At 33.2% G+C, this 62,858-nt stretch overlaps 2 protein-coding genes and 1 pseudogene across 8 annotated transcripts; 2 read left to right on the forward strand and 1 right to left on the reverse strand.

Annotated features, from left to right (window-relative positions):
- Positions 1–30,455: 30,455 nt before the first annotated feature.
- On the forward strand, positions 30,456–45,571 carry LOC131652460 (probable copper-transporting ATPase HMA5; annotated as a pseudogene).
- On the forward strand, positions 36,274–42,177 carry LOC131652459 (probable LRR receptor-like serine/threonine-protein kinase At1g06840). Of its 7 annotated transcripts, none has more exons than XR_009298720.1 (10): positions 36,274–37,017; positions 37,192–37,294; positions 37,549–37,705; positions 37,868–37,988; positions 38,153–38,301; positions 39,111–39,212; positions 39,401–39,537; positions 39,639–39,756; positions 39,850–40,246; positions 40,349–40,537. XR_009298720.1 is itself a non-coding variant. In XM_058922312.1 (7 exons), exons 1-6 carry the CDS (start codon positions 36,946–36,948, stop codon positions 39,202–39,204), a joined length of 696 nt encoding a protein of 231 aa, XP_058778295.1. In that variant the 5' UTR covers positions 36,274–36,945; the 3' UTR covers positions 39,205–39,212; positions 40,724–40,809. The 7 variants fall into 7 exon arrangements, 4 of the variants coding, with proteins under 4 accessions (XP_058778295.1, XP_058778294.1, XP_058778296.1 ...); XR_009298722.1 differs by having other exon boundaries at positions 39,647–39,756; XR_009298721.1 differs by lacking the exons at positions 39,850–40,246; positions 40,349–40,537 and adding an exon at positions 40,724–40,743.
- A 3,180-nt stretch (positions 45,572–48,751) lies between the features above and the next one.
- LOC131652461 (probable copper-transporting ATPase HMA5) lies at positions 48,752–54,422 on the reverse strand. The gene is made up of 6 exons (XM_058922315.1): positions 54,015–54,422; positions 51,648–53,045; positions 50,921–51,175; positions 50,435–50,557; positions 49,741–50,217; positions 48,752–49,566 (listed from the first exon to the last, which is right to left on the reverse strand). Exons 1-6 carry the CDS (start codon positions 54,315–54,317, stop codon positions 49,117–49,119), a joined length of 3,006 nt encoding a protein of 1,001 aa, XP_058778298.1. The 5' UTR covers positions 54,318–54,422; the 3' UTR covers positions 48,752–49,116.
- Between the last annotated feature and the right edge of the window lie 8,436 nt (positions 54,423–62,858).

The raw sequence follows: 62,858 nt of genomic DNA on the forward strand, positions 1-62,858 counted from the left end.
CAAGTCACAAATACCCCTAGGAAAAACATCAGGAAACTTACACACAATAGGCATATCAATAACCACAACATCACTCTCCATTATTAGAGATGCAAACAACACAAGTATTGATCATCCCCTCACAAGAAAACTTTGACCTGATTCACAAACATGATTTTTGAATTCGTACTCTCTTCGGGTTCGGGAAACAAAACCACTTCAACTACACCGCACTATTGCAATCACGAGCACACTGAACCAACTTTGTATAACTGAAATATCTTAGAGAAGCAGAAGCTTCTTTCATGCTTGTTGCAATCCCGCTCCTACAAGTGGTTAGAAAAATAACGAGTACCGATAATATTCTACGCACATGTAGCATACCAAGGAATTAATAACATTAGACAACCTGGCCGAACGAACCGACCTGCTCTAATACCACTAATGTAACACCCTAAAAACCCCACGCTTATTATCATAAAATAAAGCATATGGAAAACACATAATTGCCCTTAGGATGTTACTCGAAATCAAACACATATGCTCTGTAACACATAACTATATAACAAGACATTCAACACGTGTCATCGCATGCTTACATTCACTTAGAGTATCATTGAAGCGGAATTATAAAGGTAAACATGCTTAACAAATCATATAGGTCTCATGAATTCACTTTCTTAAATTTAAATAAAATATGGTAAGAGTATCCTCCAACAACATAATCATCATAATAACGAGAGTATAACATCCAACTCTCTAAAATAACATAAATAGATTAAAAAGAAATAATCATTTGCTCTTCCCAATGTTACAGATCAGAGCACATAATGTAAAGACGTAAAACAAAAAGATAATAGAGTAACAACCTCGCGCCATCCTCCACTATAAACAGCTACTTAGTTACAACATCATACAATCACACTCAACATGTTTAATATATCATATCATACTCACAACTCATGATCATACTCGTCAAGCATCATAACCAACACAATTCAATAAATACACACAATTCTCATCGATTACTCATACTATCACAACACATTCAACTCCTGATAACAAGTCCATTTGATGTTAAACCGTGTTATCTTTCCAACGCTTCGAACCACGTCTCATTTGTACACACGGATTAAAGATTATGATCAAAATAACCGATAAACCAATATATTGTTGCCATAGAGCAATCTATTGGTTTGGACTGCTGTTACGAAATTTAAAAAAAAATAAAGAGAATCAATCGATTGGTTCTATGGCTCAATCGATTATTTTAAGTTTTTGTTTTGTATCTTTCACAATTTTGAAAGAAGCCAATAGATTGTTTATTGCAGCTAATAGATTGATCCAATACAGATTTTAGTTTCTCAATGCGAACCAATATAATGGTTACTGTACCCATAGATTGGTTCAATACAATTTTTTGTTTTTCATTGTGAATTGTCGCCAATAGGTTAGTAAGCGAAGTTTTTCCAAAAATCTCTCTTTTCTCTATTACGATCATCCCCTCCATGTCCAACATCTACACTCTAAACCAGCCCCAATTATAACATTCTAAATTACATTCCAATAACACCAATATGTCATACCCCAAAATTTGCCTTCCATGTTCCATTCACAATGATTCAAGGTTCAAGATTCAATACCAAAGCTTTGCTCAAACAATCCCCAAGATCCACAGTCAACTGATTCAAACCTGAAGGTCAACTGCAATCAAAGCATGATTCAAACTATGATCATTGGTCAAACATCAAGTATAGAGGTGCATAACCCTCATTTGATCAAAGATTGATCATGATTCCATTAATAGAAACTCAGAGATGAACAAATGCAAAAAGGTTCAAATTAGGGTTTCTTAGGAGAAAGTCAACCCAACTTCGACTGGGCATAACTTTCACATGGAACATCAAAAATTTCCCACTCAAAGCCTATTTTGAAGGAAATTGGATTCTCTACAACTTTGTGTCTCACAAGCCAGGGCTAGAAATGCTTCATTTAAGAGATACAAAGCAAAAGATTACAGGTCATTTCCAGGCATCCTTCAGAAACAGTTTTTTCCCAAAGGGGATGATCAAGATAAAAGCTTCAAATGAGAAATATGTTCCAAAGTGGCTTGTAGAGGACCTCTTGAGGTTTCTAAAAAGTATTGGAACTCCCTCATAGCTTAAAAATTGGGTGAGATATGCTTGATCAAAGTTAGGTGATTTTTGAGGGACCAAATGTGAAAAAGGAGGGTTCAAATTAAGGAATTTTGCAAATGGGCCTATGTTTTTATGGTACAAACTTGATCCACAAGCCATTAGCTTGTCCAAAACAAAAGGGCACGAAATTTATCATATTAATTGATTTAATATTTTTTTTATTTCATGATTTAATTAAGTATAAAATCAAATATTATGATAAAATATTCATAAAGGCCAATTTCAATCACAATTAATGTCCAAAATATATTTAATTTCGTGCATACATGGATTGGGAAGATTGACACAATATTTGGACCAAAATAGTAGCTTAAGATTCAAGAAACCAAATCAAATATTCAAATATGGCAAGATTTGATTCAAAGACCTTGGGCATTATTTGTTAACCTAATTTTGTTCCCCTATAAGTACTGAACCTAAAGCATGGGATTAGGGGACGCAGAATTCAGAGAGAGGCACACGTACAAGAACTCAAAAGTCACCAAGAAACTGAAATTCGGTTTCAAAGAATTGGAGGTTTTCAGGGAGACTTAAAGGTTCCAAAAGCTTCCTTGGTTGATTCTGAACGTGTTTGGATAGGTGCACTACTTCAACACCCCCAGAAATACCTCGTATTTGCCCAGGTAAGTCGTTCTGAAAATCCTTTCGATTTGAACAATATATGCATCCTCATTGAAATCTATTTGCATATTCTTGTTTGTCTCAATGTATTGGTCGTTTCTGGATTGTTTTGTTGAATTTGCGTGCCTTAATCGTGTTCTACCATTAATGTCCGTTTGAAGGTTTTTAGGGTTTCAATTGGGGGTTCACGTTAGAGATAAAATTAGGATCAATTGGGGGTACAGTCAGGTTCGTATGGACCAAACGAAAGTAAGGAGAGGGTCGCGAAACATTTATGCTCGTACAGGTGCTATTCGCTATTTTCTTGGTAAGTTTGCTACGAATGGAATCGTAGCAAATTCGTAGCTAATTTTGCAGGGATTTTCAGGTGGGGTTGAGGACGATGATGAGGTGTCTGAGTATCACTGGGCATTTTGAATTCACGCGCGTGTTTTACCTATATTCGTTATATTTTGCATATAGTGTAACGGAGGCGTTTTTATAACGCAAAGCATGTTTAGCTGGGTTGGTTGCCAAGCGCGTATGGGAGGGGGAGGTCATGGGTTCGAGCCCCCCCTTCGCCTATTTATTTTTCTAAATATTACTCTATGATCCTGTGCGCTCCACACCCTGGCTATTACCATACACCTTCTCAGATCTGACCATTGATTCCCACTAGCCTTAGATCTGACGCCCCAGGATTCAGTCCCACACTATACACCCAATTAACAACCACATAAAATCAAAACCTTAATAAAACTAAAATAATTTTAATTAAATATTTGTTTTAATTAATTCTTTTAATATATTATTTATATATTAATAATTATTTTTATAAATAAAAATTAATATGTGATATTTATATTAAAATGCCAATTTGTTGTTCGTGCTGATTAAATCGATTAATCGCTATGGTCAACAATAATTTTAATTTTTTTTTTTTTTTTTGTAATCAAGAAAAAATATTAAACGGAGAACTAAGGGTTCTCCAACCCGATTACAAAGGAGGAGCGGAAAGGCTCGACAAAAAGAAAAAATTACACACCAAATACCCTTACGATAGAAATAAGAGCGGATCCTTACTAAAATCGTAAAAAGAGTAGTTGGGATGAGTAATCTCTCCACAAAAAGACCATTTCCATACCAAGAACTTAATGTTCCAAACGGTGTTGTTAATGCTCCAAGCTTCCTTCCTAAAGCGCACTCCATTCCTAATTAACCAAAAGGACCAAACGATGGCTAACCACACCACATCCAATTTACTATCTCTAATCCTATGAGATCGAAAAAACAAGTGCCACTCCATAAAATGTGGTAAACACTCCTTTTCCCTAATTTCCCCTTTACCAATCCAATAAGCTATGTCATTCCATATCTTTGTACCCACCAAACAACCAAAAAAGAAATGATCCCTATCCTCCGGGACATTACCACACAAAACACATTTAGATTCTTCAAAAGGAAAAGTCATGCCTCTATACAACAAACCGTCAATCGTTGGAAGCCTATCAAGAAAAAGTCTCCAACCAAATGCCTTGATTTTAAACGGGACCTCCGACTTCCACAAAATACCAAAAGCACCATCATGAACATTAGGTGGTCCGAACGGAATATGAGACTTCAAATAAAAATTATAACAAGAAGCCACCGAAAAATCCGTCAACGGTCCTTCGTTCCAACAAACCGAATCACAACCTTGTCTCCACCCGGTGAAAACTTCCACACGACCCTTCAACTTTAACAACTCCGCTTCTAAAAAAATGCCTTCCGCCCTTATGCCAAAATCACCCCAACACCACTTATCTTCAATCCATCCCCCCATTCCCGCCACCGAAACACCCTTCAAAATAAAATTTAAAAATAATTCCGGAAATTCTTCTTTCAAAGGAATTCCTTCCAACCAAGAAGATTCCCAAAACGGTGTGTGGAACCCATTATGAACATTAAATTTAACCTTGTCAACCATCGGATCCGCATGCATCAAAGAATTAATCTTAACCAAATCCCTCCACCAAAAAGAAGAAGAAGATGAAGAGACTTTATGGTAAAAAGAGGTAGAATTACTAACCTTGCAATTAATCAATATGGAAGACGATAAATCACCGTACCGACCTTTCAAGACATCAAGCCAAATAGAATTTCCACCTTGAAGAATTCGCCATCTCCACTTGTTAAGAAGAGAAGTGTTGAACACCGCAATGTCCTTCACGCCTAAACCGCCTTTGTCCATGGGAAGACAAGCATCTTTCCATCTAACCCAATGAATCTTTTTTTTCTCCTCTAATCCTCCCCAAAGGAATTTACTTTGTAAACTAGTAAATTTCTTCACCACCTTCGACGGCATTTTATAAAAAGACATAGTGAAAATGGATAGGGAACTAAGCACCGATTTCAAAAGCGTGATCCTACCTCCTAAATTCAAGTAGCGATTAGTCCAACCATCCAATCTAGCTTTTGTCTTCACCAATAGCGGCTCCCAAGTAGCTTCCAACCTTGGATTATAGCCAATCGGAATTCCAAGGAAAATGAACTTGCTTTCTTCCACCTTACAAGATAAAAAGTAGGATGCGGCTTCCAAAAAATGAGGATTAAGATTAATACCAATCAACTTACTCTTGTGATAATTAATCCCAAGACCCGATACAAGTTCAAAAGCTCTTAGGACCGCCTTAATTGCCCGAATGTGCTTCCAACTACCATCTCCCACTAATAAAGTGTCATCCGCAAATTGTAGGATGTCCACTCTACTAATTCCATTAATGGTAAAGCTTTGAAATTCCTCTAACTCAATAGATTTACTCACTAAGGCCGTGAGAGCTTCCGCTACCAAAACAAAGAGAAAAGGAGAAAGAGGATCTCCTTGTCTCAACCCTCTAGAGACAACAAATTCTCTCGAAGGACTCCCATTCACCAACACCGACATGTCACTCTTAAACACCAATAGTTCCATCCATTTCATCCATCTATTACCGAAACCCAAAGCTTTGAACATGAATCGGAGAAAAGACCAACTCACCTTATCGTAAGCCTTTTCGAAATCAACTTTGAAAAGAGCACATTTACTTCCCGTCCTCTTCGCATAATCAACCACCTCATTCGCTACAAGCACTCCATCTAGCAAAAATCTTCCGGGAACAAACGCGGTTTGTCTAGAAGAAATAATAGAATTTAACACCTTTTTAAGTCTCCCCGCCAAAAGCTTAGCCGCCACCTTATGAATACATCCCACCAAACATATGGGCCTATAGTCATCCAAACTCAAAGGGTTTTGCTTCTTTGGAATTAGCGTTAAAAAAGATGAAGTGATAGCCTTAGACAAATTGTTCCCACCAAAAAAATAGTTAAAAAAATTAAAGAAGTCTTCTTTTAAAAAGAACCAACACTTTTTAAAGAAGAGAAAAGAGTACCCGTCCGGACCCGGGCTTTTATCTCCTCCGCACTCCCACACCGCCTCTTTAATCTCTTCTTGAAGGAAAGGTTTCTCCAAAAAATCCGCTTCTTCTTCACTAAGAGACTTGAAAGGGATACCCTCTAAAATGGGCCTATCATTCTCCGCTTCGGCAAATTTCTTCGCAAAATGTTTGAACACCGCCTCCCTAACGTCATCAACCGACTCCGCCATACCGTCCGAAGAAATAATCGGACCGATATGGTTTATTCTTCTTCTTTGTTTCAACACCTTGTGGAAAAATTTACTATTGGAGTCTCCTTCTCTAATCCAACTCAATCTTGACTTTTGAAGCAACATATTCTCTTTTATTCTCAACTTCTTCCAAAAATTACTACATGCTTCCTTCCTATTCTCCATAACACTATCAAAGTCGAAAACATCATCGGAAGCCAACACCACATCGGCGACATTCATCTTATTCACACCCTCCTCCATCTCCAAATCAATTCTACCGAACACCTCCTTATTCCAAGTTCTCAATTTACCTTTCAAGATCTTGAGCTTTTCCTTTAACACGAAATCACCTCGCCCCTCCACCTTGAGACTTTTCCACTCCTTCTCCACAAAAGGGATAAAAGAATCAAAACTAAACCATTCATTATTAAACTTAAAAGGTTTAGGACCCCAATTTCTTTGATCCTTTACGATCCAAATTGGACAATGATCCGAAATATCCCTATCACCGATGAGTTGACCCATGACCTCCCATCTAGACACCACTTCGTTGGAAACAATGAAACGATCAATTCTACTCATCGACTTCCCATCGCCGCTAAACCAAGAAAACTTCTTTCCTTTGCAAGGAATATCCACCAACTCGCTTTTATTAATGAACTCCGAAAAGAGCTCCATCTCCCTATTATTCACATATAAACCGCGACCCTTCCTTTCTCTAGAATTTTTTATCGCATTAAAATCCCCTCCCACAATCCAATCCCCATCCTTAAAAGCCTCCTTTAACTCAAGCAACTTCTTCCATAACTCCACCTTTTTAATCATAATGCACGGAGAATACACATTAATCAAGTAATAAAACTTATTCTCCCAACAAACTTTTATCCCCAAATAACCTTCTCCTCTAAAACTATTAATAACCTCCACTTTGTTATTCCATAAAATGAGCAATCCTCCCGACCTACCAATTGAGTTTGAGAAAGAAAAGTCTACCTCCGAAGAATGCCAAAAAGACTTGGCCAAGTCACCCTCCATGTTAACAATCTTTGTTTCTTGAATTAGAAAAACATCCGCATTACCTTTTTTAATCAACGCACCAATCCTCCTTCTTTTGAGCGCATTCGCTCCCCCCCTAATATTCAATGAACCTATAATCATTGTTCACCTTCTTTATTCTCCTTCCTTACCTCCCCCAACTCCAAAGATTCAATCTTAGACAAAAGGTTATTCCTCCCCTTCGCATCGACCACACCGAGCGCCACAATGGCCGAACAAAATTTGCCCCCAATATCCACATCCATCAACCTCCATTGCCTCTTATTATTTCTCCCAATGTCCGATTCTTCATTTTGTTCCCCATAAAAGATTGAGTTATCGCCTACTGTTTCAACCCCATTGACCTCCAAATAATTAATAGGATTTAAAACCGGTTCGTTTACGCAAGGTTCAAGGACCACCGGCTCCCTCCTGTCCTTAACACCTTTCAAGCCTTTATTCCTTGCCCTCTCATTAATCATTTTCGTCCTTAACTTCTTCTTAAACTCCAATTTAACACTTGCTGCATTCTCCTCTAGCGAACAAGGGACAGTGCTGGGAGAGAGGGACCTTTTCGGTCCACACAACTTGCTGGAAAACGGTGCTGTACCAGCACTAGAACAATTCTGTTCAGAATCGAGGGTCTGCACATAAGAATTCGTAAGATCTTTGTTATTGGCAGCAGTACCACTATTATGAGTAACGCAACCGTTACGGACTTTCCGGACTGCATTATCAAACTCCCCTATACCGATGTTCTTCTCCGCATCATTCGAACTCCCACCTACACTCATAGCACCTTCAGGCTGTTTCAAAATCGCAACCACCGCGGCATCCCCTAAGCTACCAGAATTCCTCCCAGTTTTCTCCCGTGAATACCTGTCCGAGAATTGCGTAATACTATCCTCCGAATTACCCGCAGACAGAGCATCAATACTAAGGTTATCGTCCTCAAACAGCCGGTCATCCGAATCTGAAGAAGAAATGGACACAGATGGAGAATTAACGATACCTGCTGAAGCGGTAGGAGTACCCCAACGGTCCTCCCTAATCGTTAAGCAATACCGCTTGCCGTCAATGATTGCCGTGGTCGAGTTTGGAGCCAGAAAAGACAATTGAACCTTGACTAAAATCCTGGCAACATCAAAAGTGAGACCTTTAGAAGTCCTTTCGTCGATACAAACGAAATTTCCCAACGAATCAGCCAAAGCCACAAAGAACTCCGCAGTCCAAGCATGAACAGGTATACCGTAGACTCTCAACCAAACTTCCCTGTGTTCCTCAATCAGACCCTCCTCCCACTTCCTGACATCACTAAACCAATTCTTCCACCAATCCTGCCCCTCACCAATCAAGTCCTGAATAAAACCTTCCTCCGATTCTTCGAGAAGGCAAACGTTTAATTAAAATGTTTATTTAATTAAAATACAAATGATTTCTATTTAAGTTAAATGGTTGCAACTATTTTATTAGTTGTGATGATTAACTTTCCTGTTTTCTAAATTCCAATTTGTTATTATTTGTAATCGTGTTAATCGGTTATAAGGGGTAACAATACAAAATAAAATTCACAAGAATAATAAAATACAATAATCCGTTATTAGTGATAATCGAATCAATCGATTTGAATTGGTAATGGTGCAAACCTCCTAATCTTTTAACTATGGTGATCAAACCTATTGATCATTGCGGTTAATAGTGCCATACTAAATCAGGGTTGTACGCCCATATTTCAAAACACTTTTCAAACATCTTTCAAACTTCAAGTTCAAAATACAGATTTTTATCTACGACAGGCTATTCAAAGCCTTCAAACCTTCAAATCAAATTTCAAACCTTAAGGGCGTACAACCCGTCCCCCGAACTACGTTGACTCTGATTCTCCATAAGGAGATACGTAGGCACTTGGCAACAAGGCGAGTCCCCTTCCTTCTAAATCTCATTTTTCCCGATTTATTTCCCTTAATTATTTGACCCTCGAAAGCATAAACCTTACCTTAATACTCTTAGCCATAAAATTGTCGACCTTAGATTCAAAGCCATAGGAAAGGGTTGAGGGTGCCTAACACCTTCCCTCGACCTGAATATAGTATCTTACCCTGATCTCTTAACTGCGTAGGGTTTCCTATTCGCCCTTCAGAATAGGTGGCGACTCTCTAGAATCTTTATTTTTAGGGCAGGTTGCTACACAATACAATAATCTTTTTCTAATGTACATAAACATATCAATCTCCCATGAATTAAGCACTTAAATCCATACACTGACACACCCAATTTCACATCAAAATTTAAGAACACAACCACATAACAATAACACATCATTACAATTTAGATTAACACATATACCAATAGATCCATTATCATATGTCAGCAAAGTTGATAGATCCTTGAACTTCTATCCCTTAAGCCTTCTTTTATTCTTCCTCTTGCGCTAGCCTTCTTTTTCTCTTTTCTCTCAAGAATTCTACATACTGACAAAAAAATTATTTCCTCCTAACTTGCTTCTTTTTAAATAAAAGCCTAATTCCATCACTAGCATATTCCTACCACTACTACAAAAAGCATATACAACAATGCCCACATTATCACGGTATTTTGAAGAACCGTGGTAATATCTATAAATTCAGGTGCCAATTTTTTTTTAATTAAAAATTGTTAACATATTACCACGTTTGTAACTTCCATCTGTGGTGAAAAGTAGTGTCTAGACATGAGTTTGAATTCTAACACCTATAATTTTGTTTTTTGTTTATTTTAAGACACTTTTCACAACGGTTGAAACTTCCAACCGTGGTGAAAAGTCACCCAGGGTCATGGGTTCAAATCCTAGCACCTACAATTTTGTTTTATTTATTTATAAGTCACTTTTCACAATGGTTGAAATTTCAACCGTGGTAAAAAGTCACTCAATTTCATCTTTCCAAGATAAATAACATTCTTTATTCATTCTTTTGCCCTAAACAAAGTTAGACGAATTTCATCTTCCACTTACGAGACTTTATTTCTCCACTAAACCAAACTCGAAAACATCATTTATTCCATAAACAAAACTTTTCTTCTTCTTCTTCTTCTTCTTCTTTTTCTTCTTCACTTATTCTTCACGGATCTGACATGTCAAACATCACTACTCATGATACATTAATGTTATTGTTGTTGTTTTTGTTCTTGTTGTTGTTGTTGTTGTTGTTTTTGTTGTTCTTGTTGTTGTTCTTGATCATGTTGTTGTTGTTGTTGTTGTTAATGTTGTTGTTGTTGTTAATGGTGTTTTTGTTGTTAATGTTGTTGTTCTTGTTGTTGTTTTTTTGTTGTTGTTATTGTTCATATTGATGTTGTTCTTGTTCTTGTTCTTGATGTTTTTGTTGTCGTTATTCTATTGCTGGATTTTTAATTTTTTTTAAAATACATATAACAACGGTTGTGTAATACAACGACCGTGGTGGAAAGCATCATACATACAGTCACATCTTACCTCACAACGGTTTGTCAGACGTGGTGGTATTCCTCTTCCAACTGTTGTTAAATGAGTTTTCCGTTGTAGTGTACCTTACCCTCACCTTTTTTCATAACTCCCACCTCGCCCTCAAAATCTCTACTAAGTACAAACTCCTATTTCCTTTTATTTTATTATTTTATTTAAATAAAAAACTAAAACAATATTTTAATTAATAAAATAATCTTTTTCTTGATCATTGGGACTGTCCACATCAGCTGCTGTCTCCACAATATTCCAATATTCCACATCAGCAACCTCAACCTTCTATTCTTCTATCCATAACTTCCAACCCTTGTTCTTTCCAAGCCCTCCTCCTTCCACATTCCAAAACGATTTTATCATTCCTATATATAACCGATCATACTTTCACATTCTCTACCATTCCCACGACTATTCATGGACAGACCAGTATTTAACATTTTTTTTTCTTGATAGAAAATATCTTTCATGTTATTTGCATGTTGAATTTGTAGTGTATCATTCTGAAGTACCAATTGGCGTTTCATGTTATTAGCAGGTTGAATTTGTAGTGTATCATTCTGAAGTACCAATTGGCGTCACTCCATAGTATATGGTTTGTTTTTTACATGGGTTATTTCCAATCCCTATTTTCTATTCTTTTAGTAACAATTTAAATATTATCCTAATCCATGTGTTTTGGATTTTTTTCTGGTGCATACAGTAGCATACATCGTCTATACGATTCGTTTGAAATAAATATTCTTCTTTGACTGCCTTGAAAGTTTGAGTAGTAGAAGTAGAAATAAAGTTGGCTGGTGTCAATATACAACGAAGAAACTGCTTGAAATTACTGGGTTATGCTTGTGCAAGTTTTGTCGAAATTGTAGATATTATAATATGTAAATAACATGATATTTTATATTAATTCATAGAATGAACTTTAATTTTTTATATTTTAAGTGCAAATGTTAATAAATAAATCTTATAGATTGATTGATTTTATGTTTGAGTGATATTTATATTAAATCTTAGTAATTATCGAAATTGTAGATGTTATAATATGTAAATAAGATAATATTTTATATTAATTCACAGAACTAAAGAATATTTTAGTTAGGTCAAATTAAGAAATTAAGTTTATCAATATATATATAAAGTTAGTTTTATAAAATATTATTGATATTTATTTATTGTAAGGTCGAACAAAACAAAAAATAAAGATATAATATAATAAAATATTATAAATTAAAAATGTATACATAATTTTGAAATTTATAAGAAAATAGAATCAAAGAATAAAGAATAAATAATCATATTTAATTGATTCCAACTTTAATTTATGATTTAGTCTGATTGCAACTTTTGATTTATTATTATGATTTTTTATTTAATGTGATTTCAATTTTTAACTTCTTATCCATAATAGTCCATGGTCGATTTGAACGTGATTTTAAAGAATGGTTTGTTGAAATAATGAAGCAGCACACATATTTTTTTGATATGGAAATAATTGGTATATTATTGAAAATTTTAATAAATAAATTTCATTGATTAATTGATTTTATGTTTCATTGATATTTATATTCAATCTTAGTAATTATAAAAATTATAGATATTATAATATATAAATAACATAATATTGTATATTAATTCATACTAAAGAATATTTTAGTTAGGTCTAATTTAAAAATCAAGTTTATCAATATATATATATATATATATATATATATATATATATATATATAATTTATAAAGTTAGTTTTATAAAATATTATTGATATTTATTTACTGTAAGGTCGAACTAAAAAAATAATAATAAAAATAGAATATAATAAAATATTACAAATTAAAAATATATATGTAATATCCCGACTCTCTAAACCCGATAATCATCATTTAATTGGTTAAAAGGTAATTAGAGGGCACATTGGTATTATTCTAAGTAAGAAAGTAGCATGTGTATCTATGGAATAAGTTGGGATAAAGAGTTTAGTAGAGAAATGCAAAGGAGTTAGTTGAAATAAAACTAAATGGCATTGTTGTAAATAAGGTTAAGTTGGAGGGCATAATGGACTTATCAAATGCTTGCATGTGGACATAAAGGACATTAGATTAATTGCATGAACTTAGGGGGTTGTTTGGCTTGCAAATCAGAATTTGAAAACAAGAAAGGAAAGAAAAACTCATGAAGCAAGTTCCATTTTCGCAACTATTGATACAGCTCCACTAAATCAGGTATATCTCACTGCTCGTAACTCCGATCATAACGGTTCTGGTCTCGTTGGAAAGCTAACGAAATTCTCTTCGATTTGCATATATGGTTCGCGTTTATAGCTTCTGTTTTGAAGGAGAAAACTGAGCTTGAAGTTGTGTCAATCATGTTGAAAGTGTGAAGAGAGTAGTTACGGGTTTGATCATGTTAGAGGTGAAGAGTTGATCAAGGAGGAAGTCCAATGGCAGCATGAGCATCCTATTAATCTCTCTAAATCCAAGGTAAGTCCTTAGATAGCAACTTGGGTAGAAGATTGGGAAATTGCATGTTATGGGGTTATGGTGAGATACACTTGATGCATGATATGTGTTCTTTGATGATAAAACTATATTGCATGTTGATAGTATGCTTGTGTTCCATGTTAATTCTACTAATAATTGATAATGCACTCTTTTGGAATGATATTGAGATGTTGGAAGTGTTTGGATTGGAGTTGAAATTGGTTTGGAACCATCAAAATGCAGAAAATTCGTTTCTGATACAGTGTAATCGGTTACGGGGTTTTGTGTAACCGGTTACACTATTGAAAATGCAATTTTGGGCTATTTTTCGTGCCCGTAACCGGTTACGGATTTGGCGTAACCCGTTACACTAGGTTAAAAGGGAAAAATCAGCAAATTTTAGAAATTCATAACTTTCGGCTCGGGTATCGGAATTGCGCAAACTTTATATCGTTGGAAAGCTAGCGACGTGTACTTTCTAATAAAATGGGTTCCCAAACCAGAATGTTTGATTTAACAATAGTGGAACCCCACTTAGTGGATCAATGAATTAGTATGAGAACTTATGTCTCTATCATTCGATTAATAATTCTCATGTTATGCGTGACATATATTTTCTATTGCTTACTATGAATGTGACATCCATATTTGAGAATGTTATGCCATTATGTTTTATACATGAAAATCTATGGACACCGTCGTTTTGGTTAAACGATTGGATTGATTGTATTGTATGTGATTTTGACATTATGTCATATTTATGTATGCTTGAATCGAAGTGGCCGGAGGACTAGATTGGGATGCTACTCCGATTATGTGGTCATTGAGTCTTCCCGGACCGTGCGGTCCAATGGAATAGCCCGTTCATGTGTATTGTTCGATAAGGTGTGCATCTGAGCTACCATTGCAGTGTGCTCGTGAGTGCCGTACGGGGTTTTTACTTACTTGGCGTTAACACACTTGCGTGCTCGGTATGGTGGGGTTATGTGGCCATGTAGGCTGATACATAATGATGTAACTCACCTCTAGTGAAGTCACGTAGACTAATACTAGGCTTTCGCCTGATGGGCTCATGCGTCAAGGTGGCGGTTTGTACTCGGCGTAACTCACTTGCGTGAAGAAGGTTAATGGAACAATGACGCCAATTAGGCTAAGGTCATCTCGCGGCCATGTAGGCTTGTGCGAACCCGTTTAACCGTCTTGCAGCGTGCTTGTACAAGTCCCTTGACAATAGGCAGGAGGTTACTCATCGAGGATGCATTTATTCCATAATCTAGTCGAGGTTTTATTACACTTCTGGATTCCCCGTATATGGATGCGGGTTTGCATACTTGTTTGCTATACAATGTGTATTTGTTTAAAGGCAAGTCCAATGGTGGACGAGTCACTATTTTCTCCGTACTTGTACCGGATGTGAGAATAAACCCCGGATCAATGGTGGATTCGGTTTTGATGCATGTACCCTGTAGATCCGAGTGGACCCATAGGATAGGACGACTCACTGAGATTTAGTAATCTCACCCCAATCAACTTATCTTTTTCAGGTGCAGTTTAGTAGCTTTTGATAGATACCAGGTTCAGATTGATGGCTTGAAGTGGTGTTGGCTCGAAGACCTCGTTGGTTTTGATATTCCGCTGTGCAAGATCCATTGAAGACTCATGTATTATGCTTCTTAGTAGATTTCCATGTTGTATTCAATGTAGATCTTCTTATATATTTGGCTTTTGTATGTACTCAATACCAGTTTTAACGTTTCATGCATAATATACTAGTCAGTTATGTGTGGGGTGTTACAGTATACATAATTTTGAAATGTATAAGAAAATAGAATCAAAGAATAAAGAAAAAAACAATACATTTTTTTTAGGTAAATAAAGAGTTTAGAATGAAAAGACATAAATCATTTACCTATAAAAAAGTTAAATATCATAATTATCTTTAGTAATCATTGATTGATTGATTGCAACTTTTAATTTACGATTTAATGCATGTAATTGCAACTTTTGATTTCTTATTCTTATAGTACTTACAATATGTATTTTTAAATTATTAGATTTGAGAAAATATTGTACTTTTATATCTTACAAAATTATACTGTTTTTACAATATTGTATGATTTACCTAAAAAAATATAATTTTGAAAAAATATTGTACTTTTGTATGATTTACCTAAAATTATCTAATTTTATAAGATATAAAACCCTTTTTAACGACCCATAAGTTAAAATCATTACGTTTGGAATAATTTAATTGATATAGAATCAATACATTAAAATCATATCAATTACTTACCAATATCTTAATTGGTATAAAATAAATAAGTTACAAATATATTTAGTACTCCAATTATATTGATGTTGTATCACCAAAAATTGAGTGAATCAAATTATCATTAAAAATTAATAAAAATAATTTATCTCACTTGATTTCCTTCAAAATTATTTAATAGAAACTTTCCAAAATAATGAATTTATCAATATAATTTTGAAACTAAATTTCATATGGGTATAAGATTTCTAACCTCTCATTTAACAAAAGGATAAATATTATTAGATACATATTTTAATAAAGTGTTTTAGGCATATCATTGCTTTTATATATTGTATCAATATTTTTGATAAAAAAATGCATAATTATTATTATAAAAATAAAGTATATTTTCAAAATATTTAAAATACAACATGTGCCATCGTCATTCTCTATATAGAAAAACTAACTACTATTTTCTATTTTCACTTTAATAAGATTTCTTACTAATACTACTAAATTATTTAAAATATATAATAAGATTCCAGGAGTAAGTTATTATAACTTACTTCACATCTTGACCATTAATTCTTTTCAATCTAATGGTTAAAAATAATAAATAATAGTTTTCTCTCTCCACATTTAATTACTTATTATTTTTAACCATTAGATTGAAAAGAATAAATGGTCAAGATGTGGAGTAAGTTATGGAGTAAATATATCCCTCATATATATATATATATATATATATATATATATATATATATATATATATATATATATATATAAAGCATATCATATGAGAATGCATTTTTTATATGAGAATGTGAGAATGAATCTGAACCATTAGATTGAAAAATAAATGATGGAGATTATGTGTGAATCTTTTTTCTCTCTCCTCCATCATTAAAATAAAAGATTGAAGAGAGATAAAAAAAAGATTGACACATAATCTCCACCATTTATTTTAAAATCCAATGGTTCAGATTTATTATCACATTCTCGTATAAAGAAGGCATTCTCATATGATATGCCCTCTCTCTCTCTCTCTCTCTCTATATATATATATATATATATATATATATATATATATATATATATATATATATATATATATATATATATATATATATATATATATATATATATATATATATATATATATATATATATATATATATATATATATATATATATATATAATTTTTTAGAGATTATTAAATAAAATAAATATATTAAATCTATTGACTATTTTTTTAAAAACATATTTAAAAATAACTATGGGTGTTAATAATCATAAGTATTGTATGAATAAATAGTAATAGAATGAAACATAAGTAATGTATGAATAAATAGTAATAGAATGAAACATAAGTAATATATGAATAAATAATATCAAAATTTTATGATATTTTTTATTAATTATACAATTTGTTTGTCATTTATAAACTTTAAAATTTAACTGGACAAGTTCATCAATAATCAATATATATTTATCTATATATAATATAATATAATTGAAATATTACCATTAAAACTTTAATGGGTCAATTCTATCCAAATACAAATTAATATATTAGGGATACACACAGGTAATTATATGGTACGCGCATATGGTACTGATATTAACACATTTAATTAAATGTTCAATAATAACGAGAATCAGTTTACAATTGATTTAAATAGTTTTATAAATAAATCCAAATCAAAAATATTTATATATAGAAATAATTAACTAATGATTCAAATATTTTTATATATGGAATAATATATTTGATTTGTAAATTGAGTTTAATCAATTATATTAAATATTTATTATTAATTGTATTATATAATTTGATAGAATATTTCTTCATTATAATTTGTCAATTTAAGATTTTTGTTATTATAAAATATTTTAATTATCATCAAATATTTTTAAACAATGTTAAAATTAATTTATTTTTGTTTTAAAAATATCATCAAAATATTGAATATTAATAGAAACATGAAGTAAATGAAAAAAAAATTGAATATTAACGGGAACATTTAGTTATTAATCAAAATATTGAATATTAATAGATTTTTTTTTTAATATTAATGGGTACTTGAAGTTACTAATCAAAATATTGAATATTAAAGGCAATATTAAATTACTGACTAAAATATTAAATGTATTTAATATTAACGGAAACATGAAGTTACTGATAAAAAATGGCATGTTAACGAGAGCATAAAGTTACTGATCAAAATATTAAATATTAACGAGAGCACGAAGTTATTGATCAAACTATTGAATATTAACGGGAAAACAAAGTTATTGATCAAACTATATTGAATATTAACGGGAACATGAAGTTATTAATCAAAATATTGAATATTAACGAGAACATGAAGTTAGTAATTGTAATACGGTGAACTGACTTTTTATATTGAAAATGTCGCGGTTAAGCAAGAGTCGCCACCGACTTTTATTTTATCCAAATATCGGAAAGGCTAAAAGAACAGGAAAATACCTTTAAAAAGATTTTGAGTTCGGGGGGTAGGTTATACAAAGGGAAGGTGTAAGGCACCCTTTGCATCCATGGTTATCCATGGGCTCTTAATTGCTTAGCTCACTTGTTTGTTTGTTTGAAAAGTTTGAAGTGTCGTGTGTGAATAGTAAAGATTTCGTTTAAGGACTTTAGCTTGTAAATAAGCGTAGCCTTGTTTTGATTAGTTTTGAAAGGAGGTGTGAAAAGTATTTGATGTTTGAATTGATTGTGAGCAAGCAATTAAGAACTACCTACCCTAAATTTGTCTTTCGTGTTCTTTAAGTCTTTCGGGCGAAAGAGTCTATCCATACCATGAGAGGGCAGGAAGTCTTTCAATTGGATGTGCGGGTCATCGAAGGGTCATTGAGAATAATCGTTCACCACAAAACTGTCCCTTGCCATAAAGAGGGCAGGTAGTCTAAGGGAAGGATATAATAGTCATTTAGGCAACAGTAAGGATACCTTAGCAATCGAAGGGACTATCACCATTTAATCAAGGGACGAGATCATATTTATCGTAGGCAACTCGAAGGGACTATGATCTCTTATCGAAGGGACGTGGTGATTTTGAATCGAAGGCAACAAGCTAAGGTATCTTTACACTCGAAGGAACTTGACTATTTGATCGAAATCGAAGGCAACAGGCAACAAGAGGCGTTACCCTAGAGGTGCGTGTGTGCAACAATCACGTGGTTGTATTCGATTATATTTATCTTGAATTAGTGAGCTACGTTCGATTAATCATTTTGCACTCCCTATTTTACTAACCACGCAGATAATAGCAATTATATAGTGCGGAAATTGAAATGCAGAAAAGTAAATCCTAAGCTATTACAAGGCTTCGGGGAGAGGGATTACAAAACCAAAACTGGGGGATGCGAAAAGTAAATGCAAGGAAATAAAATCCTAATTAACTATTACATCAAAAATTGCAACCTATACATCTTCTAGAATTTAAATAACGGAAATTAAATAATTAAATAAATGGCGAAATTAAATGACATAGATTAAAATAACAATTAAAATACAGATGCGACAATCATAGAGTGGAGATGAGAAGAAGAATCGCGGGAATGGAGTTGAGAAATCAAGTGAGGATAATCTTAAGTTTACTAAATTAATTACTAAATAAAAATTGAATTAATTAACACCTAATCACTAAATTAAAATTAACTACTTAATCAATTAAAGAACAAAAATGCTAATCCTAATTAAAATTAACTAATAAGAACAAAATTTATTAACAAAAGTTTTGTTATTATTTTTTTTAAAAGAAAGAGAAAAAGAATTAATTTTTTTGGTGGTATTTTAGTTAAAGAATATGAAAACAAATAAGTTAATAAACTAAAAATAAATGAAAACAACAAACTAAAACAAACACAAAAAAAGAAAAAGAAAATAATAAGAAAAAAATAAGAAAGAAAACCTGGCTGGGGCGTTTGGATCCAGTGTGGCGCTCCCTTGAGAGTGTATGGTAAGACTGCAAGATCGTGTGCGTCTGTTTTACTGATCACTGGATCCAGTGGACGAGACGTGAGGGTGCATCGTACGCACGCGTGGGGGTGCTATGCTGGAATTGTGTTCAAACTCTTCTGAAAAAATTAATTCTCACCTGTGGATCGAACCCAGTTCATCGTGTGCACGCCTCCGATTGCCTTGCCAATTGTGCTGTGGATTAACGCTGATATAAAACCAAATGGAATTAAACAAATATTAAAATATGGGCATAGTTTAAAAAGTCAAAGAAACGTTTGGCCTGGGTCCCACTGCTTCTGCGCAAACCAATGAGAAGAGGAGAGAAGTTGCGTTGGACCGCTGACTGGCCAGTCATGGCTTCACACGCGAGGAGAGAGGGAGAAAGAAGCTTGAACGCGCTGACTGGCCACTGAATATGTGCCACGCATGGTCAACGTTTCAACACATCCCACGTCATCGTCTTCAACCCCTTTACCTGCGGAATCAGCTGCGGGTTTTGCTTCGCTTTTACCTGCGGAATAACCTTCGTTTTTTCTGCAATTCCAAACTTCAAAAATACGCGTTAGCACAAAAGCAAATAAGGCCCAGATCCACTAAAGGTATCCTTGCGAACACGATGGAACCCATAGCCTTGTCTGAAACGCCCTGAAATCGTTGATTCGAAAGCTTTATCTCTTTGAGCCCTAGCCATGGTCAATGATGTTTCCGGTCCAGATGATGACATGTAATACGTCCAAACAATCTTAGTGACGTCCCTGAAGACAACTATGCACAATATATAGGTTAGCAACACCAGGATTATCGTATTCCAAGTTTGAGTATACTTACCTTTGGCAAAGATAAAAGAGACGGTTCTGGATACTCTTGAGCTCAAGCAATGGTCGGAGTTGGCTTATGGGACCTCCAGGGAGATGTCTGAATCCTTATCTCTGTCTGAAACTCGCTGAAACAATTTTTGTGTTTTGCCCTAGTTTGGAGAAACTTTTCTTTTTTGTGAAACCCTATGTTCCTTCTCTCCCTTTTCTATCTTTTTTTCCGTTCCTCTTCTCATTAGGATTAGTGTGCATATATATTAGAAGCATTAGGTCAAGTTTGTGGGCTTGGACTTTAGGTTATGAAGTCATTTAGAAACTTGACATGATTTTGTCCAAAATTGGCTATTCTTTATCCTCAAGCATCTTTCACGAATATCTTTTTCACGAATATCTTTGAATCTTGGATGATGTGGAATATTAGATTTGGTTCAAAATATCTTGCCATGTGTTTTTTTAGATTTCATATATTTTTTACTATTTATTTGAGAATTAAATGAATAAAACCCAAATAAATAGAACAAAAATACTATGAAGCCGTGGAATGATCCCTGAGGTCTTAAATATCCTATTTGATGGATTATATTGTGATTCATGCACTCAACAAGATTTATTTGTGATTTATTCAATTCATTTTGATTTAATTTTGATTTTATGTGAATAAATTCAAAACTAAATAAAATAAAATCACAAAATAGATGGGGATTGGTCTATGAGTCGTGGATAGTCTATTGATCATGTTTGGATCAAAAGAAATTGGGCCCATTTGGAACAAAATTGATTTTGACAAATATTTTCCTTCATGCACTTCTTCAAATTTGACCGACTTTTGAACCTCATATCTCCTTCAATATTGATCATATGAAAGTGTTCTTGGACTTTTTAGAAAGCTCAAAGAGTCCTCTAAAGGCTCCTTTTGGTTTCATCTCAATTGAGTCTACCATGTCCAAGTTATGAGCTTTGAGAAAAAATGACTTTTTGCGATCTTTTAAAAGGACCTGTAATGTATTGGCTCATATCTCTCAAATGAAGAACTTTTGGACCTGGCATGTGAGAGACAAAGTTGTAGAGAATTCAATTTCCTTCAAAATGAGCTTTGGTTGAGGAATTTATGAGAAAGTATGAGAGAGTTATGGCTGGTCAAAGTTGGGTTGACTTTCTATTCAAAACCCTAATTTAGAAACTCAGGTTTTTGATGATTCTGGAGCTTTCCTTGATGAATCATGATCAATCCTTGATCAAATGATGAATGATACTCCATAATGAAGATTTTGACCAAAAACCAGAAGTTTTGACTGTGGTTTGACCATAGTTTGACTTTTAGGTTAACTAGTCGATTATTGATCGTTTGAGCTGTAGACTGAGCAATCTTTTGAATCGAGTCTTGAGACTTGGCATGAGGGTACTTTTGAGCATATGAGAGGCCATGGAGTCCATTGGAGGCATCAGAACCTGACTTTTCTTTGAGAAAGAGAAAACCCTAGTTGGAAGGCTGTTGTTTAGGAGAGTGTATACTCAGTCGAGTATTGAGACTTTGATATTAAAATGAGCTTGAGTATGAAAATGTAATGGGCAAATTTTGGGGTATGACAGTAATCAAAATATTGAATATTAATGTGAGTATTAAATTATAAAGCAATGTATATAATATTAACGGGAACATGGAGTTACTGTTAAAAATATTGAATAATAACGAAAACATGGCGTTATTAATCAAACTATTGATTATTAACAGCAACAAATTTGGAATATTAACGGAAACACGAAGTTAGTGATCAAAATAATGAATATTAACAGGAACATGAAGTTATTGATCAAAATATTGAATTTTAATGGGAACATGAAGTTACTGAACAAAATATTGAACATCAACGAGAACACGGAGTTACTGATCAAAATATTAAATATTAAGGGGAACACGAAGTTTATTGATCAAAATATTGAATATTACTGGGAACACGGAGTTACTGATCAAAATATTGAATATTAACGGGAGCACGGAGTTATTGATTAAAATATTAAATATTAACGGGAGCACAAAGTTAATGATCAAAATTTTGAATAGTATCGAAAACATTAAGTTACTCATCCAAATTTTAAAAATTAACGGGAACAAATTTTGAATATTAACGGGAACACAAAGTTACTGATCAAAATAATAAATGTTGACGGGAACACGGAGTTATTGACAAAATATTAAATATTAACAGGAACACGAAGTTACTGATAAATTTTTGAATATTAACAGAAACATTAAGTTACTGATAATTTTTTTGAATATTAACGGAAACGAATTTGGAATATTAACGGAACACGAACTTATTGATCAAAATAATGAATATTAACGGGAACAAGGAGTTACTGATCAAAATAATGAATATTAACAAGAACATGAAGTTACTGATCAAAATATTGAAAATTAACGGGAATACGAAGTTACTTATCAAAATAATGAATATTAACGAGAACATGAAGTAACTGGTCAAAGTATTTTTCTATTAATTATGTATTTTGAATGAATCATTATTATAAATGGAGTTTGTAGTGGTTTCTCATTGGCCTACAAGAGAGAGCTGGTAGTTTGAGATTGGGCTGATAGTTTGTAGCTATAATTGAGCTAAAATAATTAATTTTCTCCTTAGCTAGCAAAAAATAATCGATTCTCCTTAGCTGATAGTTTGAGATTGGGCTAATAGTTTGTAGTTTAATCAATTATATTAAATAGTTATCATTAATTGAATTATATAATTTGATTGAATATTTCTTCATTATAATTTGTGAATTTGCGATTTTAAAACTTTTCCTTCATTATAATTTTCAAATAAAATATTACTATTTTTATAACTTTTTCAATTTTACCCAAAATTTAATATTTTACTAATATCTTTTATTTTTCTCAATCACAATGCCCGAAAACGACGGGTACCCGTGCGAACGCACGGGTAAGACACTAGTTTTAAATAAATCTACCAACCTCTAATTACTCTTCACACTATTCTCTCAAGGTCGCACACCCCTACCATGTAAATTAATTTAATTATTACTACATAATAACTAAATAAACACACAAAACTATAAATAATTTAATTGAACAAGATAATCTAAATTGAGGTGTTACATTGGGTCATAGATAGCATTGCGCGCGATGTAGGGCGTGCAGGTCTATCGCTGCTCGCTTTTGCTCCCTTTTTCAGCTAAATTTCACTAAGTCCTTATTTCTTCATACTTAATGATTTTTGCATCATTCTTTGGCCATTGTGCTTCAAATTTGCTCATCTTTGTCGTGTTTTACTTTTATTTCTTGACGAAAAAACATGCAATGACAGAGTGTTATCAGAGGATTAACTACTTTTATTCATTGTTAACTGTTTGGTTAGAAGTTAACCTGAAATTTCTTTTTTACGTATAAGGGGTTCGTAAGCTTAACCTATTAAAAGCTTATAATCATTATTGGATACTCTCAAGATCAAGTCTTACGGAGATGATTATGTCACTTCATTTAGTCGAACCTCTATAATTTATGGTGTCATCTTTTTACCCTTTATCTCTTTACTTTCTGCATATTTTCTTGTCGTTGCTATTATTCAAAAAGTTTTTCTTAAAAATGTTTTTGAACACTGAAAAATTGAAAACAATAATGTTTCAAACCATCGATTTTCAAACTCCTACAATTCACCCGCTCTTGCGTGTGGAGTTATATCTCCAACAATTTTCCTAACAGAGTCAAATTGACTAGACAAAGATCACATGCGGACTCTCAACCCATCGTTCTACTTAGCCTTACACACATTGCTCTAACGTGCCGTTTTAATAAAGATAAAAAGACAAATAATTAACTAAGAACTGAGTTTAGAAAAACCATTTGCCCTCTCAAACTTACACATCGATGACTCCAAGAGAACAACAGTCTAAAAATAAGTATTAGAAATCTCCATATCTAAAATCTCCAATTGAACATGAACCATGATCTAATTTTCTATCAACACAAATAAAAATGATTTAAAATTTCTCATTCTTTATGAGTCTTGTTACTTTCAATAACGCTAATGACACTGCTTAATTAAAAAAGTGCTAATGACATTGTTTTTTTCCGGCATGCTAATGACATTGTTAATGGCAATAGATCACTAATGTGATAATATAAAAAAAGCAAAGTCTTCTCTAAATATTACAAGTTGTTGGCTAGTGATATATGATGATGGTACAGGACTAACAAAAGAATCTTATTTTCCTCTAAAAAAAAGTGGAAACTAAACTACTAAAAGAAACCGTGAACGCAAAGCAACATGTACTCATATTCTATTAAGAAGAAGGGCTCAAATAGAAGCAATCAATTTTTTTAGATGCATGTCTATTTTATAAGTTTTAATTTGATTTAGTTTCATACACGTTAATGCCACCCAGCATGATTGTGTAAGAGACAAATAGAGAATTATGTTATGTCAACTCATTGGATTGTTTGGAAGTTGGAATTGGAACACAACATCCCCTAAGAATCTACATGTATTTTTGAAAAATTAGAATCTCAATTCTCAGCAACCATAATAATATGATTCTAGAGTGGAGTTTCATATAAGACTCTTTTTTTTTTTTTTTTTTTTTGTGTTAAGAGTTTCATATAAGACTTTTGTTAAATATGTTATATCCTTAAAAAAATTAATTCAATATGGTATGTCAATTTGTAATACTTAAGTTAAATGGGTGTTATAATTAATACTGTCATAAAATAAATGTCATATTTAAAAAAAAATTGTCTCAAAATACTTGTCACTTTATATTATCAATGTAATTTTATATTTAATCTTTCAATTGTACCATTTAATAAATACTCTTAATTTATTATTTTCTTATTTAATATTAATATTATTTCGAATACACCAATAGTTAATCAGAATAATTTGGTAAAGTGACATTCTTAATCTATGTGAAGTGGGTCTTTACGACAAATAATTTGGGACGGAGGGAGTAGTTTAAAAGTTAATTTTTGACGATAATATTTATTAATCTATCCGTCCCAAAATAATTGTCACATTTTAAAAATAAAAAAATTATCTCAAAATACTTGTCACTTTAGAATACCAAGACAATTTTATATTTAATCTTTCAATTGCACCCTCTAATAGATACTTATAATTTATTGTTTATCACTTAATATTAATTCTAATTTGAATATATCAATACTTAATTAGGATAATTTGGTAAAGTCGATATTCTCTCTTTCATGTATTATTGTTTCTTAATATGTGTAAAATACTAAAATGAATAAATGTGACAAATAATATGGGAGGGATGGAGTAATATTTATATATTAATGTAAATAATATTTTATATCTTAAAAAAAATTAGAATCTCAACAACTATAATAATATATAGAGTTTTGTATAAGACTTTTGTTAAATATGTGTTTTTAACTAAAAAAAAATTAATTCAATATAGTATGTGAACTGATTGAGTTAAACGAGTGTTTTAATCAGTAGTTTAGAATTTAATTTTTGACGATATAATGTTTATGTATATTTACATATTAATATAAATAATATTTTATAGTTGTAACATTTCAAAAAAAAAAAAACTAAACTAAAGTATGACCCATCACAATTTTCTTCTAAAAAATATAGTTCCGTTTAATAATAAATCGATGTCTACGTGCTTTTAAAAATTGTAGGTAATTTATTCAGACAATTTTTTCATCTTTTTTACAGTGTGACTTACATCTCCAAAAATTTTAAAAATATTCCAGAAGTGTTTAAAGATGTATTTTTGAACGCATTTTAAATTTATTTATCATTCGTAAATCAAGCAGTCATTCCATTTTTATCAAAATTACTTCTTTGAATATATTTAACATGAATTCGGATATGCATTTTCGAAAATACTCTAGAATCTATTTAATAAGCATTTTTCATTGAAATGGTTTATAATTTAACTATTTAGTGATATTTCGGATAAGCATCTCTTAAAATGTCAAGCGGAAAATTGAATATAGCACCACATAGCATGATAATCTCTCTCACACTCCATACCTCCTCCATAACAGAACACTTATCGGATGTGCATATCTGAGAACACCATTTTTTTCCATAAAATAATAAAGTTTATTCGGATATGCATCTCCGAAAAGTATCCTGATGACATGATAAGGTTTCTAAGGTCCAAAGTGATATAATACTTGTATAAATATGGTGTCTCTCATCCCATATTTTCTACAAAACACATCACAATAAAAAAAGAATATATATCTCCACCTTGCATTTTTGTGTTTCAATTGTGAGAAGTCGTCACTTCAATTTAGGGTCACCAAGGGCACACCTCTCGCCGATCTGATATATAAACTAAATACTCTCTTCGGATATCTAAAAAATCGAAAAATTGTCAAACTCAAATATCATTCACCCTCGTTTAACGTCGAAGTGGAGATATATTTCACCAACTTCGAATTGAAGACGAATGAAGATTTAGAGGTTATGTAGAGTACTTTTCATCATTATGCAACAAAGGATCTGATTGAAGTGGATGCAAAGATCGCAAGATCCGTCGAAGATATTATCAATATGTTGTAACGCCATGAACTACCCGTTTATAACGAAATGTAACGTTAAATTTATATTAACAATTATATATGCAATGTTGAGTGTTTTAATTTAATGTTAAGTTGTTATGATTTCTACTTCTTGCTCATATTGTCTCTGTTTCTGTTTTGAAGTATCAGAACTATTTTCATATATACATCTCTGAAGTTAGGGGTAGCAAAGCGGGCTGCCCGCCCCGCCCCGCCATATGTCTGCCAAGTTGAAATGGGCATAAGTGTTGGTGTAAGCCCTAGAGGCCAATACTTTTTGTACTTGTATCGAATTATTTATTAATAATAAAAGGTATTTCTTTATTATGTTTTGTTTTTCCAAAATAATAAAGTCCCTAGAATAGTTAGTCTGTTCAATGAAATGTTAAGTGCGACTTAATCTTGAGATCTCATTAAACATAAAGACACTATTCTTAAAGTAACCATAGTCAAGCTTTATTGTGAAGCGGGATAACATTAAAGCATCAAGACTATTATGAAGATAGACTAATGATCACATCTCATGGATCATGGATAAGGAGTTATCAAGTCTTGACACAGGTAAAAATATTAGGAGTAATATTTATACTATATTGACCCGCTATGAGAATACTACATATAATTGTATGCAAAGTGTCATGAGTTATTCTCATGGTGATAAGTAGCGTATACCACCCTTCGACCTGAAATCACAATGGACCCTAGATGTAGAGTCAAGTGCCTTATTGCTGATCAAACGTTGTTTGTAACTGGATGACCATAAAGATAGTTGATTGGTATTTCACAAAGCATGTTGAGGGACATGAGTGACCTAGATGAAATTTTCCCATCTTGCATAATAGGATCAATGTCTTATGGCAAAAGGATAATTGTACACACAAGCTTTATCGCGAAAAGGTTTTTGCCATATCACATGACATTTTCGTGATTTGGGTAGCAGTGATGTGTTGCTAGATACCGCTCACTGTTTATTATGTTAAATGTGTGATTTAATATAATTTCCAACGTCACGAAAACCTACAGGGTCACACACATAAGGGCAGGTTGATGAGAGACCGAGTAAATAAGGAACACCATAAAGTATGGTGCACTTAAGTGAATTCAAAATGTGGTAAGGTACCACAGGCTTAAGTGATATATGACTTAATTGGGCTTTTAGCTTGCAGCTTTAATTGGGCTTTTAGCTTGTAGTCCACACAAGTGGTTCTATAAATAGAACCCTTGTGCTGAAGCATTTCACTTGATGAAATTTCGGTCTGAGAAATCCTAGGCGTATTTTCTTCTCTCTCACTCAAAGCCTTCATTCGTATCAGCTAGCACTGAGACTGAAGGGATTTGTTCGTGTGGACTGAGTAGAGGCGTTTTTCTTCATCAACGCTCGTGATCACTCCTTCGATTCGACATCAAAGTTTTGAATCGCCACAAGAGGTTACCGTTTCTATCACTGATCATGCCCTTTCGTAAGGATCACTAAAGGAAAATTTTAATTTCCGCTGCGTATTATATCGCGATTTTCCTTCAATAAGAACCTAGCCCGCCAATTTTTTAATTTTTATCTTTTTTAATAGATGAATAAATTTTTTTACATTTCAATTACATTTTTCACATAGTTTTTAGAACAATTTTTTATAAAACATATTTTTAACAATTTTTACTTAAAAAATATTGCATATATATTCACAAATAAATGTATAAAATAAAATCATCAATAATTTATTAGAATTAACTAAAAGAATAGTGGGCTTTGGTGGAGCGGCTGCTTTGGCAGGGTGGGCTACAGTTGACGGTGGATTTGGTAGGGTGGGCTTTGGTAGGCGGCGGACCCAAAATTCCAACCAACCCGCATTTTTTTTTGCGGGTGCGCGAGTCGGCCTGACGGGCCACCACCTTTTTTGCCACCTTGATTTGAAGTATATAAGATACAAGTTCGGAGATGCAACTCCGGACTATAATTATGTATAATGAGGGTGGTTCACTCGTTTATGTTCAATTTTGTGTGAAATGAGTGCGTCCGAATCTCTGAAATTTAAGAATATTTTTGAGTTTTCACCAAAAGATTTGTGAAAAGACATAAGAGTTGAAACAAAAATTCTTTTTATTCAATGTCTAAACACAAATATACTAAAGTGGTTTCATTTTTAAGAATGATGATGAATGGGCCTAATCATAGGGAAATCCTCTAAAACAATAATAACTTTGGAATATAACACAATAAGTATCATAATCAATGATTAATGCCTCAATGGTGGTTGAAGGTAGTTGTAATTTTATAGTTTTGTATTAATCAATCCTAAAATAATACCTTAGGTTTTGTTTGAATATCATAAAATAAAACGAGCAGTGTAGAATAGAATATTGAAGCGGAACGGAACTAAAATATCATTTTATTATTTGAAAATTTTAGGACAAAACAAGGCAAGTTATTCATTACGCCTAAATCAAAAGGGAAGGAATATCCTAATAAGTGATAGAATGAAATAAAATTTATACCACTCTATTATGCTACGCCTCATCCATTGTTAATTAAATTATCCAAACAATAAAATATTATGTTATTCCATCTCATTTCGCTCTATTCTATTCCATCAATTCAAACAAAACCTAAATTTTAATTTAAGGTGTATTATTTCTTTTCTAAAATGCTAATTTCTAGTTTTGTTTTGTGTGAAAGGAATAATACATGGTAAATTAATTAAGCAACAAACATAATATTTTTTTATTAACAAAGTAATTACTTTTAAATTTTTTTTAAAGAAAGAGTTATGTAAATTGAATCTTGAATAACCAATGGTGTTAAAAAACATTAAATGGAAGGACGAAGAGGTAAACGGGTCTGTTCATTCCGTCCGTTTTAATTCTGCTTTGCAAAAGTTATCGGAAAAATAAAATTGTAAAGTAGGCATTATTAAAGGCACAAGTCTAAAATCTAGCCGTGTCGTATCAAAGATATGCACCACCCTTATCAAAAATTTACTTCGAACAATTCTGATTTTCCAAGAGAACAGTAAATAATTGTAATTGTTTTTTGAGTCCAAAAGTCTTCCCTATTTTATATAGCAATATCTGTCATATAAAAAGTAAACTTCCGCCACAATTTGATGATGTAACTGAATTGGAACAAGTTGGGAGAAAGACAAGTTAGTTGATACTCCCTCCGTCCCACAATGAGTGACCCATTGGGTCATTTCACACATATTAAGAAAAGAGTATAAAAGTAAGAGAGAGAATAAAGTTTTTACTATAGTGTCCCTATTATGTATTGGAAATGATGAAATTTTTATTAATTAGAGGGTAAAATTGGAAAAAGTGTATTGGAAATTGAAATGGATCATTCATTTTGGGACACTATTTTATTTCAAATGGGTCACTCATTGTGGGACGGAGGGAGTATAGCATTAACAAAGGCCATCAATGGGAATAAAATAAGGTTCTTATACTACTATATGTCCCCACCCTCTATTTCCTTTCCTTCCTTTATCATTGGATGCTTCTATAAATACAACAACAATAGGAACCAAAGAATTTATGCACTACATCATATCACATTAAAAAGCTTGATTAATATGGGCAAAAAATTTGAAGGTTGGGAGTGCATAAATGGAGGGCTGCATTGCTGTGGGAACCTGTCACCTGAACCACACTATCCGTCGATGACGAGATATCCGAAAGGAACGTCACCGGAGGTGGTGGAAGGATCAGAGGCTGCCATAACTGTTGTTTTCTGTGTTATGGGAATGACATGTGCTGCGTGTGCTGGATCTGTTGAAAAAGCCATCAAACGCTTACCTGGAATTCGAGAAGCAGTTGTTGATGTCTTGAATGATAAAGCTCAGGTTCAATATTATCCCTCCATAGTTAATGTAAGTATTTTCATACTCATTTCAATCTCAACAATATATATAATTTACGACTTCTTCTTTATTTATGTTAACATATTATGAAAAAAAAATGATGTGTTAATCGTGATTGAACTATAAATCAACAACTCGTACTCATTTTAGTTGTATGTTTCTTTTTGTTCATATGCTCAAAAACTGTATAAATGAGGGTCTTTACTATAAGAATAACAACTCATAGTGTTCGAATCTTGCCTCTTAAGAATATTTATTTATATATTAAATAATTGTTGCATTAGTAAAGGAAGCTGAAGAGGCGGGCGTTATTAATTTGATAAAAAGTAGTGTACATGATAAATTAGTGTATAATGGATGAGTATATAATAGGTAAACTAGTTGATTGAATATTTTAATATTTAATTAAATTATTTGTTAAGCTAGTAATGGTTAATCACACAAAATATGTGTTTTTCATTTTTAAGAAATGGAGATTCTCAATATTTTATATCAAAAGATATAGACAAGACAATCAAGACATCAAAAATTTAAAGTTTCACTAGTTTATTTCAAATTGAGAGAAGAATGGTCCATGAATTTTAGGAAGGAATTGAAAAGTATACTCATGAAAATATGAAATTCGGTCTAATTGTTTTATTTTTATTTTTTAAAAACTAGATTTTTAAAATATTTTTAAAAATAAATTTCATGATTTTTTTTATTTATTTTTTATAAATTAAAGACTAATTTTGACATATAGTAACATAACTTTATATTGTTGAAGTTTAAAACATATTCAAAATTACATAGTTATTTAAAATGGTTCCTATAACACACACACGGTTCCTATAATGCATGTTTAAAGGCGATTCATTTGTTAACTTATGTCATTACATTTTATGAAACAACACATAAAATGCTTACATGGTCGTCTACATGGACCGAGGTGTCTCCAAGACAGATGCTTTGAAAAAGGCGAATAGGAGCAAGTGATGTTATCTATTATTAGCTAGTCATTTACTCCTGTTCCAAATTATAAGACGCTTTGGAAAAAAATTTGTCCCAAATTATAAGTCACTTTACAATTCCAATGCAACATTAATACAATTTTTCCTACAGATAACAATGTAGAAGTCGAAGTTAAGTATAGTTGACGAGACACTATCACTTTTTCTGGGGTAACTCTTTATGTGAATGGACCTTCACTCTGATAATGGGTAACAATGGTGCTCTTTTCTCTATCTGGTGCATTACTAAAGAAAAAACAATTTTTTTCCTTCTCTAGACCTAGTTATCTCGTGGTATGCTCGGAGTAGAAGTTAGTAAAATTCCTTGCTTTATTGTTAACGTCTACTCCAAATGCCCTATCAAATTAAAGGTTTGCGTGGGCTCATTTGTGCGGATTTGAGTGAGACTTAAGGGTCTCGTTTGGTTTATTATCAATCATTTTAGTTCGATGCTTCAGGCCAATGGGAGAAAATAATCGAAAGAGGGATCCCAACTAAGTTCATTAGACGAATCTTTCGAGTTTGTAACTTAATTATATCCATGGGGTTGTCTGACCTCCAAATTTTGAGGAAGTAATTCACTTGGTACCGATTTAATAGGGTCGTAATGATTATGTTGAATCGTATAATTGTGTTCAATTGTTGGGGAGATGTGAGGCCCTATGAGTCTTTGGGACCTTTCTTGAGATCGTTATAACCACCACCCTCTTGTTGTTAAGTATGTGTCGCAATTGTGGGGACTACACTATTTTGGTTCATTAACTTTTATTGGAAAACCAATGTTTCTCTCGAAGTTGGTATTGCGGTCTAAGGGGAAATTCTTCTTCAAGTTGGATGGAATATGTAGAGAAAATATGAAGTCCCTCAAAACTATGTGTTTAAATCCAATAATAAAGTGGCATTTTATAATTTGAAATTTAGGATTGCTAAGTATGGAGGATCTTAGGATTTGTTGGACACGAGAAATTTTATGATAAGATCTTTGAGCTTTTTAGATGTCGAGACTCTCACTTTTACAATGGTCTCGTTTGAGATGGATTAAGGAAGGGATACAAACACCGACTATTTCGATATTTGTCTAAAGCAGGAACGTTAGAGGAATTCTATTTTGGCCCTTCTTGTATGATATATATATATATATATATATATATATATATATATATATATATATATATATATATATATAAGGTTCAAGGAAATATTAAGATATATTTTATCTTTCACTAATTCGAACTTCCGTTGGGCATGTCGACTTTGGATGGGATTAACTTCCCTAATATTCTTCCTGGCGACAATGTGTCTCTCACTTATAAGTTTTTGTTGGTCGAGTGGATGAGGTTTATCTAGTTTAAATGGTAACAAGAGGGGGAACATATGACTTTAACTTTATCCTCTTTAAAAAGTTATAGGATCCCCTTAGAAAACCTGTGTATATTATGTTTGATAAATATTTTTGTCAATGTCACCATGTTTAGGATCCTGGAATCCTATTGTATCATGTTCAATCAAATGGTGGATTCCTCTATTTATTTTATGTGCTTTGGTATAATTTCTCTTCTTTGGCCATTATATAAGTTGATGGTCAAAGTGTTGCAACTAGGTTAGCCTTAGTTACATATATGATTATGTCCACCAATCAATAACCCTTCCTCAAAGGCATACAACTGGTGGATTGTTTCGTGGTTATGAATGAAATTATTGATTTGACTTATAAGTAGCAAAATTATTGCTTAATCTTCAAATATGGATTTAAGAAACCTATGATTTTTTTAGTTAGTCCTTTCTAGAGTATATGTTTGGGAGGTTAAGTTTTGGTGTGAAATGGAGAGTGTGGATTAAGGTTTGTGTCATTTTGGAGAGCCCCTCGGTTTTGGTCAAAAATTTCCCAACTTAGGAAAGTAATATTCAAAGAAGGCTTAAGAAGGGAAGGCTCTTAGGCCCATTTCCTTTTCCTTTTGGTACTGGGGGGGACAAAGTTTCTTGATGACAAATGATATCTCTTTAGGGTTTTTCTTGGGTTCAATATGGGATGTATGGATCTGGTGGCATCATACCTTCAATATGTTAATGAAAATCTTATCTTGGATGAGGTAGCATGGAACAACATTTAGACTATTGAGATTGTCATTTATTGTTTCGAGCTCACATCGGGTTTACAAGTCAACTTCTCCAAAATTTTCCATTGTGGTATTAATGTGGATGAGTCTTTTATAGACATGGCTGAGAATTTTCTTTATTATAGAGTAGGTACCCTCAGATTCAATCGGTGGGGGGAAACCCTAAAGGGGTGACCACACGGGAGCCTTTAATCAGGGTGAGGGGTGAATGGGTTGATATTTCAAGTGGTGACATAATTTTTATTTTGGGGAGGGGAATCTTATAGGCCCTACTTCAAGACTTGCTAAGAAAGGTTATACACCTAAAGAATGATTCATGGATATAGAAGTTTGACTCTAAGGGCGTGTTCTTGATCCAGTCGGCATATACTGTCTTGATAGTCTCTGCTCTTGGTAAAGATTATATACCTACTATGATAGTGGAGGTGTTGGATAAATGATGGAGTTGAACCTCCTTAAAGGTTATTGTGTTCTCCTAAACTTTTTCTAAGATAAGGTTCCCATTAGGTTATATCCGCTTAAGTGGATAGTCATTGAAAATCCTAATACTACTTCTCGTGTTTTGTGTGATAGCTAGGTGGAATATGTCGACCATTTTTTCTCCATATGTGGTGTTGCCTTATATATATATATATGGTATAATATCTTTAGGTAGTTAAGATACGAGTGATTTCCCTTAATGTATTGACAATATTTTTAATGGGCTTGGGGTATTTGGAGGGGTAAGAGAATTGTGCTTGGCTTGACTTTGATATAGCATTTGGTGATTTTATATATTTGGAATGTACATATTGATGTTATATTTTTAGAAAAACATCAATAGTTGAACAAGGGGTGAACAATATTAAAAGTTCTTCCTAGAAGTGAATTTAAGAAAAGTTGATGGACAATTCCTTTTTTCCAAAGAGCTTAAGAGGAGAATCTTTTATTGTGGGCATATGATGGTGTGTGAGGTTGGCTGTTTTGGCCAATATTGAGTGTCGTGTTGGTCCTTCCTTGATTTTCATTAGCTAATTTGAAAGAGCTATTTCACTTGTCGTCGCTCTGTTTAGTTGTGTGTTTGAGGTTGTTAATTTGTGGTGATAGTTATTTTTTGCATTGCCTTTTTTGTTGGTTGCTTGTCTTTTTTTTTATGTTTTGATTTGGATATGTCTTTAGGGATCTTATTCTTTGGTGTTTAGTGTTTATGCTCCTCCTTATAGTGGTTGCTACTTCACACACATAGATAGATAGATAGATAGATAGATAGACTGCAAATGTAAAAAAAATTACACTATCATAACATCATAACATCATAACTATTCATGGATACGATTCCATATGTAATTATTGAAAAACCTTAATAGGTTATCAAATAGATCTCTCAATTTCTTTTTGAAAAAAATAAAGTGTCCTACCTCATCATCATACAAATAAAGTTCTTTGGCTGATTTACGTTAATGGTTGTCATTGTTGCACTTTATTAATGATACTATATGCTCCACTTTCTCCCTACCACACCCATTTCAATTTCATACATCACTTTTCACATATAAAACTCTCTTTACGCAATTTTAAACAATATTGTCCAATACATAACAGCACATTTTCTACACAGGAAGACAAGATACGTGAAGCCATTATAGATGTTGGATTCGAAGCCAAATCCATGGGAGAGAGTTCAAACGACACCTCATTACAAATATGTCGAGTACACATAGGTGGCATGACTTGTACTTCTTGTTCCTCCAACATCGAATCAGCTCTTCAATCCCTTCCCGGGGTGCAAATAGCACAAGTAGCCTTAGCAACAGAAGAAGCAGAAATCCATTACAACCCAAATATCATAAGCTACAATCAAATAATGGAAGCCATTTCAGATACAGGTTTCAAACCAATATTAATAAGCAAAGGAGAACACATTAGTAAAATCGAACTTCAGATTGATGGCATAAAAAATGATCAATCAATGAATATTATTGAACATTCTCTTAGATCACTCCAAGGTGTTGAAACCATAGACACATATCAAGATACTAATAGAGTTACCTTAACTTATAAACCTTATGTAACTGGACCAAGAACATTTATTGAAGCCATTGAGTCTACAGGATCAGGGTGTTTTAGAGCCACTATATTTTCAAATGATGGAGGAAGTAAAGCACATAAGCGAGACGAAATTAATCGACACTTCAAGTTATTAATATGGAGTTTGGCTTTTACTATTCCGGTTTTTCTGATATCTATGGTTCTTATGTATATACCTGGGATTAAACATGTTTTAGAAATCAAAATTGTTAATATGTTGAGTATTGGATTGCTTTTAAAGTGGGAGCACTAGTGCAAAAAGAACAAAATAATTTTAAAATTTACACCTGATATACTAAAAACGGGTGTAAATGAGAAATTCGGTGGCAATTTTGTAAATAAAATGTTATTTGAAATATTATCAAGTGACAATATACACCCTATTTTCTAAAAACGGGTTTAAATTAAAAATGTTATTATAATAAAATTTCAATTACTCCCTTTAAATTAAAAAACGGGTGTAAATTTATATAAACTAAAAAAATTTATTTAATTTTATGATTCAAAATATTTAATCTATATGACATATTAAATAATAAATAATTTAAACATTATTAACAAATTAATAAATTATTGGACCCATACTAATGATCTAAATTTATTTGATGAAAAAATAATCTAAACATGTTAATGGCATAGTAATAAATAAATAAATAATTCATATTCATTGCATTTCATCCAGATTCATCGCACAAAGTTATAAACTCAGATTCATCGCATTTCACCGATCATCATCATCCTTCAGGAAAATCCCTAAATCACAAAAAAAAACCCTTCTTTCATCTATCGTCATGTTTATTGCAGTCGCGAAAATCCTAAGGCTTAGAGATTCATCAACAATCGCCCATTCCTTTGTGTAGCACTGTGAGTAATTTGACTTTATCCTTTAGGAAAACCCCTAAATCGCAAAAACCCCTTCATCTATCGTCATGTTTATTACAGTCGCAACAATCTTGAGGTTTAGCGATTCATCAACAATCGTCCCTTCCCTTGTATGCTTAGTGAGTAATTTTATTCTCTCCTCCATCTCAACCCTAAATTTTTGTTATTATTGTATTTCACCTGTGTATGTGTCGTAAAGGCCAATTTCTATGGTCATTCTATTGTTTGTGGATTTTTGTTTTTTGTGTTTGATTATATGAACGAATTTGTGATTAGTAACAATTTTCTTTTAGAAAGAAGCTGCGAGAAAGGATATGGGTTCTACATTTTTTGATGCAAACTTGTATCCACAAGGTTCTACGGGTGGTGTTCCAGAGCCCCTTCACCCTAAACCTGGTATGTTAAAGTATTTGATAAGATATAGATGCTTGAACCACTCAGTTTAACTGCTTTTCATTTGTATTAGGACTTTGTTCGGCTTCCTTGGAAAAACCAGTCTAGCCAGAACATTCAATGCCTGCTAGTGTTTCTATTCAATCTTGCTAACAGTGGTATTTTTTTCTGTTTTTGAACGCCAACTGTTTGTGAAAAGCATTTTGTTGCCTTATGAGCATGTCATTGCTGTCAAATTGAACTCTGTTGATTTTCAGGCTTAACTTATCCGGTGGGAAAGAAATTGAGAAAGGTAGAAGGTTTGTACTTCGTGCCCCAGTATAAGACGGAGAGTGAGAATGATGATGAGGATGACAAAGCGTTGGTGGTATCCAGCACTGGAAAACACTTCACTTGTGATGACCTTTATGTAAGGTGCTTATTTCGTAAACCATGGCTTTAATCTCATATTTCAAATCATGATAAAATCGACTTTGAACCCGTATATCTCTTTTAATTTAACAATGTTAACTTCATGTTTCCCGTTGAATTTTTTGATTTGATAGCAATGTTTTTGTCATTTACTTTGTGTTTCAGTGACAGTGATGATTCCTATGTTGACCTTGATTTTGAAGTGCAACCTTATCTGATGAATAAAGTTGGGGAGGTAGAAGGTGCCTTGATTGAGTTGGCACACGAACATCATTCAAGGGTTACCGTGAGTGGTTCTATTTTGATCCCAATGCACCTGTTACCAATTTGACTTGTCAGTTACTTATTGAATAGCTAGTCATTCTTGATTGACGTATAACTTGTAGTAAATTACATCATGATTTGTTTTATGCTTATAGCATACTTGTTTCTGATCTTCTGGATTCACAGGATGAAGTCAGGAATAAGATATCAGCTTTGAAGACAGCTCTACTGAATGAAAGTCAGAACTCTCTTTCTTCCCTTCTTCGAGTTGAGAAATACAAAGAAACCAGGCAGGAGTTGGATAAAAAGTTTGACACTCAATATCAACGCCAAATGTAAGACTGCATTCTTTCGTCATGTCCCCTTTATCTTTTCTTTTCAAGGCAACATGATTCCTTCATTCTACAATATATTTATTGTCAGATTTAAGAAGTAAGCATTGACTATGAATTGTAGGCTCCTCTAGAATTGTCTACATTCTTAATATGCTTTATAAGAGGTCAAATAATGGGTTATTTAGTATGACGGTGCTTTAGCAGCAACACATATTTAAGATAGAGATTAGTTATTCATTATTTATTGATAATCTAGAATGTGTATCATCTAGAAACACATATGAGACACGAGACAGCAAGCATAAGAATCATTCATCCAATGCCTCATGTGACATGCAGTCATGCATATAGGTTAAAAAGGAAAAGAAAATTAAAAAAGTTATTGAATTATTTTAGTATTTTAAATGTAAGACTCTTTTTAAGGTCGTCATATTTTATTTTCACTTTATCGTTTACTTAAACTAGAAGTTAAAATTGTTCTTAAGAAAACATATACGTATACTATTGCTTATTCTAGTGTAAATTATATAACCTTGTTTTTATTAGTACTCTTTAAAAATAGATAATTGTTTTTGCAACTTTATTGTTTATTTAAAGTATTCATTGGTTAGAAAAAAGAAAAGGAGAAAAGGAGACAAAAAATAATGAAAAGGAGAAAAAATCCAATGTATTGCCTAATGGTAATCTAGAATCTGTAGGTGAAACCGTGGGTATCGTATATTCGTGACTTTCCATTTTAGTTTGTTACTGAGAAACCAATGATCTGTAGTATAGAATTGATTGATTTTAGTGACATATTGGTGATGTAGGGAACCAATGCATTTTGTAGTGGTGGTGACCAGGCCTAGAGGACTCAAGATGGTTATTCCGATAGTGAAAATACCAGTCGCCTTTATGTGTTAGACTTGCAGGTATATATCAATGCATTCCTGATGTTTCTTTTTAGGTGAATGGAAGTGATCTTTACTCGAGTTATCTCTTTTAGGGCTTTCTGTGGAATTATTTTCAATGGACCAATGTTGTTTGAGTAAATCATCATTTTCGCCCTCCAAATTCTAAGTGTCCATTAATTTAGTCTTTCAAATTTACGAAATGGCAGTTTATTCCGTAAACATTAGTCGGATCTTGACTTTGAGTCGGATCCATGGCCAACAATCTCTGACAGTGCTAAAGATTTGGTAAAACTGATGTTGGATAGAGACCCTAAGAATAGAATCTCTGCTCATAATGTCTTATGTGAGTTCCTTTGATACTGATTTCATAACGTCTTATGTAAGTTATTTGGTTTGGTTCACTCTGTTTGATCTTGTTTCATTACTTTGGCTCATTTTATGAAGTGATATAGGGGTGATATCTGAAGAGTGGTTCAATGAGATGAGGAACAATGCATTAAGTACAAACTTTGAATAATTGAGCTCATTTTGAATTTTCTTTTGGGTTATTTGTATCTCCCATGTAAGAAGTTTGAATAATTGAGCTCATTTTGAAGTTGTAGTTTATGTTTATTTTTCATTATGTTGATTCTTGTTTTGATTTTTGAAATTTCAGACCTACATTTAGGAGAATTATCAGAAATGGTTCAACAGAAATGTTCTCAGGGTTACTTTACATTTATTCCTTATTGAACTGCTTAATTTGTTTGTGGTATGGAACTCCTTTGATATCACATGATAATATTTTGGTTACAACGGTTAATTCGATTGGAACGGTTACTTTGGCTTCTCGTTCATATAAATACAATCTATGTAATCATGATATAAATCAATTTGCGGAGCAGATATGCTCTAGACGTATGAATTTGAGAGGTTTGCCTTTTTTTTTTGTAAATTAAAAGAACTAAGCTAGTAATTTATTGTAGTCATGTCTTAATAACATGTATGTATGCTATGTATGCCACGGACATGCCGTCAATGAAACCTCATGGCTGGCAGGATGAATCTATGAAGTAAGTATTCTTTTAGAAAAACATTTCCAAGCATACAAGGTTCTTCCTTTTTTCTCTGCTGAATGGTTCTGCATATATATAACATGGTTTGGTTTCCTGCAGGTCTGCATTTGGAAGAGCAAGAAGAGGCACCATTGGAATGATATGCATGGACTTCACAGAATCAGATACAGACATATCATTCGTAAGCTCTGGGAGGCCAAGCAGTGCTTATTCATCCTCTATTTACGATTGCATGGACTCCGCTCAAACTTCACAAGTTTCTACTAGTTCAAATTGTATTGTAAATAATGGTTTATGAATATATGCCAAATGTCACACTAAGGGATCACCTTTCTGGTACATTTGAATTTCTCGTTTTCTATCTTCCCGATATTGTATGTTAACTTCTTATGATTTAGTAACATCGTATGTTGTTCTACACAGTTACATCAAAAGAACCTCTGACTTTTATCACGAGATTGAAAATCGCGCTAGGGTCAGCTAAAGGTCTCATGTATCTACACAATGAAGTTGATCCTCCCATATTTCATCGGGATGTCAAGGCCAGCAACATATTATTGAACTCAAAGCTCGCTGCAAAAGTGGCAGATTTTGGACTTTCATGGCTTGCCCCAGTTCCAGATATGGAAGGCATTGTTCCTGGTCATGTATCTACAGTGGTAAAAGGGACACCGGTAAGATTTTCATAGTTGGATTTTGGTTTAACTTATTTGAACTTATGTATTGACTGACATAAACTCTTGTGAGACTATTTGACGGGAGCATACGGAAGAAGCTTATGATATGTATATAAGCTGTTTTTAGCTTATTTTTCTAAGCTCTCTACGATAACTTATGAAAACAACTTATAATTTATTTGAAAACAGTTTGATATTTATCTTTTCTTAATCTTTTTCCCACCCCTTGATTTTAAATATGCAGGGTTACCTTGATCCGAAGTACTTCTTAACTCACAAGTTGACCGACAAGAGTGATGTTTACAGTCTCGGTGTTGTGTTTCTTGAACTTTTGACCCGAATGCATCCTATCTCACATGGCAAAAATATTGTTAGAGAGGTATTTGCTTGACTTCGTTTATATCCGGAGCATTATCAAAATAACTGAATGCTTGATGCAAATGCTTATGAATACCTTTTTTCAGGTTATTCTTTCATACCAAGCTGGCGTAATATTTTCAATCATCGACGAGCGAATGGGGTCAGTAACAATACTGATGTGGGATGTTGATGCAATTATGTGCATTTCTTGGAGCAGTTGTCCCGAATTGGCTTAATAGTAACTTAAAATTCTTTGCTGTGTTATCCTTCCGGCGTGTTTAGAATTTCTTCTACCGTCATTCACTCTCAGCCAGTTGACATTTTTTTTGTGCTCCAGTCATGTTTCATTGTGATTCAACCAGCTGCAGCTTCTCTGGTGATGGTGAAACTCATTCATCCCTGCAAGTCCTTATACATGCTAGCTGTTATAAACTTGTTATTAAGTGAATTATTTCAATTGGTACCATTAAGAAGTTTGACTAACATTGTGTTTTGTTTCTGTTTGAGATCATTTCTATAGAGAATATTGAACAATAATCATTGTTATTAAGTGAATTATTTCAATTGGTACCGGTTTCTATCACTAACCTTTAGATGTGGCATGGTTTGTATGATGCAAATGGTTGAAAATCAAAAGGTTGAGGAGGAAAATCTACAAGATCAAATACAAATGGTTGAAGAGGATAAGGACATAGAAATGTTGCCAAAATGAAAGCCAAAGAAGAAGAAGAAAACTTATATATGAAGAAAGTGTTATGACTTAGTTAAAATATAATTTTTATGTGTATGATTTTATAGTAGTTGAAATATTATTACTGTACATGATTTTCTATACTTTTTGGTTAATATTAAAAATATTTTGACTTAGTTAAAATATGATTTTTATGTGTATGATTTTATAGTATTTGCAATATTATGACTGAAAATGAAATATAACTAAATAGTGTATATGAAACAGGGTGTAAATAGATATAATTGTTCATTCATAAATGGTGTATTTACACCAAATTTTTATTAAAATAGGGTGTAATTAAGAACATATCTACACCTGATTTTTATTAAAATAGGGTGTAATTAAAATGCAATTATGTCCAATTACACCTGATTTTTATTAAAATAGGGTGTAATTAAAATGTAATTATGCCCAATTACACCCGATTTTTATTAAAATAGGGTGTAATTAAAACGTAATTACGCCCAATTACACCTGATTTTTATTAAAACAGGGTGTAATTAAAACGTAATTACGCTCAATTACACCCAATTTTTATTAAAACAGGGTGTAATTAAAAACGTAATTACGCCCAATTACACCTGATTTTTATTAAAAGAGAGTGTAATTAAAAACGTAATTACGCTCAATTACACCCGATTTTTATTAAAATAGGGTGTAATTAAAAATGTAATTACGCCCAATTACACCCGATTTTTGTTAAAATAGGGTATAACGTAGAACGTATTTACACCCGATATTTTTAAAATAGGGAGTAATTACGAACGTATTTACACCCGTTTTAAAAACGAGTGTAAATTCGTTAGACATTTCTCACCCTGTGGATATACACCCGATTTTTATTAAAAATAATGGGTGTAAATTTAATAAAAAACGGGTGTAAATTAACATTTTTGTACTAGTGGAGTTTTCGACTCCGGTACAGTTTATCATAGGGAGAAGATTCTATGTTGGTGCTTATAAGGCTTTGAGGAAAGGTTATGCAAATATGGATGTGTTAATAGCTTTGGGAACAAATGCAGCTTATTTCTATTCTGTCTATGTTGTTGGAAGAACGGTTTTTTCTTCGCATTTTAAAGGAAGTGATTTTTTCGAAACAAGTTCTATGCTTATTTCATTTATTCTACTTGGGAAGTATTTGGAAGTGTTGGCTAAAGAGAGAACATCACAGGCTATTGCTAAACTTATGGATTTGACGCCTGATACGGCAATGTTATTAACTCAAGATGATAAGGGAAATGTGATCGGCGAACGGGAGATTGATAGCCGGTTGATACAGAAGAATGATGTGATCAAAGTTGTGCCGGGCGCGAAAGTAGCATCGGATGGTCTTGTTGTTTGGGGACAAAGTCATGTGAATGAGAGTATGATAACTGGTGAGGCAAAGCCTGTTGCTAAGGTGAAAGGTGATATGGTGATTGGTGGTACTTTGAATGAGAATGGTGTTTTGCATGTTAAGGTAACAAGAGTTGGATCAGAAAGTGCACTTTCTCAGATTGTTAGACTTGTTGAGTCTGCTCAGATGGCCAAAGCTCCAGTGCAGAAATTTGCAGACCAGATTTCCAAATACTTTGTCCCTATAGTAAGTGTAAATTAGTAATACAATTGTTCATACAATTATTTTACATATGTTAATGAACTTAGTGTCTGTTTTTACAGGTTATTGTGATATCTCTTTCAACATGGATCTGTTGGTTTGTGGCTGGAAAGTTGCATACATATCCAAAATCATGGATACCATCTTCAATGAATAGTTTTGAGCTTGCACTTCAGTTTGGAATTTCGGTGATGGTTATAGCATGCCCTTGTGCTCTAGGACTAGCAACTCCTACAGCCGTCATGGTTGGTACTGGAGTTGGTGCAACTCAAGGTGTATTGATCAAAGGTGGCCAAGCATTAGAAAGTGCACACAAGGTCAGTGTGAATGCCATTAATTTTTTATTATCTCGAGTTACCGTTTCAACAACAGAAAACTCACTTCCTACTTACAATTTTGCAGGTGAATTGCATTGTGTTTGATAAGACAGGAACTCTCACGGTTGGGAAGCCAGTGGTTGTAACTACAAAACTGTTCAAAAACATGTCAGTTAAAGATTTCTATAAATTTGTGGCTGCAGCAGAGGCAAGACTTCTTCTATTGGTCATAACTATTAGAATATCTCAAGTAACATTATTATTCAACTATGAAATATTCACAAATATGGACACTGGACACAACACTGATACTAACACGTACACTGGACATGTCTTGAATGTGAAATGTCCATTCTAGTTATTCAATAATGTTTTTTGTTATATATATATATGATTAGGTGAATAGTGAGCATCCAATAGCAAAGGCCATTGTGGATCATGCCAAAAATATCATAGAAGATGAACAGAATCATTCATTCCCAGAAGCAAAAGACTTTGAGTCTGTTGCAGGACATGGAGTGAAAGCCATTGTTCAGAACAAGGAAATTATGGTTGGGAATAAAAAATTGATGCTTGATCATAACATAGCTATTTCAGTGGAAGCTGAAGAAGTACTAGCAGAAGCTGAAACTATGGCTCAAACTGGAATTTTAGTATCATTGGATGGAGAAATTGTTGGAGTTCTGGCTGTGTCTGATGCATTGAAACCTAATGCAAAAGAAGTTATATCTATTCTAAAATCCATGAAAATCAGAAGCATAATGGTGACAGGTGATAACTGGGGAACTGCAAATTCTATAGCTAGACAAGTTGGTATTGAAACTGTCATGGCAGAAGCTCAACCTGAGACTAAAGCTGCTAAAGTAAAAGAATTCCAGGTACAAACTATAATCATGTTATTATATTATGAAACTATGTTCATACCGACACTTCAGATTGAAAGCATGTCCAGTGTCAGACGCATATTGTTGTATGACACTAGTACAAATGGTTACACTAGTAATGATTTGACTTACTTGCTTGCAGAATGCTGGCTACACGGTTGGAATGGTGGGAGATGGGATAAATGACTCGCCAGCATTAGTGGCAGCTGATGTTGGAATAGCGATTGGTGCTGGAACAGACATAGCTATAGAAGCAGCAGACATTGTTCTAATGAAGAGTAACTTGGAAGATATAATAATAGCCATTGATCTTGCAAAAAAAACTCTCTGGCGCATACGTTTAAACTATGTTTGGGCTCTTGGCTACAATATTCTAGCAATTCCTATTGCTGCTGGTGTTCTTTACCCGTCTACTAGATTTCGGTTACCTCCTTGGATTGCTGGAGCTGCAATGGCTGCATCTTCCATCAGTGTTGTTTGTTCTTCTCTTTTGTTGAAGAAATATAAAAGACCAAGCATGCTTAAGAAGATGGAGATGAATGGTATTAAGATTGAATAATGATTGTGTCAATTGTAAATATAATAAAGAAATGGTTTCCCTCTCGTCAAATAGTGATTGACGGCAGAGTGATTTCAGTCACTCTATCTGTTGTCCTCAATTTTATTTATTTATTGAATTGTAAATCTTCACAATTTGATTTCAATTGTATGATTTACAATTGATTGATTTGTTGTAGAGATAATTCATGTTTGGTAAGTGTATGATAGCTAAGCAAGGTGGTTAGTTTGTTAGGAGTTTGTGATTGATTAGTTAAGTTTGTTATTAGAAACTACTATTAAAGTTTGTTATCATGTATAAATAGATGAGGTGAGTTTGTAATGTAAGTAATAAAGTTTCCTCAAAACTCATTCACTGTATTCTACTTCATCATAAAGTTCATCATATAGATTCTGGTTCAATTCAGTTCTTTTGCAATGGCAAATGGAAGCTAAAATTTCAAAGCAATTTTCTGCAAATCTATCAGTTTTCAAAGGTGAAAACTATGATAGAAGAAGTGCACAAATGAGAGTCATGTTTAGATTTTAAAATGTGGTTGCAATCGTGAATGATGGTGTTCGGTGGTGGAACCAGAAATGGAAGAGTTTGCGGAAGATACGACGGAGCGAAGCTTCTCAAGCGATTCAAGGGAGGAGTGTCTCGATCGAAGGTTGCGATTGTGATGCTACTGGAATCTGAGGTGTTGATCTTGAACTAGTGTTTCTAATTTCCGGTACGATGGATCTATGGGGTGCCTGCATAGTTAACACTTCAACGCCTAAGTCAGTTAGGGTTCAAGATAATCGTAGTGAAAATGGAGATTAGAGATTGTGACCTGAAAACTCCTTGAGAAGGTATTTATACCTTGGGCTTAATGGAACGGGAAGGATAATTGGGCCTTACCTTATTGGACCTTTGCTCAGCACAAAACAGTTTCCCCCAAGACTCGTTGGACACTCTGGATGTCGAGGGAGTCTTTTAGCAGTTATGGCTGACCTTCAAGAATGGTTGTTTGTGCTTTAGCAAGCATGCATCACTTTGTTTTTGCCAAAAATTAATGGAGAAAACATGAACATTAAATGCATCTCATCATCGAAATGAGATATATAGAAAGAAAAAAGAGAGTACACTAGAATTTATAGTGGTTTGGCACGTTCTTTCTCACTTTGTGCTTAATCCACTCTCAAATGGTTGTCCACTGAAAATTCATTGGTCTTCTAATATGATTTATAACAAAATTACAAGAGTTCATACAATCACTAGTCCAAAATAAACGCTGAAAAATAAATTTCTTTTTTCTCGATATTTGACTTATAGATAGCTTCACAGACGGGACTCTATGCGAAGTATTTACTTGAATTTATTTCATGAATCTTTCAGCCCTACGAAAATTTCGACACAGCTCTGCTGGTATCTTGAGCGTTGATAGGTCTGAAGATTAAAAAGAGCTCATACCCTATTTGTAGACTTTCACGCAGTACTACGAAAGTCAACCTAGAGAGAAAAACCTTCTTCTTTACCGCTGGAAATGTCAGAATCAGTCACAACATCGTAGAATCTTGCAAGCCTCTGAAATCTTAACCAAATCTTCAAAGAAACGTTAAATTCAAAACGAATATCCTCAATCATTCACAAATTTTCAAAGATAAGATTCGGATCCATGCAACAATGAAAAGAATGAGATAGAAGATGAAAGAAATCGTTTGCAAGTACTCACAAAAGATTCAAAACTCTTTGGACAAAAGAAAAAACAAGTGGTTTATGAGTTTTCAAATCACCAACGAAAGAATATGTTTTCTAGTATTGTGAATGGTTTGAGAGTAAAAAATGATTTATAGGTGTTGGAGATGAAGCACAAAAAATGGTGAAAAATCATGTTTGATTTGAGTCATCGACACTTGTGTGATTTGAGTCAAGTGGAAAAGTAATGTGAAACAAGATCTGCACTTAAAGAGAAACTTATTTTGCTATGATTCGAGTCAAGTATATACCATGATTCGACTAATGCAAGTTGTGATTCAAGTCATGAATAAGTCATGTTTCGATTTTAACTTGGCAGGGGCTGACAGAAAATTCATGATTCAACTCATGTATAAGCTCTAATTCGATTCACAGAGTGCATGATTCATATCATGTGTAAGTTGTGATTCAACTCACAGGCTTACACCAATTCTTGTTTTCCTTATGTTCAGTTTGATTCGACTCATAGGGTTGTGTGATTTGAATCACACAACCAAAATCTCAAAATTTGAAGTTTTCAAAGATATTTTGAGATTTTACTTGTGACATGACTTGAATCAATCTCAATTATGGTTCTTGTTCCAAAAACTCGACTAATTGACTTAAAGCATAACGTTCATACTCAAACACAAACATTTTGAATTATACATGCTAAAATACGGATTCAAAACTCAATTAAAAAATGTGCAATTGAAGAGGAAACTCGGTGATATAAGATTAAAACCAAAATAAAGCTTAAGCGACAAGCAACAAAACCATATAGAGTTCTCCTTCTTAATGTATCAGAGATATGCAACTTCAAACTCAATAATTGATCTACTTTCCAAACTCTCCGGTACCAAAAAGTCGGGACACAATAAAACGGTGATTCAAGAGACCTTTCTCGTCTTTAGTACATATATATGAGTTATCCACACTTATTTTAATCAATAATTGGTTCAGTATATATTACTAATTTATTCAGAGATGAGTGAAAACTTAACTCAAGAAGTAGCTGTTCAAATCGAAAGATGTCTTAATTTAAAACCAATACATGATGGTTAAAAGGTGTAAGGGTCTCTCAACGACCATAAAACCATTGTAATTAATGGTAAATGTACATAACAGTTTGTACCAAATAGTGCATAAATTTGTTTAAGAGTTGTTTCCCTACACCTAGTGGTATAAGTTTTTTCTATAAATAGATTCACTTTAGGTAAAAGAGAGTAATTAAGTGAATTTTATTCTATAAATAATTTGTTTTTTTTCTTCAGTGTACAAGAGTATTTGAGTGAACTATATTATATAAAACATAATTGATTGATACACTTGATGTGAATGTGTAATCCATATCAAAGATTTTGAAATATCTTGAATGAGATCTCTTAGTTTATTTATTTGCATCTAGTTTGCATAAACTGTTGGGAAGAATCAAATTTAAAGTTTAGTGGGTTCATACACATTTTGAAATTAGTTTGTGCAATTATCATCATGTATTTTCATCTTCTATTTTTTCCAGTTTTGTAGCAGTTCTCCAACAGAAGATCTAATAAGATAGTAAGAATAAGTTGGTTAGAAGTAGAATAATTTATAATTTGTTTTTAAGATAACAAAATTCATAAGAGGACAATGCATCATCTAATGTGTGTTAAATGTGCAAGAAAAACATTTCTAGTAAAATTCAATGCATGGATTATTTGAGTTTTCACTACTACTTACTATATGTAACAATTAGGCACTTAATAAGTTCTCAAACACTTTATACATGGATTATTTGGGTTTTCAAGGCTAAAAAACTATTGTGAAGACAAAAGAAACATTTCCATTTCTATCCACATTTTATTACATAAATCTATATATCACGCGCATCTATCTACTTGCAAAACATCAACTAAAATGAGGGATCCTTTCCATTTCTTTCTCTCTTTATTTTTCTTCTATGAAATGGAACCCTCCCATATCTGAGAGATTAACACTCCTATAATGCTGCTAGCCCTCAACACCTAGCTGCATGTAGTAGAATAGCTAATTCAAAACTCTCTTCAATCATCGTGTATGATCAAAGGATCACTTGATGTCTCGATTGTTATGGCTCCTATGTCAAGGCTGTTCAGCTTCTTGGGCCTCTTGTAATATTTCAACAACAGAGAACAGCAAACAACACTAACAGAAGAAGCAGCCATAGCAGCTCCAGCAATCCAAGGTGGCAATCGAAAGCCTGTAGAAGGGAAAAGAACTCCAGCTGCTATTGGAATGCCAAGCACATTATAGCCCAAAGCCCAAATATAATTAAGGCGTATACGGGAAAATGTCTTTCTGGAAAGGTCAATGGCAGTAATGACATCCTCTAAGTTGCTCTTCATTAGGACAATATCAGCTGCCTCAATAGCAATGTCTGTGCCAGCGCCTATTGCCATTCCAACATCTGCTGCTACAAGTGCAGGTGAATCGTTGATGCCGTCCCCTACCATAGCCACTGTGTATCCAGAAGCCTGAAAAATAAACGGAAAAAAAGGGATATATTAAACTTTCTGCATAGCCACTGCATAAGATAAGGACTAATACTTGATTTTAAGATGGTTGTTAGGCTGAGATAAGATTAGATAGATTAAGCCATTTTAAACTTTCTGTCAGACTTGTATGGATATCAAAATATTTTACAGCACCTGCAAGTTTTTCACTTTATCTGCTTTCTGATCCGGTTTCGCCTCAGCAATAACATCTTCAATCCCAACTTCCCTGGCAATGGAATTAGCAGTTCCCCAGTTGTCCCCAGTCACCATGATGCTCTTAATTTTCATAGACTTGAGAATAGAAATAACTTCTTGAGCGTCTGATTTCAATGGATCAGATACTGCTAAAACCCCAGCTATTTCCCCATTTATAGATACTACAATTCCTGTTTGAGCCAAATTTTCTGCTTCAGCGAGTAGATCTTCAGCAACAGCGGGAATTGCAATATTGTGGTCAGTGAACAAGCTCTTATTACCCACCATTATTTCCTTGTTACGAACGGTGGCCTTTACACCATGTCCAGTAATGGAAACAAAATCACGTGCTTCTGGCCAAGAAGGGTTCTCCTCATCTTTAAATTTTTTGGCATACTCAACAACAGCCTTAGCTAGAGGATGCTCACTGTTAACCTGAGATAGAAAAATTACAGAAATAACTATCAATTGGAATCATTTATGACATGCATATGCGCCTATAATTCATGAATTGTAAAATAACTTGAACCATTAACCCGTTAAATTGTGGTAATCATAAGAACTAAACCAAATTCTTAACTCAAACCAACTGTTTTCTCTAACTATTACTGGGGTTACACCTTTTAGAAGGAGATGGATGACATGTGCTTACCTCAGCTGCAGCAACAAGTTCATAGAACTCCCGGAGTACCATTTTTATCAATAGTTTCGTATTTACTATCACAGGCTTCCCAATAGTGAGAGTACCCGTCTTGTCAAAAACAATGCAGTTTACCTACAACAACACAATCATAAACATATTCAAATGTAAATCCAAATCCACGTAAAAGTAAAGACATTAAATGAATACTTTAATAGATACTTCTAATATGCTGCAACAAATATCCAAGGAACACTTTCTTCATTTTCATGCCGCATAACAAGCACCGGTTCATCATATACCAAACGAACATTGTATAAACTATAAACATAACTCTTTTCATAAACATATTTGACAGTTGTACTAATTAGCAACAATGACAATCATTGTTCAATTTTAAAGCTAACCAACGTTGACAAATTGGTCACACACAAAAAACATTGACAAAAAAATTCCATAATTTAAGGAGATAATCTAAATCTTAAGACAAATGCTGACCTTATGTGCACTTTCCAAAGCTTGCCCCCCTTTGATCAAAACTCCCTGAGATGCACCAACTCCAGTGCCAACCATAACAGCCGTAGGTGTGGCTAAACCCAAAGCACAAGGGCAGGCAATAACCATCACAGATATTCCAAACTGCAGAGCAAGCTCAAAGCTGTCCATGGAAGACGGTATCCAGGATTTCGGGTAAGCATGATATTTTCCAGCTAAAAACCAGGCAAGCCAGGTTGAAAATGAGATCAAAATCACCTACAAAGAGGCAGAAGAGATATATGAATATCACTTTAAACATCAAGTAGTAAAGATCTCCTGCAAGATTATATTGATGTGCCTTTACGAGGAAGACGTTTCGTATAATATAGATAGAAATAGGTCTTATATAAACATAACATAAGCTATTTAGATTAAATTAATAAAATCGGAAGAAAAAAAGCTTAATGAGTTCATATCATATCAAATAAAACAGTATAATATGTTATCTCTGATATATTTTAGCTGTCATTTTAAGGTTATTACATGTACCAAGATGATAAATAAATTTTATTGTGATGAAATTATTCCACTCGACTTATTCATCTTTCTGCAGTAACCGGTCAAGACTGTTATTGACAAAATAATAGTTATGTTGTATATTAAATCTTTGAAATGACAGAAAAATAGGAACAAAATTCTTTTATGTAGAAGAAAACGATAATAAAAAATGAATGGAGGGAGTAATTACCAAAGGCACAAAGTATGTGGAAATGCGATCAGCAAACTTCTGCACGGGAGCTTTGGCCATTTGTGCAGACTCAACAAGTCGAACAATCTGTGAAAGAGCACTTTCTGATCCAACTTTTGTTGCCTTAACATGCAAAACTCCATTCTCATTCAATGTTCCACCAATAACAGTATCACCTTTCCTCTTAGACACAGGACGTGCCTCACCAGTTATCATACTCTCATTCACATGACTCTGTCCCCAAACAACCAAACCATCCGATGCTACTTTTGCACCCGGAATAATTTTAATCGCATCATTCTTCTGAACCAACCTACTATCAATTTCTTCCTCCCCAACAACATTCCCTTCACCATCCAAACTTAACAATATAGCAGTATCAGGTGTCAAATTCAAGAGCTTAGCAATCGCGTTCGATGTTTTCCCTTTAGCTAAAATCTCAAGATATTTTCCTAAGAGAATAAACGAAATAAGCATTGCACTAGTCTCAAAGAAATCAGTACCTTCAAAAACCTTAGAAGTAGCAGCTCTCAAAACGGAGTAAACAGAATAGAAATAAGCCGCATTTGTTCCAAGAGCAATAAGAACATCCATATTAGCAGAGCCACGGCGCAATGATTTATAAGAACCAACGTAAAATCTCCACCCGAATATGAACTGCACTGGTGTTGCAAGCACCCAACGAATAACCTCTCCAATAGTAAGCATCTTCACAACTTTGCTATCCAATAAATCCTTTATTCCAGGTATATACATAAACACCATGGAAGTAAGAAAAACCGGAACAGTAAATACCAAACTCCATAAAAAGGATTTATAATAACTTTTTATTTCCTTGTTTCTATGAGCATCTCTTCTCCCTCCTTCACCTGGAAATATCTTCGCCTTCAAATTTCCATTACTAGTTTCTTGAATCACATTGATGAAGTCTCTTGGTCCTGTTAAATCCGGTTTATAAGAAAGTGAAATTTTACTTAATTCGAGACTCGTGCGTAATTCTAAAACCCCAGGGAGTGATCGAAGAGAATCTTCAATAAGCGTAATCATGGAATGATCGGCGAGATCACCTTCCACTTGAAGATCTATTTTGCTTAAATCTTCACTTGAACTGATAAGAACGGCTGCAAATCCAGCATCATCAACTGCTTCCAAGATTTGGCTATAGGTAACAATATTTGGATTGTAATGAACATTGGCTTCTTCAGTTGCTAAAGCTACTCGAGCTTCAACTACTCCAGAGAGAGCGATCAGCGCTGATTCAACGGCTGTAGAGCATGACGTGCATGTCATTCCTTTGATTTGTATACGGCATATTTGAATTGAAATATCATTCGTCACGTCCCCTAGTAACGCTGCTTCAAATCCAGCATCTTCAATTGCCTCACAAATAGCCTCCTCCTATAAAAATAAAAATGAAACGAAAACCATATCAAACTAATTAGTTTATTAGAGTGGACAATGAACCAAATCAACTTGAACATTGAACATAGTTTGAATCTTACTTCAATCTTTAACTTTTTTCCGTTCATGAATCAAATAATACAAACTTAAACTAAAAATTAAGTTCTATTCCGCGCTGGCCAAAATAGTCTTATATTGGAAATCGAGGCTAAGGGTAATTTATATACAACATTCACGTCAATCCAACGAGGTTCATTTTTTTTGGATAAAGTTGTGAGGGTTTTCTCATCCAAAGCGGACAAAACCTCATAGCGGCAGTGGCACGAACTTGAGGTCGATTCAACCATTGGTTCTGTATGTGGGAACTCGAAGTTCCCACCATGTCCCTTAGCCTCGACTGGGAGGCATCTGTTCCGGGCTGACCAAAGTAGTCTTGCACTATTTAGGAATAGAGACTAAAAGTAGTTTATATATAACATCCATATACCTCAACCTAACAAGACGTCTTTTCTAAAGGAGAAAATCATAAATATTCTCACACCCAAAGCGGACAGAATCTTGTAACCGCAGTGATGCGGACTTAAGGTCGACCAGAATAAGGTATTTAACAAAAAGAATTGAAATTGTGTTTGGTTTAATGAGTTTTATAGTGTAATTCAATCTTGTCTTTGAAAAAAAATTAAATAAAAGGTCAAAGATCTAAAAGTTGTGATAATCATAAACCGGAAACAAGTTGAGTTTTAACTAAAAAAAATATTTATAACAAACTCTAGCGGAATTTTAAGGTGAACCAATTATTTCAACCAAGTCTTGTCGAGTCGAATAGAACCGAGGCGAGTTTGACTCAAATAAACTCATTTTCAGGCATAAATGTAACTAGTTAATGTACCAAACTTCCAAACCTAATACTAGCTTTCCAACCAAAAAAATCATTTAAATAATAATGGAATAAAGAAAGTTAGTTACGTTAACAAACGAGGGATGAAAGATGACGCGAGCACGGTTGTTGAGGACATCAACAACAGCTTCCTGAATTCCATGGAGCCGTTTGATGGATTTCTCGACGGATCCGGCGCAAGCGGAGCAAGTCATGCCGTTAACGGAGAAAAGTCCGGTGACGTTGGAAGCTTCCGTGACGGCGGCAGCGGAGGTACTGCTGGTACCGGGATCTCCTTTGGGATAGGAAGGCATGGAAGGATAGTGAGATCGAGCGGAGAGATTGTGCCATCCTTCGTTTCGAAAACAAGCTAGGGATAATAGTTTCGCCATTGATGGGTTTTTTTTGCCGCCACCAAACTGAATTTGGTTTATTTGATTTAAACTGGATCTGTATTTGTAATAGGTAGCGTAGCGTAGCGCCAAACCGTTTTTAAAATGGTTAAGTCTTTGTCTTGGTTTCAGGGATATTGGTTTTTATCCATCCAACGGTGAGATTCGGTTTTGACTTTAATTGAAAATTACGCGGGTTGTGTTTGTTGTTCCGTGGTGGGTCCTTATTTACGTGGCCTTAACGCGAACTTAATCACTATAAAAAGCAATTTAATAAACTTATCTATACTTAAGTCCTCCCTCTAATCAGAAAAAAATTATTCCTCTAGTCTTTAATAAAAGAAAAAAATATATTTTTAATTATATTAAAATTAATGTATTTGGATTATATGTAGTCCAAATACATTGATTCTTTAATATATTAATAATAATTAATTTTTTTCTTATATTAAATATCGAGATGTAATATTTGTTAAATTCATCGAAGAATCAATGTATTTGAATTATACATAGTCCAAATACATTAATTTTTTAATGTATCTCAAAAATAGATTTTTTTTTGTTTTAACAATAAAAAGATAATACTCCCTCCGTTTTTTATTATAAGTCGTTTTAGACTTTTCATACAGTTTAAGAAAAATAATAATTGTTGTATGAAAATGAGAAATTATGAAGGTTTTTACAAAATTATCCTTCATTAATGACATGTGAAAGATAAATTTATATAATTGAAAGGAGAGAGAATAATAAATATTTAAGGATATAATAGGAAAAATAACATTAATTATTCATTGGAATTGTAAAACGACTTATATTTAAATACAATTTTTTTTCGAAAACGACTTAAAAAAAAAACGGAGGGAGTACTAAACTAGGTATTTTCTTTAATCACTATTAATATTAAACAATTTTTCATTCCACCCTTATTATTTGGGGTGCACCTCTGAAAATCAAAAAATGATTTTTGATAAATTCGAAGATACATATTCGAACGCATTAAATATTAATTTTTGTATAATTTTAGTTCGGAGATGTATCTTTTATTTTTTTTCGAAATTCTTTTTTGGTAAATTAGGAGATGTATCTCCGAAGATACCATTTATTTCGATTATCATCAATTTCTCAACAAAATTTAATAAATAGAAATTTTTTCGAAAATAGAAAATTTTTATTTTTCTATAAATAAATATTTTTTATTATTTACTATAATTATTTTTATTTTCTTAACTAATATATAATTGATAATTCATATAATAATAATTATTATAATTATTTTTTAACTAACATATAATTCATGTGTTATTATTTTCTATAATAATAATTTTTTATATCATTATATTAATATTTTAGGAATAAAACCAAACAATCTAGATTGATATATTTTAATAATAAAATCATGTAAAAAAATTATCAAAATAAACTAAAAATAATAATATTTTATTTATTTTAATTCAATGTTTTTTGTACTAAATTATATTATTTAAAATCATGATTTTTATATTACTTATTATTTTTATACTAAAAATGAATTATTTAATATAAAAAACTTAAAATGTAATTATTTTTACAAGCTTAAAATGAGGCCAAATAAGAGTTAAATAGAAATCTATATATTGAAAACAATTGTTTTTCAAAAAAAAATAATTGTAATAATTATAGTTATAATTATATAATAATTAGTCTATATGAATTATATATTAGTCAAAAACTTACTATAATTATTATTATTATGAGAATTATACATTAGTAAAAAAAATAGTTATTATAGTAAATAATAATAATATTTATATTTATACCATTAATAAAAAATTCTATTTGAAGAACATTTTTATTTTTATTTATTCCATTTTGTTTGAACAAATTGTATCTTCGAAGATACATCTTTGAATTTATCCAAAAATTTAAGAGATTAATCTCCGAACTAAATTTTTGTAAAAATAAAATATTATGTGTCCGAATGTACACTTTTAGAATTATATAACATTTTAGAAATTTCGCACATGATCGAGAAGAAACGGTGCAATGAGATATTGTCAAATATTATTGATATTATTAAATAATGAATACTAGTACTTATCTTAGCTGGGAATGTACTTGGACGGAATTTCAGATTTGGTGAAGAGCCCAGCGTTTAATTAAAAATCCGATAATGTGTAAAAAAAACAATATCTTACACTAAAATTCAAATTTTTTAGATTTAAAAAGTATAACCTGGTTTGAATTTTGTTTATTTAATAACCTGGGTTGAATTGTGTTATATATTATAAACATTTCAAAATTTAAAAGTTGTGACTGAGTGCATGCACGTAACCCACCTTGGAAATTTATGATTAATTTCCATTTATTTATGCTTATTAATCGTGGGTATTATTTTATTCTATGTTCATTGGTAGGTATGACTGTATGGCATCTTCTGTTAAGAGTCTCACATCGGACAATATATGGCCTGGACATGTTCTTATAAGTGGGGGCAATCCTCACCCTACAAGCCGGTTTTGTAGGGTTGAGTTAGGCCTAACCACATTTCTTAACATGGTATCAGAGCCTCGTTTAAAATCCGGTGGGCCACCTTCTATGGTTTCCGCTATCGGGCCACCCACCATTTATTTCCACGCTCCAGTTGTCTAGTCCTGGGCGTGAGGGGGTGTGTTAAGAGTCCCACATCGGACAATATATGGCCTGAACATGTCCTTATAAGTGGGGGGCAATCCTCACCTTACAAGCCGGTTTTGTAGGCACTACAACACGCGTGGGCTTTAAAAGCGCTTTTTTTGGGCTTTAAAAGCGCTGTGAAAGCCAGCGCTGGCGTAGGTAACAAAAGCGCTTTTGAAAGCGCTCTGGTAGACCCCCCTATAAGAGCGCTTTTCTGGAAAAAGCGCTCTCGTAGGGTGGCCTATGAGAGCGCTTTTTCTGGAAAAGCGCTTTTGTAGGTGTCTATTATTTTTATAATTTTTTATTATTTCTAAACCTGCACTTTTGGCAGCAATATTTCAGAACCTGTAATTTACTATTTTTTGGCAGTATTTTTTCATGAACCTATAATTTATCATTTCTAATCGATATATACCATTATAATCGATATCGATTATATACAAAAAAAAGTATTATATTATATACCATTAATGTAAATCAAAATACATATATACATATTTCTAAACCAAAACAACTAAACCAATTCACATATTTCTAAACCAAAACAACTAAATGGGAAACAACTTCCGAGTTCTTATGCAACCAATGTACGCTTCCTGTATTATCTGGAGCTATGTTGTATTGATGCTTTAGTGGAGAACCAGTAGTCACCTGAGCTATGTTGTATTGTGTCACAGAATATGAATCAAGTAACTGTACCCCGAAGGATCCTGCCACAGAAGACTTCGGGGTACAATTACTTGATTCATATTCTGTGGAACATAATCGGCAGGGGCACATTGTGTTCTATCCTTTACCAGTCCATCCACTGTTTGAAGCTCAACCTACAATAGAAAAACGTGATTATTACTAACTACATATAGAAAATCTTGAATCATGTAAAAGTTGATGAAACAGATATAGCAGAAATAAGCTGCTTCGCCTTCTTCAACAAACTGTTTCTCCGCTTCGAAAACGTAACTTGCCTACTCATAGAATTATCAATCATCCTTATCACGATATTTCCTCTCCCCATTCAAATAAACCCTAACGAACCAGAAAAACACAGATCAAACGAATCAGAACTTCAATTTCATCACCAAAACCAAAAAGCACGAAAATCAAAAGTATAAACATGAAAAACGTAGATCCTGAAAAACTGTAATGAATATTGCAGTTTCATTGTTGCGGTTCAATACAGATATGAGAGAAGACGAATATGGAGGAAAATTGGATCAAGTTTCGGAGAGAGAAAGAAAATCTAGAGAGAGTGAGAGAGAGAGAAGCGCTTACTGGTTAAACCCTAACCTGAACAGAGAAGAGACGGTTGAAGGCTGGAGATGGAGTGAGGAAGGCGGCGGCGGAGTCGGTTGAAGGCTGGAGAGGGAGTGAGGACGGCGGCAGTGAGGGAGTCACGACGGAGAGGAGACGGTTGCTGGAGGGAGGGAGTTTGAAGACAGAGCAACGAAAGGAAGAAGAAGGTTCGCGTGTTTTGGATCTGAAACAAAACGCGTGTGTTTGTAAAATATAATTTTTTAAATGGGCTACCAGAGCGCTTTTCAAAAGCACTTTAATAACACCCCCATACCAGAGCGCTTTTTAAAAGCGCTCTCATACCCCCCTACCAGAGCGCTTTTTGAAAGCGCTCTCATACCCCCCCCCCCCACCAGAGCGCTTTTTTTGCATCATTTTCCCTTGTTTATTAATTTTGTTTTTAGCGAACCATACGAGAGCGCTTTTGCTAAAAGCGCTTTAGTAGTTGCGCTGCTACAGCTTAAATTTGGCGTAGTGAGGGTTGAGTTAGGCCCAACCACATTTCTTAACATGGTATCAGAGCCTCGTTTAAGATCCGGTGGGCCACCTTCTATGGTTTCCGCTATCGGGCCACCCACCATTTATTTCCACGCTCCAGTTGTCTAGTCTTGGGCGTGAGGGGGTGTGTTAAGAGTCTCACATCGGACAATATATGGCCTGGACATGTCCTTATAAGTGGGGGCAATCCTCACCCTACAAGCCGGTTTTGTAGGGTTGAGTTAGGCCTAACCACATTTCTTAACATCTTCCTTAGTTACTTTTTATACTCCATTTTAGTTGGGGGATAAGTAACAACATACAAACTGATTCTCTCTGACGCATGTAACTTGTGTTTTCTGCATGAGATAAGAGTGAATCTCGAAAAATACCACGTATGAACTAGTATGTATGAATCAATTAAAGTTTTAAATGGTGATGGACGGGTTGGATCCTCTCAATATCTCTAAAAAAAAATAGAGATTTATACTACTATAGTTTTAGATTAAATAAATAATACTACATTAATGTTTATTATTTTAAAATTAATGACATTAATTAAATATTTATTTTTGAGATAGTTTTATGTTGTAGTTTATGAATAGTTAATTGGTGTGTTCTAAAATGACAAAATATATATATATATATATATATATATATATATATATATATATATATATATATATATATATATATATATAAAGCGAATAAATTACAATAAATACATTTAAAAATAATTCCACGTAGAAACGAATACTCATATTAAAAGACTTTATAAAAAGTCATATTCATTAACTTAGTAAAAAAATTAAAGAGATAAAATATCACATGGACAAATGTCACTTATTTTCTCCATACCTTAAAGATAAATTAATGTTATTTTACAATGTTGTGAACTCACAATTTAAACTTAAACAACAGCAAAAAAAAAAACAAATTTTTTAATAAAATTTCAAATTCTCTTTATTACATTTGAGTTTTCATCAATCTTTTACAAACTCGAGTATAAATTGAATTATCTTGAATATTTCGGTGTAAAAACTCTAAAAAATTCAAGAATGCTTAAAGTACTATAAGAAAAGTGATTCATTCACCATTGAAGTCTGAATCCATTCAATCTAAAAGTTTTATCTAACAATAGCGTTCGTCTGTATGCTTTTTTAATGTGCACTCGTAAAAATATAAATGATATTTTTTATTTAAATTTAATTTTTAAGAAACTCGGTATGTGAAAATTAATAGTAGAGAATTATATAAGTTAATAATTATGGTTTCAATAAAAAAATTATTATGTAATAACACAATATTATAAGAATAAAATGATAAAATAAAAAAGGGCTACACCAAAATACAATAATTCCTTTACATATATTGTTAGATATTTTATTATCAATTGCCGTCCTTTTATATTTGAGTAATTATTTACTACAATTTATATTTATAAAATTAAAGAAATACAGATATTACGTTCTTCTTAAAAATAGAGAAACTCTACAAGTACCTTTTTTTTTTTCTTTATTCGGTGTTTTCAATGATGTAGAACGCCCCCACGCACTTTTTCTTTTCTTTGAAAATGACATATTCATTCATACTTTACTCAATTAGAAAAGGACTCAAACGTAGGGGTGGCAAAACGGGCCGCCCGCCCGCCGCTCGCCCCGTCTTATGCCCGCAAAAAAACGAACGGGGCGGGCATTCCCGCCAAGTAAAATAGGCATAAAAGTCATGCCCGCCCCGCCAAGATGGCGGGTTGACGGGCGGCGGGCTTACCCGCCTATTTTTATTTATATTTTTTTAATAGATTAATAGGCTTTTTTTACCTTTTAATTAAACTTTTCACTTATTTTTTAAAACAATTTTTTATAAAAGTAATTTTTTAACAAATTTACTTAAAAAATATTACATATATTTATAAATAAATGTATAAAATAAACCATCAAGAATTACAATTACTATAATTAACTAAAAAAAGAGTGAATTTTGGAAGAGGAGCGGGCTTTGGCGAGCGCCGGGCTTTGGCGGGGCGGGTATGGCGGGCGGCGGGTTTTGGCGGGGTGGGCTTTGGCGAGCGGCGAGCCTAAAATCCCAACCCAACCCGCCATTTTTTGGCGGGTGCGCAAGCGGCCCGGCGGGCCCCGGCCCGTTTTGCCACCCCTACTCAAACGTTTGACATCTACCAAATATACTATGCATCATAATGTTATGGATAACCACGTTGTTTGGTGGAAGACCCTATATATAGGTTAAATAAAAATAGAGTTTGAAAGGCTCTAATAAAACGGAGGAAAAAAACTCGACAACTGCATACTATTTTCTTTCCTAGGATAATTTGTTGAATAAAAGTATACGAAACAAAAAGTACTATATTTTTCTTAGGATAGTCTGTGTTGGTGATTTTAGTATCATCAATGTATTTTGGTAGTAATGTGATTTACTGTAGGCCGATACAATTATGCGTTAAGCTTAAAACGAGTTAGGGTAGTGCGGAGTCTACGCTCGTAGAGCCAAACGTGCAATTGAATACGAATAATAGAAACGGGGTTCCAAGGGGCGGAGCCCCTGGCGGGGTGCGGGGCAGCACCCCTGGCTGGGGTCCCGCTGCCAGGTCAGCGGGCGGGGTGCGGGGCAGTGCCCCGTTCGAAAAATTCGTTTGAATAGTTGCACCCTTTCCCAACCGACATAACCGTTTTACCGAACAGGTGTGTCGTTTCCCAACAGACATAACTGTTTTTACCGAACAGGTGTGTCATTTCGGTTTCTATTGTTGATCTCCTATATAAGGAGTCATTTGGCCTCGGTTTCGGATACGAAAAAATATACTTCCTCTACATTCTGATCTGTTCTCTATTGTCAGAAACAGATTGTTCTTCGAGAATTATTCCCGCAAAGATTTCGTGAACCCAGACAAGAATAGGGTCGAAATACTTTGTTCGGAAAGTGAACGAACACGATTCTTGAAGATATCCAGGATTATCATACCTATATCTAACAGACTGTAGGTGTATACTTAGGTTTGGTTTATCTTTGCCCTTTGGTATGACATTAGGCGTTATAAGCAAAATTGTTAAAATCTCGATTTAAAATTTAAACTATAGATTTTACATTTTAGGTCACTATTTTGTGTTATATCGCATTTAAAAACGTTTTTATGTAAAAATGTATCTTGGCACAATTTTAAATAATTTAAATTATTATGAAATCGATGAAATCATGTAAAGTTGTTGAATATATTTTACTCTTTAATCCGATTTTATCTTTTTAGTCCAATTTAAAAAAGCCCATTTTATATTTTGGCCCATGAATCTGAAGAACCTTTATCAAGTGGAGATGAATTTGATAAGTTGAAGATGATGACACTAATGAAGATGATGTTATAGAAGGATTGAACATTCGATTAAGTTGAGATGACGATGAAAACATTTGTTTCTCTGAACTTGGTAAATTTATAAAACTTTTGGTTTTTGGTTAATCTATTTTTATGATCTGGCGTATAATTTATGTAGTTTGATAAAAATTTAAGAATAAATACCATAAAGACTTTCTAATCATTTAAGCACAAGTTCACTCAAATCAAATTATTTTACATATTTCTATCACTTCTATTTTACTTTTTTATTTATTTTATATTTTAACTACTTAACTGTTCAATATTCCAAAACAATAAACTTAATGTTTATTATAGTAGTTAAAGAATCCACTAGAGTGATATGGTTCTTTTTTCGGTGTAATCATTTGAAGAAAAAAATAATAAGTTTTTTTTTTTGGTTTAGTCAACGAACCGACTAATATGGTTTTGTAGTTTAGAGGGACGACTTATTTATCAAGTTTAGTTTCCACCAAGAATCGAACTCGTGTATGGTTTTGTAGTTTAGAGGGACGACTTATTTATCAAGTTTAGTTTCCACCAAGAATCGAACTCGTGTAGTACTCGAACGATTTGTCCTTAGTGGAAGCTCTTTTCCCACTAAAGTCCAAATACTTGGTTAAAAATAAATAATTTTTGAAAGTTGATCTCTTAACTAACGGTCCAATTTAATAATAAATATTAATTTAGAACTACATATTATCTTTATTTAAAAAATTATTATTAATCTAATTGCAAATTTATATACAAATTAT

Source organism: Vicia villosa, linkage group LG2 (assembly GCF_029867415.1).
Source record: "Vicia villosa cultivar HV-30 ecotype Madison, WI linkage group LG2, Vvil1.0, whole genome shotgun sequence".
Taxonomy (NCBI): Eukaryota; Viridiplantae; Streptophyta; class Magnoliopsida; order Fabales; family Fabaceae; genus Vicia; species Vicia villosa.

Coding starts and splice junctions, on each gene's coding strand:
- LOC131652459 (XM_058922312.1), top strand. CDS start 36,946: ATGTTTATTACAGTCGCAACAATCTTGAGGTTTAGCGATTCATCAACA. Junction 37,706..37,867: donor TGTGATGACCTTTATGTAAG/GTGCTTATTTCG, acceptor TTTGTGTTTCAG/TGACAGTGATGATTCCTATG. Junction 38,302..39,110: donor ACTCAATATCAACGCCAAAT/GTAAGACTGCAT, acceptor TTGGTGATGTAG/GGAACCAATGCATTTTGTAG.
- LOC131652461 (XM_058922315.1), bottom strand. CDS start 54,317: ATGGCGAAACTATTATCCCTAGCTTGTTTTCGAAACGAAGGATGGCAC. Junction 51,176..51,647: donor CCACATACTTTGTGCCTTTG/GTAATTACTCCC, acceptor GCCTCTTTGTAG/GTGATTTTGATCTCATTTTC. Junction 50,558..50,920: donor CTTTGGAAAGTGCACATAAG/GTCAGCATTTGT, acceptor GTGTTGTTGTAG/GTAAACTGCATTGTTTTTGA.